This window comes from Lissotriton helveticus, chromosome 1_1 (genome assembly GCF_964261635.1).
Source record: "Lissotriton helveticus chromosome 1_1, aLisHel1.1, whole genome shotgun sequence".
NCBI lineage: Eukaryota > Metazoa > Chordata > Amphibia > Caudata > Salamandridae > Lissotriton > Lissotriton helveticus.
Window position 1 is genome coordinate 1,494,572,690 of NC_136057.1, and position 72,089 is coordinate 1,494,644,778.

Sequence of the window (72,089 nt, forward strand, 5' to 3'; positions counted from 1 at the left end):
TCATTTCCCTCTTTCTGCACCTCTGTTGCATCTTTCTGCACCTCTGTTGGCTCTTTCTGTACCCCTCCTACTTCTTTTTGTACCCCTCTTCTCTCTTTCTGTACCTCTCTTGTGTTTTTCTGCACCCCTCTTGCCTCTCTCTGCATCTTTGTTCCATCTTTCTACACTTTTTTCTTTTCCTCTCTTGCCACTTTCTGCACCCCTCTTTCTTATTTCTGTACCCCTCTTTCTTCAACCCTCATGCCTCTTTTTCTATCCCTCTTCCCTCTTTCCATACCTCTCTTACCTCTTTCTGAATATCTCTTGCCTCTTTCTGCAGCTCTCTTGCCTCTTTCTTCACCTCTTTTGATTCTTCCTGCACCCCTAAATCCTCTTTCTACACCCCTCTTCTCTCTTTCTGCACCTCTCTTGCCTCTTTTGGCATCTCTCTTGCCTCTTTCTGCACCTCTCTTGCATCTGTCTGTACTGCAGTTGCTCTTTTTTGTACTTTTCTTGCTTCTTTCTGCACCTCACTTGTCTCTTTCTACACCACTGTTGTTCTTTCTGCACCCCTCCAGCATCAGCATATTTCTGCACCCCTTTTCGATCTTAATGTAGCTCTCTTGCCTTTTTCTGTAACCCTTTTCCCTCTTTCTGGACCTCTTTTGCCTGTTTTTGCACCTCTATTGCCTCTTTCTGTACTTCTCCTGCCTCTTTCTGCACATCTATTGCTTATGTTTGCACATCTCCTGCCTCCTCCTGCACCTCTATTTCTTCTTTCTGCACTTCTCTTTCTTTTTCTGTACTTCTCTTGTCTCTTTCTGTACTCAAATGGGTAGTGTAAGCTGTCAAGTTGAAAGGTCTGTGAGCTCTTGTGACTGAGGCATATGTCTACTTGTACATGCATTCTCTAATGTGCTAAGTATCTGAAGATGGTAGCTTAAAAAGTGGGTAGCTTCTCCTATATATGTTCAAATATTCTCATTTCTGCTCTCTCATTTGGTTGCACAAGAAGACATGTCTTATGTATTAAGGTGATAGGGAGCCCCTCAAATATACTATTGAATACCAATGGTCCCCGTATAAAGAGCAGAAAGAAATACATACTAGGGGTGGGTGGCAAATTCCATTCCGCCCATGCAATTTTACGAAATTTCAGCAATTCAGCATTCCGCGCGGAACACATAATTGCTGAAATTTCCATGATCCACTGCCGAATGGAACTCAACGGGAAATATGCAGGACAGGGTTCATTCTGGCACGAACGTCCTGCCCACAAAAATAAACCTCAACAGGAAGCACTTACAGATATATAATAAAGCAGGTGCCCGAGTTGCAGCTCAAATTTGGTAACGCATTAATCAGCCCAAACAATGTGTGAGCTCGGTCGAGGCTGGACAGGTGTGCTTTCTCCCCATATCTACTGTCAAACATTAGCTGTGATATGTAATGGAGGTCTTTGCATCCATGACTTTTTCAAGTGCAATCCCAGTGTAGGTCCTATGACCAGGAGGTTATTTTTCCTCATCTGCTGCTCTGATCAGTCTCTGACCTTTTATTAACAAGAGGCATATATACTTGCATAGAAGCCCTGCCCGTTTGTCCAACCCCACACACACTAGCGGTATGCAAGTCTTCCCCCCTTTTACCTACTATGACGGACAGCTCAATCAAGGGACCCCAGCACCTTTCAGCACGTTGGCAAAGTTACAGACACACATGGTCACTGGAGACAACTCTTCTAGCCCACAGCTGTAGTATAAGGAAAGCTCCATACATTAACCCAAGGAGGTAGCACTAACTGATGATTAGCCAGTAGTAAGTACTGGCGTTGAGTAGAGGTATTTCACAACACGGTGGCATCTTCCTGGATAAATAATGTATGCAGGGCAGGATTCATTCTGGCATGATGCTCCTGCCACAAAAATAAAACCTCAACAGGAAGCACTTACAGATATATAATAAAGCAGGTGCCCGAGTTGCAGCTCAAATTTGGTAACGCATTAATCAGCCCAAACAATGTGTGAGCTCGGTCGAGGCTGGACAGGTGTGCTTTCTCCCCATATCTACTGTCAAACGTTAGCTGTGATATGTAATGGAGGTCTTTGCATCCATGACTTTTTCAAGTGCAATCCCAGTGTAGGTCCTATGACCAGGAGGTTCTTTTTCCTCATCTGCTGCTCTGATCAGTCTCTGACCTTTTATTAACAAGAGGCATGTATACTTGCATAGAAGCCCTGCCCGTTTGTCCAACCCCACACACACTAGCGGTATGCAAGTCTTCCCCCCTTTTACCTACTATGACGGACAGCTCAATCAAGGGACCCCAGCACCTTTCAGCACGTTGGCAAAGTTACAGACACACATGGTCACTGGAGACAACTCTTCTAGCCCACAGCTGTAGTATAAGGAAAGCTCCATACATTAACCCAAGGAGGTAGCACTAACTGATGATTAGCCAGTAGTAAGTACTGGCGTTGAGTAGAGGTATTTCACAACACGGTGGCATCTTCCTGGATAAATAATGTATGCAGGGCAGGATTCATTCTGGCATGATGCTCCTGCCACAAAAATAAAACCTCAACAGGAAGCACTTACAGATATAAATAAAGCAGGTGCCCGAGTTGCAGCTCAGATTCAGTAACGGGTTAATCAGCCCAAATAAATTGTGAGCTCGGTTGAGGCTGGGCAGGTGTGCTTTCTCCCCATATCTACCATCAAACATTAGCTGTGATGCGTGATGGAGGTCTTTGCATCCATGACTTTCTCGAGCGCAATCCCTGTGTAGTTCCTGTGACCAGGACGTTCTTTCTCCTCATCTGCTGCTCTGATTGGTCTCTGACCTTTTATTAACAAGAGGCATGTGAACTCGCATAGAAGCCCTGCCCGTTTGGCCTCGCCCCACACACACTAGCGGTATGCAAGACTTCCCGCACTTTACCCACTATGATGGACAGCTCATTCACTGGACCCCGGCGCCTTTTGGAGCGGTGGCAAAGTTACAAGGGCAGAAGACAAGAAATAAATCTCTGCGAGCACGCAGAATTCCTCGTGCTCGTGGAGATTTTTTTCCATTTTGCGGAACTTTGTGTAGCGCAGCTACGCAAATTCCGCCCACCCTAATACATACACCTTCTTGTACACAAATTTACAGAGTATGCAGTTTGAAACAAGGATGTTCAAGTATTTGTATGTTTATTTTTATGTAACATTTCATAAGGTAAAAGCACAGACATGCATGCATACCTCCACAAACTTGGTGAGACTTACAACAGTGATATGATTAGGATTGCTGTTTTACATTTGGTGGGCGTAACATTCTGGGCAGTCGATGAATAGTGGACCTTCAGTGGAAAAGTGAGATTTAAGACATCTTTGGGGAAGAATTAGTGATTAGTCTACTTTGTATGAGTCTGTGGAAAGCTACACTCAAGGTAGGCCTCTTTCTGCCCCTCTGTTGGCTCTTTAAGCACTTCTCTTGCTTATTTCTGCACCTTTCTTAGTTATTTCTGCTCCACTCTTGCCTATTTCTGAACCTCTCTTGTTTCTTTCTGTACTTTATGTACCCCTCTTGCCTATTTCTACACATTTCATGCCTCTTTCTGCACCTCTCTTGGCTCTCTCTGCAGTTCTCTAGCCTCTTTCTGTACCTCTATTGCTTTCTTCACTTCACTTGCCACTTTATGTACCCCTCTTGCGTCTTTCTAACCACGCTTGCCTCTTGCTACACCCCTCTTCCCTCTTTTCACAGCTCTCTTGCCTCCTTCAGCACCTCTTTTGCTTCTTGTGCACTTTTTCTTGCCTCTTTCTGCACCCCACTTGCATGTTTTGCACCCCTGTTACATCTTTCTACACTTCTCCTCCTTCTTTTTGTACCTCTCTTGCTTCTTGCTGCACCCCTCTTGCTTCCTTCTGTGCTTCTCTTGCTTCTTTCTTCACATCTTTTGATTCTTTCTGCGCCCCATAGCCTCTTTCTGCATAATGTTTTCCTTTTTATGCACCTCTCTTACCTTGTGCGGCACCTCTCTAGCCTCTTTCTGCAGTTCTATTGTCTCTTTCTGCACCTTTGTTGCTTTTTTCTGCACTTCTATTGCCTCTTTTTGCATCCATCTTGCCTCTTTCTTCACCTTTGTTGGTTCTTTGTTCACAGCCTGCCTCTTTCTTCACTTCTCTTGCCTATTTCTGCACCTCACTTGTTTGTTTCTGCAAAATCGCTTGTCTTTTTATAACTTCTCCTGCTTCTTTCAGCACCTCTGTTGCTTCTTTCAGTACTTCTCTTGCCTCTTTCTGCACCACTCATGCCGTCCTCTTTTTGCATCTCTGTTTCATCTTTCTGCAATTCTCTTGCCCTTTTCTACAATTTTATTTCACCTTTCTGCACTTCTATTGTCTCTTTCTACATTTCTGTTTCTTTTTTCTTTGCTTCTCTTTCTGCACCTCTGTTGCTTCTTTCTGCACTTCTCTTGCTTGTTTCTGCACCTCTCTTGCTACTTACTATACCCCTCTTGCCTATTTCTACACCTCTCTTCCCTCTTTCTGCATCCCTCTTCCCTCTTTCTGTACCTCACTTGCCCTTTTCTGCACCACTGTTCCCTCTTTTTGCACTTCTCTTGACTATTTCCGCACCCCTCCTGCATCTTTCTGCACCTCGTTGCCTCTTTCTGCATCTCTCTTTTTGTACTTCTCCTGTTTCTTTCTGCACCCCTCTTCCCTCTTTCAGCACCTCTTTTGCCTCTTTCTGCAGTTCACTTGCCTCTTTCTGCACTTCTCCTGTCGCTTTCTATACCTCTTTTGCCTCTTTCTGTACCGCTGTTGGTTCTTTCTGTACCCTTCCTGCCTCTTTCTGCATCCCTCTTTCCTTACCTCGCTTGCCTTTTTTTGCATCCCTGTTCCCTCTTTTTGCACCTCTCTTGCTGTTTAGGTACCTTTCTAGACCCTTTTTTCACTTCTGTTGCCTCTTTTTGTACCTCTTTTGCTTCTTTCTGCACTTATTGTGCCTCGTTCTGCATTTCTGTAGCCTTCTTCTGCACTTCTCTTGATTCTTTCTGCACCTCTTTTTCTTCTTTCCGCACCCCTCTTTCCTATTTGTGCACCCCTCTTCGCTCTTTCTGCACCGCTCTTTCCTTTTTCTGCACCACTGTTCCCTCTTTTTGTACTTCTCTTGACTATTTCCGCACCCCTCTTGCATCTTTCTGCACCTCTGTTGCCTCTTTCTGCACCCCTCTTTTTGTACTTCTCCTGTCTCTTTCTGCACCCCTCTGCCCTCTTTCTGCACATCTTTTTCCTCTTTCTGTACTTCTCTTGTCTCATTCTATACCCCTCTTTCTGTACCTCTGTTGGTTCTTTCTGTACCCTTCCTGCCTCTTTCTGCATCCCTCTTTCCTTACCTCTCTTGCCTTTTTGCATCCCTGTTCCCTCTTTTTGCACCTCTCTTGCCTGTTTAGGTACCTTTTTTTACCCTTTGTTCACTTCTGTTGCCTCTTTCTGTACCTCTGTTGCTTCTTTCTGCACGTGTGTTGCTTCTGAACTTCTCTTGATTCTTCCTGCACCTCTTTTTTCTCTTTTTCTCCTTTCCGCTCCCCTCATTCTTATTTATGCACCCCTCTTACCTCGTTTTCAACTTCTCTTGCCTCTGTTTGCATTTCTGTTGCTTTTTTCTGAACTTCTCTTTTTAACTTCTGCACCCTTCTTGCCTCTTTCTTCACCTCTATTGCCTCTTTCTGCAGCCCTCTTCCATCATTTTGCAGTCCTCTTGCCTGTTTCTACAGCTCTCTTGCCTCCTTCTGCACTTCTCTTGCTGATTTCCGCACTTCTGTTCACTCTTTCTGTACCCCCTTCCCTCCTTTTGCACCCCTCTTGCCTGTTTCTACAGCTCTCTTTCCTCCTTCCGCACTTCTCTTGCCTCTTTCTGCACTTCTCTTGCCTATATCTGCACCCTCTTTCCTCTTTCTGCACCTCGCTTGCCTCTTTCAGCAACTCTCTTTCATCTTTCTTCAACTCTTTTGGTTCTTTCTGCACCCCCCTGCCTCTTTATGCACCCCATCTAACCTCTTTCTGCATCTGTATTGTGTTTTGTGCACCCCATTCTCTCTTTTTGTACCTCTCTTGCCTTTTTCTGCAACTCTTGTGCCTCTTTCTACTCTTCTCTTGCCTCTTTCCTTACCTCTGTTCCTTCTGTGTGCAGTTCTCCTTGCCTCTTTTTGCATCTCTGTTGCTTCTTTCTGCGCTTATCCTGCCTCTATCAACATTTATCTTGATTTTCTCTGTACTTCTCTTGCCTCTTTCTGCACCCCTCTTGCTTCTTTCTGCACCTCTATTTCTTCAACCCTCAAGGCTCTTTTTTTACCCCTCTACCCTCTTTCTGCACCTCTCTTACCTCTTTCTGCACCTCTCTTGCCTCTTTCTGCATTTTTGTTTCTTTTTTCTGCACTACTCGTGCCTATTTCTGCACCCTCTTGCCTCTTTCTGCACCTTTGTTGCCTCTTTATGTACCCCTCATCCCTCATTTTGCACCTCTCTTCCCTGTTTCTACACCTCTCTTCCCTCCTTCCGCACTTCTCTTGCCTCTTTCTGCACATCTGTTACTTCATTCTGCATTTCTCTAGCCTATGTCTGCATTTCTTTTACTTCTTTCTGAACTTCACTTGCTTCTATCTGCACCCCTCTTCCCACTTTCTGCACCTCGCTTCCCTCTTTCTGCACCTCTCTTGCATATTTCTGCACCTCTGTTAGTTCTTTTAGCACCCCTCCTTCCTCTTTCTGAACCCCGTGTCCCTCTTTCTGCACCTCTCTTGTGCTTTTCTGCACCCCTATTCTCTTTTTGTGCACCTTTCTTGCCTGTTTGTGCTCTTTTGGTGCCTCTTTCCGTACTTCTCTTGCCTCTTTCTTGCCTCTTTCTGCACCTCTATTGCTTCTTTCTGTACATCTCTTGCCTCTTTTTACATTTCTGTTGCTTTTTTCTGTACTTCTCTTGCCTCTATTTACATTTAACTCACTTTTTTCTGTACTTCTCTTGTCTCTTTATGTACTCCTCTTCCCTCTTTCCGCACCCCTCTTGCCTCTTTCTGCACCTCTGTTGCCTCTTCCTGCACCCTTCTTTCTGTACGTCTCCTGTCTCTTTCTGCACCCCTCTTCCCTCTTTCAGCACCTCTTTTGCCTGTTTCTGGACCTCTCTTGCCTGTTTCTGCACCCCTCTTCCCTCTTTCTGCACCTCTGTTGTCTCTTTCTGTATCTCTCGTCCCTCATTTTGCACCCCTCTTCCCTGTTTCTACACCTCTCTTACCTCCTTCCGCACTTCTCTTCCCTCTTTCCGCACATCTGTTACTTCTTTCTGCATTTCTCTAGCCCCTGTTTTCCCACAAGTGCTCCAGCAGCTGTTAGATGATTTTCAGGAATTTTGCTCGGGTAGGGGGCTGGAGCTAAATAGTTCCAAAACGAAATGCATGCTGTTCACATCAAGTTCAATTACTACATGTAAGAAACAACTTTATGTGGGTGGTGAACCACTAGAATTAGTGACTGATTTTGATGATCTGGGCATTAAACTTACCCAGAATATATGTTGGGCCCCACAACTGAATAAAATGCAGTTAACTCTGATTCACCAAACAGCAAGTATACTGACAATCTATAAGAGAACTAGCTCTAGAAAGCTTGCTCCAGCATTGGAAATTTACAATACTAAAGCCCTAGGTGCAACTTTATATGGTGCTGGGGTTGTTCTATTGGTAATAACCTCTCAGTTACTGAGCAGAAATGTATAGGATCCCTAGTTAATCTTCCGTTGTCTACTCCGTTGAGCCCTCTCTATTTAGATCTTGGTCAGAGAGGATTTTGTATAAAATTAGATTGTGGTCATTTATGTTTTGGCATCGATTATGGACCACTACAGTACTCACCCCTTATAGGGTTGGCCTTCATGAGCTGATGATAACATCTTGTGTGGATAAGATACCCTGGATGCTTGCAGTTAAGAATTGGCTAGTTAAGTTAGTATTGGTTGCTTATTTGCAAAAAACAGAAATTATCTGTCAGATTAATAAGTATAGTCTTACAAAAGTGTATTGCGTTTTATTGAAGAACATTTGATAATGAATTTTAATGGATCACTTTCAAATGATGTTATGAATTTTGAACAGACCCTGTTATTTGAGCCCACACTGGATGAAATTGAACCACCATTAGCGAGGAAATTATACCTACAGTTTAGGTATGGCTACTTACCTCTAAATCACTTTAAAAGTAACTGGTGTATAATAGGAGAGAGCATTGAAGATTACAGTCCCTGTTGCCTAGGGGTTACCGAATCACCAGAACATGTTTTATTTTTTTGTCCTTTGTACTCCCGATCACTTTGGAAATGGATTGCCCCCTTTTGCAGAAATCTGGGAGTCAGGAGATATAAGGAGGCATACACAATATTGAAGACGAACACAACACGTATGATTGTATTCTGTCTATCCAAGTTTTAACTGGCTGTATGGGTCAGGCGCAAAAAGTACTCCCCTGTCAGTTTCTAGGATCTCGGACTTAGGGTTTACCAATTACTTTGACGCCGTAAAGTTTCTATCGGGGGTCCTGGTTCATCGTACAAGCACATAGCACTTTAATATGTATTTTGGTCAACTTATATTGCTGTACTGTAAATAGGCTGTGAAGGTCTCTTCATTATTCTATGTTCTGCTTTTAAAAAGAGTCTAGTTTTAAACATGTTCCATTCTCTCCCCAAAACACCTCGATGAGGTTTTGCAATTGTAAATAACTAGTCATCCTATTTACTGTTATTATCATATGAACTCCCTTTTTTGCACATACATTGATGCACTTTGACTGATTCATTTTATTGTGATTATATATTGATTGTAAATGGTTATTCATAATGAGATGTTTTACACGTACTGTGTGTCTGTAAGTGTGTAATTATATGGAGTACTTTTATGATCCACAGTGATCAAAAATAAGTCCTTTTGATTGGTTCCCTCTTTATACATTTCTGTTGCTTATTTCTTCACTTCTCTTGACCCTTTCTGAACCCCTCTTGCCTTTTTTCTGCCCCTCATTTGCTTGTTCCCACACTTCTCTTGCATCTTTATGCAACTCTCTTGCTTCTTACTGTACTCCTCTTTCTGCATCCCTCTTCCCTCTTTCTGCACTTCTCTTGCTCATTTCTGTACCTCTCCTGACTCTTTCTCCAGTTCTCTTGCCTGTTTCTGCACCCCTGCTGCTTTTTTCTGCACCGTGCTTGACTTTTTGTGCATCCTTGTTGCTTCTTTCTGTACTTTTCATGCCTCTTTCTTCACTTCTCTTGCCTCTTTCTGCACCCCTCTTGTAACTTTCTGAAACTCTGTTTCTTCTTTCTTTACACTTTGTCCCTCTTTCTTTACCTCTCTTACCTCTTTCTGCACGTCTCTTACTTCTTTCTGCATTTCTGTTGCTTTTTGCTATACTTTTATTGCCTATTTCTGCATGCCTCTTGTCTCTTTCTGAACATTTGTTGCATTTTTCTTTATCCTTCTTGCCTCTTTTTGCACCTCTCTTGCCTGTTTCTACACCTCTCTTGCCTCTTTCTGCATTTCTCTTGCTTCTCTGCACATCTGTTACTTCTTTTAACACTTATCTACCCTCTTTCTGCATTTCTGTTGCTTCTTTCTGCACTTCTCTTGCCTCTGTCTACATTTATCTTGCTTTTTCTGTACCTCTCTTGCTGCACCCCTTTTGCCTCTTTATACACCTCCATTGCTTTTTCCCCCGCACTTCTCTTGCTTCTTTATGCAACTCTCTTGCTTCTTTCTGTACTCCTCTCTCTGCACATCGCTTCCCTCCTTCTGCACTTCTCTTGCTTCTTTCTGCACCTCTCCTGCCTCTTTCTGCAGCTCTCCTGCCTCTGTTTGCACCCCTGTTACCTCTTTCTGTACTTCTCTTACTTCTTTCTGCATTTCTGTTGCTTTTTTTCTGTACTTTTCCTGCCTATTTCTGCATGCCTCTTGCCTCTTTCTGAACATCTGTTGCCTCTTTCTTTACCCCTCTTGCCTCTTTTTCCACCTCTCTTGCCTGTTTCTTCACCTCTCTTGCCTCTTTCTGTACTTCTCTCGCTTCTTTCTGCACATCTGTTACTTCTTTCTGCACTTCCCTACCCTCTTTCTGCTTTTCTGTTGCTTCTTTCTGCACTTCTCTTGCCTCTTTCTGCACCACTCTTCCCTCATTCTGCACTTTGATTCTCTTTTTCGGAACCTCTCTTGCCTCTTTCTGTACTTCTGTTGGTTCTTTCTGTACCTCTCCTGCCTCTTTCTGCACCCCTCTTCCCTCTTCCTGTACCTCAATTGACTTTTTCTGTATCCCTGTTCCCTCTTTTTGTACCTCTGTTGCCTGTTTATGTACCTCTTGTGTTTCTTTCTGCACTACTCTTGCCTCTTTCTGCACCTCTGTTGCTTCTTTCTGCACTTCTCTCACCTCTTTCTGCATTTCTGTTGTTTCTTTATGAACTTTTCTTGCCTCTATCTACATTTATCTTGCTTATTTCTGCACCCCTCTTGCAATTTTCTGTACCCCTGTTCCCTCTTTTCGCACCTCTCTTGCCTGTGTCTGCAACTCTCTTGACTATTTCTTCACTTCTGTTGCCACTTTCTGCACCTCTGTTGCTTTTTTCTGCACTTTTCTTGCCTTTTTCTGTTTATCCTTGCCTCTATCCACAATTTTTTTGCTTCTTTCTGTACTTCTCGTGCCTCTTTCTACAGTTCTCTTGCCTCTTTTTGCACCTCTGTTGCTTCTTTCTGCACTTCTCTTGCTTCTTTCTTCGTGTCTTTTGATTCCTTCTGCACCCTCTTGCCTCTTTATGCATCTGTTTCCCTCTTTCTGCACCTCTTTTACCTCTTGCAGCACCTTTCTTGCCTCTTACTGCACTTCTATTGCCTCTTTCTGCACCCCTCTTGCCTCTCTCTGCACTACTTCTATTGATTTGAACACCCCTGCCTCTTTCTGCACCCTCTTGCCTCTTTCTGAACCTCTGTTGCTTCTTTCTGCACTTCTCTTGCTTCTTTCTGCACCTCTATTGCTTTTTTCTGCAGCAACCCTCTTGGCTCTTTCTACACCCCTCTTCCCTCTTTCTACACCTCTCGCCTCTTTCTGCTCCTCTCTTGCCTATCTGTGTACCTATGTTGGTTCTTTCTGTACTCCTCCTGCCTCTTTCTGCACCTCTCTTCCCTCTTTCAGTACCTCTATTTTTCTGCACCCTTTTCCCTCTTTCTATATTTCTGTTGCTTATTTCTTCAATTCTCTTCCCTCTTTCTGAACCTCTCTTGCCTTTTTCTTCACCTCTGTTTCTTGTTCCATACTTCTCTTGCTTCTTTAAGCAACTCTCTTGCTTCTCTCTGTAGTCCTCTTTCTGCACCCCTCTTCCCTCTTTCTGCACTTTTCTTGCTTCCTTCTGCGACTTTCCTGCCTCTTTCTGCAATCCTCTTGCCTCTTTCTGCACCCCTGCTGCTTCTTTCTGCACAGTTCTTGCCTCTTTTTGCAGCCCTATTGCTTCTTTCTGTACCTTTCTTTCCTCTTTCTTCCCTTCGCTTGCCTTTTTCCCCACCCCTTTTGACACTTTCTGAAGCTCTGTTTCTACTTCCCTCTTTCTGTATCCCTCTTACCTCTTTCTGCACCTCAATTGCCTTTTTCTGCACCCTAGTTCCTTCTTTTTGTACCACTGTTGCCTGTGTATGCACCTCTTGTGCTTCTTTCTGCACTTCTCTTGCCTCTTTCTGCACCTCTGTTGCTTCTTTACTTCTCACATTTGTGTGCAGCATGTGGGATTACAGCTTGCATTGTTTTACCAAATAATCTTGAGATTATCATTTGAAGAATCACATCAAGGTACCAGTAGGTACATATAAATCAAGACTTATAATATATAAGTTTTACTGAACTTAGAAGTTGTGGGTGGTAAGGGCTTAGCACACCCTCACTACAACTCCTAGAAAGGTTCTAGTAGGAGACCAAGTAGTGTAGGTAGGTGCACACATGTCATGGCTTTAAGGGCAGGAGCTAGTGCATCTTTGCCAGATGTCAGCAATGTGCAGGCATCTAAATATGACACATTCTCTTTCCAAGAGTTAAGAGGTTTGGGTGCCATAAGGAAATTAACCGCATGCGTGCGGGCGGAATTCCGCCCGTACGCTGGGATTTACTCATTCCCATGTTTCATGACGAGCTGGGCTCGTCATGAGCGTGCGAGGAGGCTACCTCATGACGAGCCCAGCTCGTCATGAGCGTCGAAGGGGTTAAAGCAAGGACAGAGTCCCATCACCCAACACTTGATAGAGATCTTAGTGTCAGATGACTTAGCAAAAGCATCAGATCCAGATACTCGAGGCAGTGGGAACGGGGGCCATCCATAAACAGAAGAAGAGTCTAATGGGGGCCCCCCCAGAACTCTGATGATGATGAGGGTGCAGACCAGGTTGATGTTAATGACCCCAACCTGGGAGACACAGGGCTACCTGCAGATGAAGTGGGCCAAGATGGGCCTCCCTCCATCCACCCAAGTAGGCCTACTGGTGTACCTGGAAGGGTAAGATCACCATCAGCGGAATCCGACCATTCTGGTTCATCAATAGGGTCCTCTGCCTCTTCTCATAGGAGAATGAGAACTTCCCCTGAGAGAAGGGAACATGAAGTTAGAATGAAAGAAGTCAAGCTCAGGATAAGAAGGCAAGAGATTGCCTTAGAAAAAGAGACCCTAGCTCTTGCAAGAGAGAGAAAATTGGGTGGACTAGAGTCCCCTGGTGGCAGCAAGATCCCTAGTGGTAGGGATAGGTCTTATGTCCATAAAAACCTAAGCAAGATTGTTCCTCCCTATCAGACTGGGGATGACATCCACAAATGGATAACTGCTATGGAGAGGGCCTGCAAAGTACAACAGTTACCCCAGAGTCAGTGGGCAGCAATCTTGTGGCTCTTCTTTGCAGACAACGGTAGAGACAAGCTCCTCACTGCCAGAGAAGAGGATGCTGACAATTACAATGTCCTGAAGAGTGCTCTAATAGATGGGTTTGGCCTAACCACTGAACAGTATATGTTGCAGTTCAGAGACACCCAGAAAGCACAGACTCAGGACTGGACTGACTTTGTAGATTGTGCTACTAAGGCTCTGGAGGGCTGGTTACTGGGCAGTAAAGTAAGTGACTATACAGGATTGTATAACCTTATAATGGGAGAACAGATTCTTAGTAACTGTCGGAACCAGTTGTTGCATCAGCACCTGACTGACCTCTCCCCAAGAATTGGGAAAGAAGGCAGACAAATCGGTCAGAACCAGGGTGAAGCAGAAGGTACAAAACCAAGGTAGTGACCAGAAGAAGCAAGACCAAAGGGTGGGGAGAAAGCTAAAGACCAGAAGTCTTCACAAGGTCCCCAAAAAGCTTCTAATGATGGGGGTCCCCAATCTTCCAAAAAGAAAGAAGTTCCAAAGAAACCATGGTGCAAGATTTGTAAAGTTAATACTCACCGGACCAGTGATTGCATCAAGAAGGAGACAGCTCCAGCCACCATTGCCCCTAAGACAACTGTTTCCCCTAGTTCAGCTCCAAGTGGTGGTTCTCAAAAGAAGGGTGTAGTAGGGTTAACACTGGGAACTGAGATGGAATCTGGCCTAGTCAGTGTACCAACTCAAGCTGTTTTGATCTGTGATGGAGACATGGATATGTCCTCCTCTATGAGTCCCAGTAATCTGGGCAAGTACAGACAAATTCCTTTAGTCAATGAGAAAAAGGCTCAGGCCTACAGGGACACAGGTGTCAGTGTCACAATGGTGATACCTGACTTTGTGGACCCTGGACAGATCATACTATGTGAAACTTACCTAGTGACCAATGCTAGCAATGTCGCTACCACACACAGTATGGCAGTTGTTAATTTCTCCTGGGGAAGGGTAACTGGCCTTAAGAAGGTTTTTGTTAGTTCAGACCTCTCTGTAGAATGTTTGCTTGGCAATGACCTAGAGACTTCAGCCTGGTCTGAAGTGGAATTTAGGACTCATGCAGAAATGTTAGGAATCTCAGCACATGTACTTGCAGTGACTAGGTCACAGGTCAAAAAGTCTAACACTGAACAGGCACTGGTTTCTGGAATAATGGACCAGTTGCCTACCAGGAAAAGGAGCAGAGGGTCAAGGCAGTGCCTTCCCCCTGCCTCAGGATGAGGATCAGCCTTATGAGGAAGCTGATTGTGAGCCTGAAGAAGGAACTGTTCTAGAAGAACGTGAACCTTATCAGGTTGAGTTTCTTGGGGCAGGGGGACCTTCCATGGCAGATCTGAGGCAGGCGCAGTTGGACTGCCCTTCTCCTGAACCTCTCAGACAGCAAGCTGCTGCTGAGGCTGCTGGAAATGCTAGTGGCAGCCCTAAAGTATAATGGGATGAAGGGCTCCTGTATTCAGAGAGCAGAGACCCCAAGCCTGGTGCTTCCAGGAGGTTGGTCATACCTTTGGCATTCAGGGGTTTCCTTTTGACACTAGCCCATGATATTTCCCTAGCAGAACATCTTGGCAAGAACAAAACTTGGGACAGGCTTGTCCCTCGCTTTCACTGGCCTCACTTGTCAGAAGACACCAAGGAGTTTTTTCACTCCTGTGTAACCTGCCAAGCCAGTGGCAAAGCAGGTGGTACTACAAAGGCCCCCCTTATACCACTACCTGTCGTGTAGGTTCCCTTTGAAAGAGTGGGGATTGATAATGTTGGACCAATGCATCCTCAGACAGTATCTGGGCACAGGTTTATCCTGGTGGTAGTGGATCATGCCACCAGGTACCCAAAAGCTATACAACTTAGGACCACTACAGCACCTGTTGTGGCAAGAGCCCTCTTGTGATTTTTCTCAAGAGTGGATTTCCCTAAGGAGGTTGTTTCAGACAGAGGTGCAAACGTTATGTCTAGTTACCTAACTGCAATGTGGAAGGAATGTGGACTGAACTACAGGTTCACCATACCCTATCACACACAGTGCAATGGTCTAGTTGAAAGGTTCAACAAGACCTTAAAGGGTATGATTAAGGGTCTCCCAGAAAATCTCAGGAGGAGATGGGAAATCCTGCTACCCTGCCTTTTGTTTGCATACAGGTAGGTTCCACAGAAGGGGGTTGGCTACAGCTCTTTTGAACTTCTGTTTGGGTACCCTGTAAGAGGACCACTTTGTCTGGTGAAGGAAGGATGGGAGTTAGCTCTCAAACTTCCCAAACAGGATATTGTGGACTATGTACTTGGTCTCCGCTCCAGGATGGCTGAGTACATGAGGAATGCATGCCAGGAATTGCAAAAGGCCTGGCATGACCAAAAGGCTGTACTGACTGTTTACCAGCCAGGACAGAAAGTGTGGGTGTTGGAGTCTGTGGCCCCAGCAGCTCTCCAAGACGACTGGAGTGGACCCCACACTATTGTTGAACAGAAGGGAGAGGTTACCTATTTGGTAGATCTTGGAACTCCCAGGAGCCCCCATAGGGTGCTTCATGTCAACAGACTGAAACCATATGTTGACAGGGCAGACATGGGCTTGTTCATGGCTACTGTTGAAGGACAGGAAGAAGAGAGTGCCCCTCTCCCAGACCTGCTCTCTCAGAACCCTGATGATGGGTCAGTTGATGGTGTAGCCTTGGCAGACAGCCTCACTGACCAGCAGCAAAGTGACTGCCGACAAGTTCTGCAACAATACATATATATGTTTTCACTGACTCCAAGTCAGACAACCTGGTGCACTCATGAAGTGGACACTGGGGACAGTCTGCCTGTTAAAAATAAGATTTACAGACAACCTGATCATGTCAGGGGCTGTTTCAGGACTGAAGTCCAGAAGATGTTGGAATTGGGAGTGATTGAAACTTCAGATAGCCCTTGAGCTAGTCCAGTAGTCCTAATACCCAAACCTCACAACCAGGGTGGTAAGAGATAGATGAGATTGTGTCTAGACTACAGAGGTCTCAATGCTGTCACTAGGACAGATGTCCATCTGTAGGAGGGTGGATACCTGACTATGGTTACCCCAGATTTTTTGCCTTGTGTTTAGCTGGTTTTCGACTTAGTTGGCCCGGGACCCTGCCAATCAGGGCCCCAGGCTATCTGCTCTCTCTTTAAAATGGACTCTATGTACCCTAGGTGCATAAATAATTGGATATTGGGTCACCTTATGATCCCCTGTATGGTGTACTATAGGTACCCAGGGCATAGGTGCATCCAAGGCCTACCAGGGGCTGCAGCATATCTTTTGCCACCCCTGGCTGGCCATCCAAACAGACACAACTGGCTGATCACTCAGCTGGGGCAAGGTCGTGTAATCACCCCTTGCTTAGATATAGTATACCTATATCTACACCTATATCTGGACACATATATACCTATAAGTCACTCCTATGGCAGGCCTTAACAATCCTGGAGGCAGAGTGCTTGGTTTTATGTGAGATGGTGCTCTAGCATGAGCTGAGCCTGTCTGCACCTTTCGGAACCATTTCCTTATAGCTGTTCTGGGATACTGCCATACCATATACTCTTAAGTGCATTATAATCCTCGCGGTTATTGCTAACTTTGGTTTGGCTTTATCAAAACATGTTGTGTAAGGTGTCATACACTTTGGAATACTACCCCCTCACCAGTTCTGGCGACAGGGGTAGCATTCCACCCTTCTAGAGGGCTAAGACATGTGGGTAACATTAAACGCGGTTAAAACTAACCAGAGCCCCAGCATCACAAAATGGATGCTGCTGCCACCGACACAAGTCTGGCCTCCTGCTGCTGACCGAAACCTGGCAGGGGAGGCTTGGACAAAGGGTTTCCTGTCACAGGGAGGTGCTACACCACCCCAGACAGGAGATAGTGGATTGAGGCAGGCAGGGCGAGTGAAACTAGACACTGCCTGGGGCACACAAGGTGTCCCATTCATAGACCCGGTTCAAACCGGTCCTGGGGCACTCCAGCCCCAGCTCTGGCGCGAAACTGGACAAAGGGAAAGGGGTGTAACCACCCCCTTCCTGGGTCCCACCCATATGAGGGACCTAGCAGGTAATCCAGCCCCTTGATTTGGAATAAAGGTAGGAGCTGTGTCCCAAGACATTAGATTTATCCTGACTGAAACTTTGCTACAGAACTCTGGACCCTTCGACATCCCACTCGACGTGGAAGACTGAAGAATCTCCCTTGTGGTCAAGGAGTGACCACCCTGTGCAAACAGGAACCATCCAGCGCCCAATGGTTTGCTTTGTTGCAGCTCCCGCTGGAGCTCGAGCGACAGAGATCGACAAGAACTGGATTCCCAGACATCCAACAGCCCGATCCACAGCCACAGCAAAGCTGAGACCCGTGGAGGCAACGTGAGACGTGGGACCGGCCATCTTGAAAAGACTGCAACGTGCTGACCGTGCAGCCCCCGAGGTACCCTCGAAGCTGGGGAAGCTTGTGCACCAAAGACCACCCCTCCACACTCACTGAGTGCTGCGTGGGGCCCTTTTGCATTTTCCTGCTTGACGTGTCTGTCCAGTCACTTGCCCGTTGGCTAGTGGCCTCTACAGCAATGAATCTTTGAACTACTCTGCTAGTCTGGTTGCTCCAGACTGGCCCTCGCTCCCCTGAAAAGGAGCCACCGCTCTGACCTTGCTGGTCCGAGTGAGAAGCGATCTTCACATCATGCGTGGGTTGCCTTTGCCAAGGCCTGTTGACTCCGACACTGCCAACAGTGAGAGCCATTGTGGGTGAGTCCGTGTTTCACTCCAGGTCATCGTCGATGCCCCAGAGTCCACGTGGCAGCGGAGACAAGCTTCACGACAACCACCTGATTGAGCCCGACATCGCCTGGTTCCTTCCTGGTTCCATCCTGGTCACTGGCTAGTGACCCAGACTCTGTCCCCTCTGCTTTCAGGTACTCTACATCTTCGATCCACCCTTGGATCCAACCAGACTCTTCTCTCCTGGCCGCCTGCAGCATCTTCAGTTCCAGGCTCCATAGAACTCCACGACAAAACCAGACACACTTTGGCACCTATGCACCCGCTTCCTGTGGGTGAGGTAACAATCTAACACCGGTGCTCCTGTAGTGGTTTACCCCTCTAGTGTCCTAGTTTAAAGTGGCATAATTCTATTCCAGTCGGAAGACCTCCAAAACAGTAACTTTATAACTTTTACGCACCATTGACTTTGCATTGGTGCATGCGTGTGCTTTTAGCGCTGCACCCGAATCCCGCGGGCTACTCCCGTCCTAACTGCTGTTAGTCCAGTGTAGTCCCAGCGATTCCCAAGGCCCTTGGCTTACCATTGTTCGAGAAGTGGTTCTTATACCACTTATTTAGTATATAGTTTGAGTGGCCACCGGCCCTATCCATAATTGTGCAACTTGTGTATGTTTAACTGTGCTTTTGTTTAAACGCTTGTGCCTCTGGACTCATAAAAAGTACAGAGGATTATTCTAGTAATAAATACATATATTTTTATAATATATAACTTGTGTGGTGTCCTTTCATTTGATATTACAGGACTGCATATGGTAGAACAGCTGGCTTCACATGCCCTCTTGAGTTAAGCCTAAGACTGCTTAGTCCATGCTACCATTAGGATAGCTTGTCTATAAGGTTGACTTTACAACCACCACCATAAGGGATTGTTTGGACTGATACAAGGTGCTCACTAGAATAGTGAACATCATACATCAGGCCAACTTCTCACATTGGTGTGCAGCGGTTGGGATTTGAGCTTGCTGTTGTTTTACCACTGCAATCTTTATATCATTTGAAAGATCACATTAAGTACCATAGGTACATATAAACAAAGCTTACATACTTAAGTTCTACTGAACTTAGTAGTTGTAGACCAAAGGGCTTAGCACACCCTGACTACAACTAACTAGCAAGGTTCCAGTAGGAAAACACATAGTGTAGGTAAGTGCACAACTTACACCTCACTAGAAGTCATGTCTGGCACAGGTGACCAAAGCAGTGCTCTGCCTGTGGCAGGTGACCTTACCAAGGCACCTTCCAGCTATGACAACTGCAGCTTAAGGGACTTGAGTGCCGTGTGCACTACAAGGGGGCTGAAAAAGGGTCACAACCCTACCATTCTCATCCTGATAGGAATCCTAGAGAAGGATGAGCTAGATAAGTCTAAGGCAGGGCCCTCAGGCAATCCAGGAGATGGAATAACCCCCCTAGATGATGAGACCATCACCCCCATAGTAGTAGATGATGAGGTGGGGGAGGATGAGGATTCAGATGATCTAGGGGAAGACCAGGTCCAAGTTAGGAGGCTTAGCCATGCTAACTTGAGCCTACATGGGGATGGAGAGGTGAACCATCTCCCCAGACCCAATAGCAGAATATTCCCTGGCAATAGAAGAGAGGGATCCCTTTCCAGGGAATCTAACCTTTCTAATGCCTCAAGGGGTGCTCAAAGGGGAATGACTTCCCCTCAGAGAAAAGAGCATACGACCAGAATGAGAGCTGTCAAACTCCAGATAGAGAGGGAAGAGATAGCCCTGGCCCAAGCTAAACTTGCTTTAGCAAGGGAACAAAAATTGAGTGGACCAGATTCCACTGGTGGCAGCATTGTTCCTAAAGAGAAAGACAGGTCCTATGACAATAGAAACCTGACAAAGATTGTGCCCCCCTATAAGGAAGGGGATGACATCCACAAATGACCTTCTCTTATCAGTCAAAGGAGCCAAGAGCTGAATTTCGCACTGTTTACCCCTAATCCGTGCAACGCACAACAAGGAACAACAGCCCAATCTGCGTTTGCAATCTTTTTCTGATGCACGTGCACTTCATTGGTCTTCTAGGCGCTATGTCTGAGTTGGTGTTTACAGCTGCAGGGATTCCACGGACGACCCTCCCCAAGCTCCTACAGTTAGTGACGCGCCAGAAGAGAGCAGCAGAGAGCAGAACGCCAAACGCGAGCAGCAAGCCGCCACACCACGCCATGCCACGCTACGAGTTCAGGGTCCAGCGGGAGAACAGGAGAGCTCTGTGGGAAAGCTAACCCCGCTTGACCCCCAGCGGCTCCGGTTGCAGTTCCGGAGTGTGAGTAGGCAGGGTCCGGTGTATAGTCCGGTATATGGTCTTGTGCCCAGGCCTGCACCCGATCTTGAACCCAATCCTGTTCCCGGAGCTCAGGTAGAGCTCAGGGAGTGCCGCTGCTGAGCGGCCGCGCTTAGAGTGGCGGCGAGGCAGAGCGCTGGTGAGGTGTAACATTCCTGAGAGAATCTTGAGCAAGAAAGAGCAAGAAAGATTACCTGACTCAGGGGTTAGCCGAGAACTCGGCCGTAGCGTCAGCAGCAGTAGAACGACGAGGAGCCACTGGAACCACAGCGACCTACGGGAGCAGTGCGCTGCCGCGATTCTGCCACGTGCAGTAAGTTACCTGCAACGTAATATCTTGGTTTCCTTGAGCTGCAATTTTGAGACTGGGGGAGGCGGCGAGATTGGCTGGGAGCACAGCTGGAGAGAGGAGCCCAGAGACTTGCTATCTGGTGCTGAGTGGAACAGAGCATGAGTACGCAGCACTATATCTCCCATTTCCCACCCACCCACACAAACTCGCGCATAAGTCCATTACATCACCCGGTTCACCCGATTTGACTATCCAGATTATTGCCTGCAGGCCCCTATCCACCATTCCCCGACGGCTGCTGTTCGCAGTGCCCGATCCATTGCCATTTGCCTTGCCTCGTCTCAGTCCGGCAGTATTGGCAACTGCGTGTTGTGTGTTGGTCACTTACGTAGCGAGCAGACAAGCAGGGGGGGGGCTGTGTCGGTCCTTGTAGGTTCCTGTAGGAGCTCGAAACGTGGGTGTGCAGAATAGCATCACTTGTTGGAGATATGAGGCGCGGTGTGCAGAGAGGTGTGGAGGTGGAAGAAAGATACCGCTCTAGCCTAAACCAGTTCAAACATCCTTAAGTGTCAGTGGCAATGAGATCTGGCCATCAACGTGGGGCTCTACCCAAACAGAAAAAAAGACTAAAGCGGGAGGAGAATAAGGACGTCACCACTCAACCCAAGCATAGTCAAGAACATGTAAATGAAGTCTGTCCCGGAGCCAGCACTCCGCTAAGGGATATAACTGAGTATAAAACTGAGTTGGCCTTAAGAAAGGAGTATCCAAATGACCAGGCCCAACTGGTGGTAGCCCCTTCTATCACAGGTCAAGACAACAAGGTCGTGCCACATGTCACTCATGTTATTCAGCCATCCATTAAGACTCTTTTTGTCAACTATCAACAAAAGCAGACACACAAACACCAAAGAAAAAATAACAATAACTGTGGGTATGATGATGTCTGTGAAATGTAATCTTCACCTTCAGTTCCATGGGGTAAAAATGGTGTTAACCCATGTGTATTATCAGAGGCCTCCTTAGAAATAGACGAATTGAAGGAGGTCATAGTGAGCCACAACAAGATCATTCCTGGTATGGGTGAAAAGGGGAATAGTGTTGAAAAGGCTGACAAGGTAGAAAATGTTGAAAACATTAAAAAAGCTGGGATATCATCTGACTTTAAACTTTCCTCCCAGTCTCCGGGTCAGATTGGGGCAAAAGCACTATCTCATAAAGCACAAATTCACTTGCATAAATCTGTAGTATGTTGTACGGAGTCCATTGGGGTCGGCAGCAGTCAGGTCCCATTCGGTACTCAGATAGCTGGAAGGCAAAAGGAGCAAGGCTCAGTTATCGATATTTCCTCCGGTCTAAAACAGAATTCAATTGATGAGGTTTTTGTATTGGACCATATTGCCAAAGATAGGGCGTTACTAACTATCGATCTAGTATCTAGTCCAAATGGTCATTCTAAGAATGATGGCAATGTAAGACCTCTCAAACTGGACCAATCAATTATAACCTTGGAGAATAGTTTTTACTTGAATAAATCACTACTGGTTCCAGGTGTAGTTAATGGTGAAAATGACCGCTGGGCAACTGAACGAAAAAAATCCATTAACCTAGATTTAAACGTTTGGTTGAACCCACTGGATTTCTCTTTGCTAACAAAATTTGATGGGAATTTTCAGAGAAACTGGTCGTGAATGTGACCTATGGGTCAATCTTCTGCACACTATGGACTCGATTACTAATGCCCTAAATTTTCATTCAGACAAATTAGATATGCAGGTTGATATTTTAAGTACATTGGCAACACATGTAGTTGGAATAGATGAAAAGCTGCACCATTTATCTGATTTGATTACTAAGGTACAAAAGGACAATGAAGGTCAATTAATAACATGTACCTGTGCTCAACTGATTGATAAAATATCAGATCTACCGGCAATCGTTAGCTCTATGGTACAGGAGGTAAAATCGTTATCTGTCAGAAGGGCTGAAGGTATCGAAGAGGGTACTAATTGTTTAGGCAGACAAACTCCTTCCAATGACCCCATGGATGGGGGGGACTAATACAGATAAAACAGGCTTCACATATGAAGACAGAAACAATTCAGCTAACGATGGTAAAATAAACAAGTCTCATCTGTTGCATGAAGAAATGACAAGTAAAAGCGTGGAGACAAATAAATCGTTAATTGGTATCTCCAAAAATCCTCAAGATAAACTGCCACCAGAAATTAGTCAAATTCAGGGCGCATAGTAGGATCTTATCTAAAAGGGCAAGAAAAAGATTGAGGAAGACCCATAATAAAATCCCTTTGGGAACAAAACTTATTAGAGATGAGGTAACCACAAATTCTATAAATATCAAAGATTCCTCAAGAGTGGAAGATACTGTAAACCCCATCAAAGAATCTGGAAAAAGAAGCCTTAATTCCAATTTTTAGGCGTGTAAAAACCCCTGAACATAAGCTAAGGGGTGCACAAAATGTTAATGACTTAACGCAGGGTGAGGCTCTTTTTAACATGTGTCCCGAGGCTGCCCAAACAAGGGATTCCATGTCTGATCATCTATGTGGTGAATTCGTGGAACAACTTGGAGTGCAAACCGCCTCAAATGGGAAAAATTGCAAACTTGATAAATCCACATGTCTCAAAAACAAAACCCTACGCTGCTTCCTCCTGCACCCTAGCACAAAAATCTATCGAGTTGCCTGCCTCACGTCATCAGGTAGAGCCTGCATTGGACCGTGTTGTTGTGAGGAAGGCACCGGCTGTTTCTATAGTTAAGGATGAAACAGAAATCTCAGTAGGACACATTGATAAGAGGAAAGTAGTCTTTTGCCCTCAGTATATCACAAGAGGATCTCATGATGTTCTGAATCGTGGCAATATTTTGAAGTTATTTACTGCCATCCCAGATCTGAAAGACATAACATCAGAAGATCTGGAACTTGTGGAGTTTAAGATCGACCGTAATATTGAAACAACTGTGACTACTTGGCGAAGTGAGGATATTGTCAGTAAAATATTTGCCAATGCCGATACATTTGAAAAATGGGGCATTATAGTTAGGACCATTTGTAGAACTCAATACCCAACTCTGTTGATTCCCGTTAAATCACCCTGTAGTATGATACAAACAAAGGGTATACAAAAAAACAGCTCAGGGTTCACCTGTTAGAGTACTGAAAGGTGCCTCAGGTCCATCAACTGAGGTGAACATGTTGCGGGGCATTAATATCAAGAGCTGTCAGTCAGGATCACGAGTTTGTGTAGAACTACGCTCCACATCCAACCCAATTGAGGATTGGAGTTGGCTTCCTTCAATACTATCAAAGGCTAACTCTGCAAAGATGGACTGAAGCCGATCTTCCTCCGAAAAAACATCTAAATCTCTAAAATTTTGTTCTTGGAATACAAACGGTCTTAAAACACTTCTTGAGGATCCAAGTGTAATGAGTTTTCTGAACTCCTTTGATATTTTAATATTGCAATAGACCTGGCAAATGTGCAGTGAACCTATCATTGGTTATTACGAATATCTGAATGTGGCAACTCATGAGGCCTCTATAGGTCGTCCTAGTAGAGGCCTCTCCATATATGTTTTCTTAAATCTTGATGTAAAACACTTTGAGATAGACCTCCAAGTAAAATGGGTTTTGCCTGTTAAATTCATTGCCAAACAATCAATTATTTTTCTAAATGTCTATTTGAGCTCGAAGAAAAAGATAAGGTCCTCACAACTCGATCTATTATGGTAAATGGTGAAACTGTTATATCACGACCATTTGGACTCGATGATCATTATAACTGGGGATTTCAATAGGCACCTTTTTTTATATAAAAAAGGGATGGTACCATCATCCATCCTATTAGAATGGTCTAAGTGTGAGTTCATAAAATATAACTTAAATATTCTCAAAGATGTTGAAAATACTCCTACATTTAGTAAAAGTGTTAGTCCTTCGATAATTGATTACAGCATAATTTCGGAAAAACTTGTGAAGGCAGTCCAAAGTTATCAAGTTGTACCAAGGATCGAGAGTGACCACAACCCTAAAGTTATTACCCTTGCTTTTGCGTTTGACTATCTGCCCGAGTCAAGAATAATTAAAACAGCGGCTTCCGCTTTCAATTTAAAAAGGCTCATATGGAATGATAAAATTAAAAAGGATTTTTTAGAAATTCTAGCTGGTCTAATTGTTGATTTGCAAAATGCGATATCCGAGGGTAAAAGCCCGGTAGAACTTTGGCCCTGTTTATGTACAGCGCTTTTGTCAAATTTTTCTAATTTAAACTCTACTGGTGGTAAGATGTTAACTCAGAGAAACCCAGGATGGTTTTGTCCTCGCGTAAAATATCTTAAAAGCAAACTCAATAAAACCATAAGATCGCTATACAGGAAAGCAAATGGGTCCACTAGAGCTGTGGTAGCTCAACAAATCAGACAATTAAAAAAGGTTTACAGGAATTAAATTTGGAAGTCCAAACAAGCTTATTATGAAACAATTTGGACCAAATTAAACCATGCCTGCAAATCTAAAGACCCTAGGCTCTTCTGGAGTTTAATCAATAATTTAGAAAATGGAAACAATAGAAGCAATAGCACAAATATTGACGAATCAACTTGGGTGTCTTTTCTAAATAATTCTAAAATGGTTCAATTAGGCCCTCGGCTTGTTTATGGCAAAGACATTCTTATGCGCAATAATTGTCCTGAGATAACTGAAATATCGGGGCAAGATCCAACAAATACCTCGGTTATTGAACCATGGACGATTGACAAAGTTAAAAAAGTGGTACATAGGATTCGATCAAATGGTGCGCCTGGGCGCAATGGAATGCCAAACGCCATATTTAAAGCTACCTTGAAGGATTGTCCAGAGGTTCTTACCTTCCTGTTTAATGATGTACTTAGAACCGGTAAAATTCCTGATTCTTGGCAGGGTAGTATCGTTCAACCAATTTACAAAAACGGCCCCCAAGATAACCCAGCAAATTATATATTAATAGCCCTAACTGATGTTGATGCTAAAATATTCGCAACCTGCCTGTTAGAGGAATTGGAATTATGGGCCTGAAAAGAAAAACTGATACCAAATTTACAAATCGGCTTTAGAAAGGGAGAATCAACCTACTCAAATTTGGTTCTATTAACACTATTAGGCGAGAGAGCTAAAATTAGGAAACAAAATCTGTATATATGTTTTATTGATTTAAAAGCCGCCTTCCATTCTGTGCCCCGAGACTTATTATGGTCAAAATTAGACGATTGGGGAATATCCGCCACACTCTTAAAAATGATTAAATTGCTATATTCGGATACTTGGATCCAGATCAAAATAGGCGACGGTAGACATACAACCAGTCGCCTGGAAACAGACACCGGCTTGAAACAAGGTTGTGTTTTGGCCCCTTGCCTTTTTAATCTTTTTATGTCTAATCTCCCTGCCCATTTTAAAGACATTAATGCTCATTCCCCTTCTGTGATGGGCCAAGAGATTACATATTTACAATATGCTGATGACACTATTTTACTAAGTCAGACAGTTATTGGCCTTAAAAGATTAATAGACTCTTTTAATGTTTATGTTAAAAGGAATGGTCGAATAATAAATATAAAAAAAACAAAAATAATGACCATGGGAAAAGGTAAACTAGGTGTTAAAGAATGGAATATCAACGGTCTGGTTGTGGACTGTGTAAAAACGTATAAATACTTGGGTATTACATTTGATCACAATTTATCTTTCAAGAAACATTTTAATAGCCTAGAAGCTAAAGGCTCATCTCTTACATTTGCCTTTAGAAAACTGAGGGATAAGTTATTATGCCCAAACCATGACCATTTGATGAAGGCCATGAAAGCGAAGTTAATTCCATCTCTGGACTATGGTTCTGTTATTTTTCGAGGCAAAGATGCGAAACTTTTAGATGATATTGAAATAAGATCATATAAATCGGTTTTTAGAATCCCAAAACATATTAGTCGAGCGAATGTTAGACTGGAATTTGGATTGAAGAAACAGTGTCTAGTTAGACCATCTACATTTATAAAGTCTTTACTGTTATTATCCACATCGGAGGAAGGCTCGTTGGCTAACCTTTGTTGGCTTGAGATCCAAAGAGGGGCCTATTCGGGAAGCTGGCGATCTTATTTAAACGAATGTTTGCATGCCTTTGAATGTCCAAAATTAGAGGACGAAACAAGGTGTAAAATGTTTTTTTTAAAAACAATCAATCAATCAACAGCCCTTTTGTCCTGTATAACGGTCAAAGACGATTTAAGGGAAAAAAACATCTTTGGACAATAGCAAACTCTTTTACTAACTTGTATCCCCAGCCTTACCTGCAATTTTATTTAAAACCTTATATCAAAAATAAATTTTTGCTGTTACGGTTTGGGAGATACCCAACCAAATATGGAATCCCAAAATGGGAAAACAACTGGTCTTCTAATGTCTGTAGATTATGTGGTAAGAACGAAGAAACTCCACAGCATATTGTAACTTTGTGCCCAAAACTGCTTGTGGAACGAAAGATGTTTTTAAAACCGTTTTTAAGGAAATGGGAGTAAGAACCTGCAGAACTGCAATCATTGTATGTTTAAGAGGTATTACAGCTAGATCAATTCATCAGTTTGTCAAGTATATCCTTATAGCTGAAACAAAACTATGTAAGGAAGACACTGTAACTGATTAAATCAATGTAATGAATGCTATCTAAAATATCAATGATTCCACAATAGTAAACCTTTTTAGGGATCGCGGGGGAATTTTATAGAAACTTTTAATTTAATTGTTACAAATGTATCACCCCATTTCATAGACAATATTTGCTGTTAGCACATGATTTTTCAATCTATGGTGTTACATGATTATCATCATTAGTATTTGGTTTTTTTAAATTCAAGTCGAGGTACAACCTTAGGCGCTCGTATATTGCACTTGAATAAGTCTCTAATGCTGTTGCCACAAAGTACATCAAATCAGTTCGGGGATAGTATACTATGCTTATTTTAAGTTTAAAATGGTTTTATTAGAATGCTTTGCTTACCAACCAAAGTATTTGATTTGGAATTAGAACACACATTGCACTTTATTTAACTTTTGCTATAAATTGATCATGTTCAACTCGTCTTACCACAGTTGAACTAAGTATGTATATGAGCGTTGGCTAGTCTCTTTCTCGTATTGGTTCTGTGTTTTTATTGTTTTTCTTAAATTAGGTTGTAAATTGAATTTGCTCTTTGCTGTTTGTAATGGCTTTAATTAATCAACAAGTAAACTTTTACTTACTTGACATCCACAAATGGATGACTGCTCTGGAGAGAGTCTGCATGGTACAGCAGGTTCCTCAAGATCAGTGGGCAGACATCTTATGGTACTCCTTTTCTGAGAAAGGGAGAGATAAGCTCCTCACTGTTAGACCTGAGGATGCTTAAAACTACACAGTCCTGAAGAGTGCTCTTATTGATGGGTTTGGCCTAACCACTGAGCAATAGAGGTTGTTGTTCAGAGATACCCAAAAAGCTCAGACTCAGGACTGGACTGATTTTGTAGATTGTGCTACTAAGGCTCTGGAAGGTTGGTTACTTGGCAGCAAAGTACATGACTATACAGGATTGTATAATTTGATTATGAGGGAGCAGACACTTAGTAATAGTCAAAAACAGCTTTTACACCAGCACCTGGTGGACTCAGATCTGGCCTCTCCACAAGAATTGGGTAAGAGGGCAGACAAATGGGTCAGAACCAGGATTAGGCCTAAGAATCAGGATAGTGACCAAAAGAAGGATAATTCCAAGGCTCAAGAGAAAGGTGGGGATAAATCAAAGGACAAGTCTCCCACAGGGCCCCAAAACTCCAAGGATGGGGGTGGGTCCCAAAACACTTCCTCTAACCCAAAGAAACCTTATTGCCATGCCTGTAAGCAGACTGGCCACTGGGAAACTGATAGCTGTTGCCCAAAGAATAGCAATAAAGAAAATATTCCTCCAAGTAAAACTCCAACACCTCCTGTTACTATTAGTAGTAATCCCCCAGGTGGTGGGAGCACCCCCAAGAATTTGGCTGGGTTTACTTTTGGAACTCATGTGGACTCTGGCCTAACCAGGTCCCCAACTACAGCTACTCTTGTCTGTGAAAATGGCATGGGGTTTGCCAACTTCACTGCTTGTCCAAACACTTTGAGCAAGTACAGACAGGAGCCCCACATCAATGGTCAGAAAGTTGAGGCCTATAGAGACACAGGGGCTAGTATCACTATGGTGACTGAGAATCTAGTCCCCTCCAGGCAACTTTTACCTGGTGCCACATACCAGGTGACCAATATTGATGGAGTGCAAACCAATCATCCCATGGCAGTAGTAAATCTCAGCTGGGGAGGTGTCACTGGCCCAAAGAGAGTGGCAGTGGCAACAAACATGCCTGTAGATTGTCTACTGGGGAATGATTTGGAAATCTCAGCCTGGGCTGAGGTGGAACAAGAAACCCATTCTAAAATGGTAAATCTCCATGGAAAGGTTAGTGGGGCTGTGATGGCCGCAGCCCCAATCCAAGATGTCCTTCCTGAACAGGTTAGGAGGGCTGTGCCAGTCTCAGCCCAATCTCAAACAGATTCCTTCCCTGAAAAAGTTAGCAGGGCTGTGATGGTAACAGCCCATACCCAAACTGAGTCCCTTCCTGAAAAGGTTGGTCGGACTATGATGGCCACAGCCCGAACTCAAACAGATTCATGTGTTGTGAAGCCTGAAACTATGGATCACTCCACACAAACAGAAAGCATTGAGGAGGAAGAGAAGTCTCACTCCCACCAGACTTTAGGAAAAGATCAGCCTCCTTAGGGAACTGATCTTACCCCTTGGTAAAGAACTGCCCCAAAGGTAGTCAGGCCTAGCCTGGCAGAGCCCCTGATGTCAGTGGACCCTTCCAAGGTGGGACCCAGTCTGGAGCAGGTAACCTGCCCCTCTCTACACTGCCTCAGCCAGCCCAGGGCTGCAGAGGTCAAGGAGGTCAGTGGACCCCACAGGGCCACCTGTCCAATAAAACTCCCCCATCAGCAGATTAGGGACACCAAAGCTAGCAGCCCTAGCCAGGTGAAAAGTTCAAAAACTCCCGAGGGATCCCCCTTACAACTAGTTAGGGACCTCCCCCAGAAGGACACTGTTGGGCACAGCCAAACCTGGGACCCCAAGGCCCCAAACCTGACCTGTCCCTCCAGTAAGCCAACAAAAGGGACCCAGCCTCCAGCCGTAAGCAGCCAGAGGTTGACCCTGAGAGCACAGTGCAACTCAGTCATGGAAAGAAAGGCATCCATGGGGGATAGTGATTGGAGGAAGTTGAGCTCTACATTAGTGGAGCCTTACTTCAGTACTCCATCTCAACACCAGCCTTTTACTTTGCCAAAACACACTACAGGTAGTAATTCCCTATGGTGGAGACCCTCTGATACCCCTAGGGTGAGGGATTGCTTAGTAGACCATGAGATAGGGGGTAACCATGCCAGTGCAGGTTCCTCCTTATATGGCCACTCAGGCAATATAGGCTTACCTGGTCAAGGATAGCCTTATCTCCTTTCGTTTGGGGGGGGGGGGGGTTATGTAGGAGAGTGGATACCTGACTATGGTGACCCCAGATTTTTGCCTTGTGTTTAGCTGGTTTTTGACTTAGTTGGCCTGGGACCCTGCCAATCAGGGCCCCAGGCTATCTGCTCTCTCCTTAAAATAGACTCTATGTACCATAGAGTCTTTAACTAATTGGATATTGGGTCACCTTATGAGCCCCTGTACAGTGTACTATAGGTACCCAGGGCATAGGTGCATCCAAGGCCTACCAGGGGCTGCAGCACCCCTGGCTGGCCATCCAAACAGACACAATTGGCTGATCACTCAGCTGGGGCAAGGTCGTGTAATCACCCCTTGCTTAGATATAGTATACCTATATCTACACCTATATCTGGACACATATATACCTATAAGTCACTCCTATGGCAGGCCTTAACAATCCTGGAGGCAGAGTGCTTGGTTTTATGTGAGATGGTGCTCTAGCATGAGCTGAGCCTCTCTGCAGCTTTCGGAACCATTTCCTTATAGCTGTTCTGGGATACTGCCATACCATATACTCTTAAGTGCATTATAATCCTCGCGGTTATTGCTAACTTTGGTTTGGCTTTATCAAAACATGTCGTGTAAGGTGTCATACGCTTTGGAATACTACCCCCTTGCCAGTTCTGGCGACAGGGGTAGCATTCCACCCTTCTAGAGGGCTAAGACATGTGGGTAACATTAAACGCGGTTAAAACTAACCAGAGCCCCAGCATAACAAAATGGATGCTGCTGCCACTGACACAAGTCTGACCTCCTGCTGCTGACCGAAACCTGACAGGGGAGGCTTGGACAAAGTGTTTCCTGTCACAGGGAGGTGCTACACCACCCCAGACAGGAGATAGTGGATTGAGGCAGGCAGGGCGAGTGAAACTAAAAACTGCCTGGGGCACACAAGGTGTCCCATGCATAGCCCAGTTCAAACGGGTCCAGGGGCACTCTAGCCCCAGCTCTGGCACGAAACTGGACAAAGGTAAAGGGGTGTAACCACCCCCTTCCTGGGTCCCACCCATAGGAGGGACCTAGCAGGTAATCCAGCCCCTTGATTTGAAATAAAGGTAGGAGCTGTGTCGCAAGACATTAGATTTATCCTGACTGAAAGTTTGATACAGAACTCTGGACCCTTCGACATCCCACTCGACGTGGAAGACTGAAGAATCTCCCTTGTGGTCAAGGAGTGACCACCCTGTGCAAACAGGCACCATCCAGCGCTCAACAGTTCGCTTTGTTGCAGCTCCCGCCGGAGCTCGAGCAACAGAGATCGACAAGAACCAGATTCCCAGACATCCAACAGCCTGATCCACAGCCACAGCAAAGCTGAGACCCGTGGAGGCGACATGAGATGTGGGACCAGCCATCTTGAAAAGACTGCGAAGTGCTGACCGTGCAACCCCCGAGGTACCCTCGAAGCTGTGCACTGGGGTTTGAGAAGCCCCAGCCCCGAGCAGCTTGTGCACCGAAGACCACCCCTCCACACTCACCGAGTGCTGCCTGGGGCCCTTTTGCATTTTCCTGCTTGATGCGTCTGTCCGGTCACTTGCCCGTTGGCTAGTGGCCTCTACGATCACGAATCTTTAAAACTACTCTGCTAGTCTGGTTGCTCTAGATTGGCCCTCACTCCCCTGAAAAGGAGCCACCGCTCTGGCCTTGCTGGTCCGAGTGAGAAGCGATCTTCACATCCTGCATGGGTTGCCTTTGCCAAGGCCTGTTGACTCCGATCCGGAAGCCAACAGCGAGAGCCTTTGTGGGTGAGTCAGTGTTGCACTCCAGGTCATCGCCGATGCTCCAGAGTCCACGTGGCAGCAGAGACAAGCTTCACGACAACCACCTATTTGCGCCCGACATCGCCTGGTTGCTTCCTGGTTCCATCTTGGTCACTGGCTAGTGACCCAGACTCTGTTCCCTCTGCTTTCAGGTACTCTACATCTTCGATCCACACTTGGTTTCAACCGGACTCTTCTCTCCTGGCCGCCTGCAGCGTCTTCATCTCCAGGCTCCATAGAACTCCACGACTAAACCCGACACACTTTGGCACCTATGCACCCGCTTCCTGTGGGTGAGGTAACGATCTAACACCGGTGCTCCTGTAGTGGTTTACACCTCTAGTGTCCTAGTTTAAAGTGGCATAATTCTATTCCAGTCGGAATACTTCAAAAACAGTAACTTTATAACATTTACGCACCATTGACTTTGCATTGGTGCATGCGTGTGCTTTTAGCGCTGCACCCGAATCCCGTGGGCTACTCCCGTCCTAACTGCTGTTTGTCCAGTGTATTCCCAGCGATTCCCAAGCCCTAGGCCTTACCATTTTTCGAGAAGTGGTTCTTATACCACTTATTTAGTATATGGTTTGAGTGGCCACCGGCCCTATCCATAATTGTGCAACTTGTGTATGTTTAACTGTGCTTTTGTTTAAACGCTTGTGCCTCTGGACTCATAAAGAGTACAGAGGATTATTCTAGTAATAAATACATATATTTTTATAATATATAACTTGTGTGGTGTCCTTTCATTTGATATTACTGGACTGTATATGGTAAAACAGCTGGCTTCACATGCCCTCGTGAGTTAAGCCTAAGACTACTTAGTCCATGCTACCATTAGGATAGCTTGTCTATAAGGATGACTTTACAACCACCACCATAAGGGATTGTTTGGACTGATACAAGGTGCTCACTAGAATAGTGAACATCATACATCAGGCCAACTTTTCACACCATCCAATTCCAAGAGCAAATGAGCTCATAGATACTTTGGCCTCAGCCAAGTTTCTGAGTACATTTGATCTAACAGCTGGCTACTGGCAGATCAGACTAGCTGATGATGCAAAGCCAAAAACAACATTTTTAACCACTAGTGGGCATTATCAGTTTGTGGTAATGTCCTTTGGTCTTAAAAATGCACCTTCCACATTTCAAAGGTTGGTGAATAAAGTCCTCGCAGGCGTGGAAGACTATTGTGCAGCTTATCTTGATGATATTGCTGTCTTTAGCTCCACCTGGGAAGATCACCTGATCACCTAAAAAAATTTTGGGAGGCCCTGCAGAAGGCAGGCCTAACTATGAAGGCTACTAAGTGCCAGATAGGGCAGAGTCAGGTTGTGTACCTGGGCCACTTTGTAGGTGGAGGCCAGGTTCAACCATTGCAGAGCAAAATCCAGACCATAATGGACTGGGTTGCTCAACTATCCAGACTAAGGGCAGAGCTTTCTTGGGCCTGACTGGGTACTATAGGAGATTTGTCAAGGGGTATGGTTCCATTGTGAGTGACACCCCTGAATGTCTTAACTTCTAAAAGAATGCCTAAGAAAGTTCAGTGGACAGTCAGCTGTCAAAAGGCATTTGATGACCTGAAGCAGGCCATGTGCACTGCACCAATTCTGCCAAGTCCTAACTACTCCAAATAAATCATTGTTCAAACAGATGCTTCTGAGTTGGGGGTAGGGGCTGTGCTACCACAATTTAATGAAGAAGGTCAGAACCAGTCAGTAGCTTTTATTAGCAGAAGGCTGACCCTAGAGAGAAACGTTGGTCAGCTATTGAGAGGGAGGCCTTTGCTGTGGTTTGGGCTCTGAAGAAGTTGAGACCATACTTGTTTTGTACTCACTTCAGTTCAGACAGACCATAAGCCCCTCTTATGGCTAAAACAGATGAAGGGTGAAAATCCCAAACTGCTCAGGTGGTCCATTTTCCTACAGGGGATGGACTATACAGTGGAACATAGACCTGAGAGTAACCATGCCAATGCAGATGGACTCTCAAGATATTTCCACTTAGAACATGAAGAGTCAACTGGTCAAGGTTAGTTTAATGTTGCTGCGTTTGGGGGGAGTTGTGTAGGAGAGTAGGGTCTGCTTCCTATGGTTACCCCCACTTTTTGCTGTGCTTTACTGGTTTTTCGACTTTAGTATGGCTGTGGCCCTGCTAATCAGGTCCGCAGCCTAGCTTTACTCTCTCTAAATTGATACCATGTACCTTAGGTACATACCAGATTGGTTACTGGGTAACCCTTGTGATCCCCTGTATATGGTACCTTAGGTAACCAGGGCAAAGGTGCACCCTAGGCCTACAAGGGGCTGCAGCATGTATTGTGCCACCCCTGGTTAGCCTTCCAAACTGACACCACAGGTCTGTACTTGCAGCCTGGTTAAGGTGGTGTAACCACCACTTACTTATATATATGTTATGCCTATATCTATATATACATATAGACACATATTTACCTATAAGTCACTCCTATGGCAGGCCTTGACAATCCTGGAGGCAGAGTGCTTGGTTTTGTGTGAGAGGGTGCCCTAGCATGAGCTGCACCCCTCTGCAGCTTTCGGAACCATCTCTTTATAGCTGTTCTATGATATAGCCATACCATATACTCTTAAGTGCATTATAATCCTCTCGATTAATGCTAACTTTGGTTTGGCTTCATCAAAACATATCGTGTAAGGTGACAAACACTTTGGAATACTACCCCCCGCCAGTCCTGGTGGCGGGGGTAGAATTCTATCCATCTAGAGGGAGAAGAGATGTACTTATTGGTAAACCCGGTTAAAGTTAAACAGAGCCCCAGCATCACAAAATGGATGCTGCTGCCACAGACATGTGGAAAAACAGCTATTCCAGGTTACCTTCCTACACACTGTTTTGGCGTTAGCCGGCTCTAAACCACTTCGACGATTATCAAATAAAGAGGCAGGCGCTGGAAACTGGAATACGGGAAACAGAGTTTAATTCGCTCCGGAGCAGAACATGTCAGATCAGACTAAAGGGTTATCTTCTCGAGGTGCTCTAACAGCGTCTCTGAGGCCTGGCCTCTTATACACGGGTTTATTGCTTTATTACATATCACACATTCTTGGCAATGCTTTGATGTACGGGAAGATATCCTCGGAATCCCCGCTTCAGGCCCGTTCCCACACATATTTACAGTGGAAGTCCCCACCTCGATCTCAGCATGATGGCTATCGCGCAGCTGGACATTCCGCTGGGAACAGGAATATGTGTGATCGATCGGATCTTGTGGTCTGAAGGCATTGATTAATCTCAGCCTCTTTGAGGAGAGGCGAGTTACTACTGTAGGGGGCAATAAACTGCATCCGCAGGGCTAGGTGTTGGCCTGGGATCAGCTCGGAAAATCGGGCACAGGGGAAGGGGGTTATCAGAAGCTCGTCTGTGTGAAAGGGATGAAAGGGTATGTGGGTTCCGCACGTGATGTGGCTCTGGGGCTGGGTTGCGCTGAAGCCGTTTTATGGCTTCGACAGATGCTTGGGGGTTGCCGGTGCGTGCGGGGGATGATCGAAAAGCCGGGGAGACATGCAGGCAAACAGCATAGTCGCAAGAGTGGCCATAGGTTTTAAAATGGCTGCCGCTTACGTGTTCGGAAAAGGTCTGAAATGGGGCAAGATGGCGCTGGTAATGTTCACTCTACGATCTAATATTTAACAGTGTACCCTTTGAACATACCCCGGCATCTTGTTAATTTATGTCAATGTTCATTATGTGGTGGATCTCAGTTTCGTACAAAACTTTCATGTGCTCAAATTGATTGTCCAAAGTCTTAGGGCATAATGAGTTTGCAAACAGAGAGCACAAGGGCGGTATGCATTGTATCCCCAGGCAACACCCACACAAAACAAGAATTGGCACCAATGCAATTATTAACAATTTCCACCCCCAGTCTTTCAAAGTGGTCCAAAACCAGCCTCCGAGTGTCCAGCCGTCTTGTTCCTGATGGACTTCCGAAGACAGTCTGTGGAGGTGTTCAATGGCCTTGTAAACGGAAGGTGAGTAGTCTGGGACGAAGGTGCAACAGCTGGCACCGATGATGCGGCATGGTCCTCCGCGGTCCGCTAGTACCACGTCGAGCACAAGGCGGTTCTGTAAGGCCACGAGGCGGACCGCCTGTAGCTGAGCTGTGTTGTTAACAAGGATGCAGGCTGTGACGTTCAATGCTGTTTCGACTGCTTGGGTCAAATGACGGATGGCTCGACTGTTTGACATCGGACCCCAGAAAGGAATGAGTCCCTTTGCAGCATCAAGGAACTGCGAAGAGGTGGAATCTGCTCGTTCTATGTCCAAAGAGCGCTTCTGCCTGTGGTATGCTGCTGGTGCCACATAGGTAGGAGGAAGGACGAAGGAGATGTAGCATGCGCCTCCCCAGCCTTTAGGGAGCCAGGTGTAGTCTTTGGTGCCGCAGACAAAGTACATGTTCGGGGATGCCACAAATGAAGGAGGATCAGTAGTGTTCAGAGTTCTTCTGATAGGGCAGAAGCTGTGGCCCACAATTTTGGTCCCCAGGCCATCGATGCAGACAAGGCCAGAGACATTCACCACAGATAGGGCCACAGTCAGAATTGCAGCAGTCCGCTTGCGTAGATATGAAAAGGTGGGTCTGGCCGGATTGTTGAAAACCTGCATCTCGAGCCGTTCTTTTTCCGGAATGTTCAGCTGGAGTATTGCATTTGAGGTTTGTGGACAAAAGGGAGTGGAGGCCTTTCCGGTTTTTCCCAGCCAGAACCCATCGTAGAAGTGTGAAATGGTTTCGCCAGAAGTTGCATTGTCCTTGTAGCTCTCCTTCAGGAGCATCAGCCAGGCAAGGCAGGACCCATGAACAGAGAAAGGCGAAGGGATGAAGGGGATAGAATGTTCAGTTGCATGTGGCAGCAGCCCACAGATCCAGCAGTTGGTGGCATTGGCAGCGAGGTTGTGCTGGTGTAGCAATTGCACAAAGGAATTGTTCCAGAACTCCTTACGTCTTTCTCGGAGTTGGGGTGGAAGTGAAATGAGATGGTGTTCTCTTTTGGTGGTAGGCTGTATAGTAGGTATCAAAGTCTCATGGGCTGGTACGTTTTCTTCCATGACCCAGAGGGTGGCCATGAGAAGGAGGCAGAAGAGAAAAGAGATGAAGAGGGCAATTGTCTTTGTTCGTTTCAGTTTTTCAGTCTTTGGATTCCTGTAGTTGATCTTCGGACGTCCGGTTGCTTCCATCACCTTCATGTTGAGGGCTTCCATCACCTTCAGGAGGGCCCGGTAGCGGGCAGAACCACACACTTTGTCGGTGTCTCTCCCGGCAGCCTTTTGTAGTGTTAGCTGCCGTTCTGAGACTGTTGATTCAGTTAGTGGCCTGCTTTGCCGGAACCCACCCCTTTTGTCGCAAGTTGTACCCTTTCCTGGTTGGCACAGTGGGATCGGGATACTCAGTCAGTTCAAGTGTCTCTGGGTCAGGGTAACAACTCAGGGCTGGTCGGTCTTTCTTCAGGAGTTCTTCTTGAGTGTCCACGTTTTCGTCCGTTGTTAGGGTTGGTGAGATCCGCCGACAATGATGCACGTGCAGCCAATTCTCCTTGCCTTCCACCCGGAGTGCTGTTCGAGTGGTGATCAGGACTTGCCAGGGGCCCGTCCACCTGGGTTCCAGATTCTTTGTCCTCTGGAAGTTCCGGATGAGTACAAAGTCGCCGGGTTTGATGTCGTGTCCGGGGCCCCTGGATGTGTCCGGGAGGGCTTGCTGCACCTGTTGGTGGATAACAGTTAGTGTTTTCGTCACTTTATGCAAGTAATCAGACATTAGGATGTCCGGGACGTCATGGATGGACGTCAGCTTCGGTGCGGCCCACATGTTCATAGGCCGGCCGAAGACAACTTCATAGGGGGTTAAGTGGTGCTTGGTGGGAGTGGAGCGCATAGATAGTAATGCCAGTGGGAGAGCGTCTGGCCATTTCAGTCCTGTGGTGGCAACTATTTTTGCTAGCTTGAGTTTCAGTGTGGCGTTATGTCGTTCCACTAGGCCTGCTGATTGGGGGTGGAAGACCGCGTGGAACTTTTGTTTTACACCCAACCCTTTCAGTATGAGTTGGATAACTTCGGCTACGAAGTGGGGGCCGTTGTCGCTCCACAAAATTCGACAAAGGCCGTAGCGGGGGAAGAACTCTTTCAACAACACCTTAGCAGTGGTGATGGCGGTGTTGTCTCGAGTGGGGTAGGCTTCCACCCATTTGCTGAACGCACACACAATAATCAGTACGTATTTTAGACCATGGCACCTCTCTAGCTGAATGTAGTCCATTTGGAGGACTTCGAAGGGGTGGTCGGGGACCCCAAACCCTCCCCGGGGTACTACAGTCCCTTTCCCCGGGTTGTGTTGCAGGCATATCATGCATTGTTGAACCAGGCGTTTTGCTGTGTCAGCTATTTTGTCGTTCTGCCAAACTTTAGAGACAAGTTCAATCATGGGGGCGGATCCTATGTGTGCAGGGGAATGTGCCATGGTCAGTATGGGGATCAGATAGGAATTGGGTAACAACCATTTGTCAGTGTCTTTCGTTCGCCAGCAGCCTTCATCGTCTTTTAGCCCCACCCGTGCCCATTCAGTCAGTTCCTGTGGTGTGCTAGTCGCTTGAATGTCTCTTATGGTCTCTCTAGCGTCTTTCCATTTCTCTCCTTGAGACCGGGTTACGTACATGCGGGTAGTCTTCCTATTCTCAGCTGTCGTTCATGCAGTGATGTCGGCTAGTGCATTCCCTTGCCCTATTATGTCCGTGACTTTCTTGTGCGCCTGGCACTTGATTACCGCTAGCTGTTTGGGGAGGAGGACTGCTTCGGTCAGTGTAGAGACTAGGTCTCCATGTAAGATCGGTGAGCCATGTGAGGTCAGGAATCCCCTCTCCTTCCAGAGGAGCCCAAAGTGATGAACAACCCCGAAGGCATACTGGCTGTCTGTGTATATGTTAGCGGTCGTCCCTGCTGCTAGGATGCATGCTCGTGTAAGGGCAATCAGTTCTGCTGCTTGAGCGGATCGTTGTGTGATGCGAGCTGTCTCGACAACAGTTCGGGCTGTGGTCACAGCGTATGCAGCGGAAGTGGTACCGTCAGGGAGTTTAATGCATGAGCCGTCCACCCACAGTTCACCGTCAGATTCTGGGAAAGCAGTATCTCGGAGATCTACCCTGCTCCTGGTCTGTTCGTCAGTGAGGGTCACACAGTCATGGAGGGGAGCGGCATTGGGGTCATTCTCAGGCAAGGGAAATAGGGTTGCTGGATTCAGAGTGGTGCATCTTTTCAGAGTTATTTGAGGTGCCAGTTAAGTCAGTTCGTACCCAGTCAGTCGTGCCCTAGTCAGATGTTGGGTTTTGGTCTGGTTCAGGAGGGTATCAACAGAATGAGGTACCCACACGGTGAGGGAATTAGAGAGTACAATTCCTTCACTCTGTCGGATGGAGACCGCAGCGGCAGCTATGGCTCGGAGGCAGGCAGGCAGACCTCTGGCTACAGGGTCAAGAGTGGCAGAGAAGTAAGCGCAAGGGTGTTGCTTGGAGCCGATGGATTGTGTCAGGACAGACAAAGCGCATCCCTCCCTTTCGTGAGTATAAAGGGAAAAAGGCTTGGAATAGTCTGGGGTTCCTAAGACAGGAGCTGAGCAGAGGGCATCTCGCAGTTCTTTGAACGATGCTTGGCATTCGGGGGTCCAAGGGAGTGGGAAGGGGACATCTTTGGCTAGGAGGGAAAGTAATGGCTTAACAATGAGGCTGAAGTTTGGTAACCACTGTCGACAGAAGGAGGTGAGGCCTACCAGGGAGCAGACTTGCTTCTGGTTTTTAGGGACGGGAGTTTCCAATATGGTCTGAATTCTGTCGGGCGTAAGTTTCCTCCCTTCTTTGGACAAAAGGTGGCCTAGGTATGTCACTTGGGGTTGACAAAACTGCAATTTCTTTTTGGAAACCTTGTGACCATTCTCTGCAAGGAAGTGTAGGAGCTGGATGGTGGCCGTGACTGCAAGGGGTGTGGTGTCGGCTGCTAAGAGGATGTCATCTACGTATTGGATTAACACCACTCCATCTGGCAACTGTACTGCGTCTAGCTGTCTCTTGAGGGCTTGGCTATAGATCCTGGGACTTTCGGTGTAGCCTTGGGGTGCTCGACAAAATCTATACGAGCGGGATTTTAGGGTAAATCCGAAAAGGTAGCGGCTGTCAGGGTGGATGGGGATGGAGAAGAAGGCGTTCTTGAGGTCAATGACAGTGAAAGTGGTGGCAGTCGACGGGATCAGGGTCAGGATGGTGGTGATGTCGGAGACCACAGGGTATTGCGGCACGGCTACCTTGTTAACCTCTCGGAGGTCGTTGATGAAGCGGTACGCTTTTTCATCTCCCTCTCCTTGTTTCTTGATGATCGGCAGGATAAGGCTGTTACAAATGTTGCTGACCACCTCCTCTACCACTCCTGCATCTACTAAGGATTGAATAATCTTTACCAGTGCCTTCTCGCCTTCGGGAGATATGCTATATTGTGGGAGTGTTGGGAGCGTTGCGTCCTGTCGTACAGTTATGTGTACGGGGTCAATCATCATTCGTCCTACGTCTGAGTCGGTCTTTGCCCATAAGTATAGGGGTAGAGTGTCAAGCAATGATATGTCGGCGTCAGTCACAGAGAGCATGTGTCGTGTGGGACAAAGTCTGGGCTGGTCGGGATTGTCGAACAAGATGACTCGGACTCCGTCCGGTGAACATCTAATGGTGGTTCGGAAATGGTTCAATAAGTCAAGACCCATAATGGCGTCGGGGTGTTGGAGGACAGCAGGAATGTCGTGTCAGTAGCGTGGTTTTCTAAAGCAAAAGGGATTGGTGTGGACAAGAGATTAGTGGAGAGTGTTCCATCAAAACCTATCGATGTTACATGTGAGCCAGACAAGGGTGCCCTTGGAATCAGTTGTTTGGATAAAGCACTACGTGTTGCTCCTGTGTCTACCAAGAATGGAGACTTCGTGCCTAGGACCTTAGCGGTGACATAAGGGCCTTGCTGATCAACATAGAGCTCGACTGGATCCCTCCCTTGCCTTTGGCAGTCCTATGCAAAGTCGTACATGTTGTCGTGGTCAGACTGTTGACACTGGTTCTGTCGGGGTCGGTCAAATGTGTTCGTCTTACTGGGCTTTTCATTGTTATTGTCGTTCGGGTGTCCTCGCCCGCGTCCTTTATCTCTTGGATCGTTCGTGGAGTCTCTTGTCTCTTTACTCCTAATTATTTCCAAAAGAATTGGGCACTGGAATTTCCAATGTCCGATCCCTTTACAAAACGCACATTGGTTCTCGGTCAAATCCCTATGTCCAGCATAGGATGTGGATGCGTTATCTCTAGGAGGTGGGTTTCTAGGGGCAGTCGGTTGGTAGTTTCCTTTGTAGGGTTCCCTTCCTATCGCCACTCCCTGCAACTGTGCAATCATAACTCTTTCTTTTAGGTCTTTCTTCTTCTTTTCGGAAGCCCTGTCATTTTCATTCTTTTGATGCTCATAGTACTGGGCCATCTGAAGGATAGCCGCGGGTTTGGAGGCCGCCCAACTACTCTCGCTAGTCTGCAATTTCTGCGAGACTTCCTGTAACAGACCTTTAACATAATTTTGGACAAACAGGTTATGTCCGGTTGCAGTGGTCATGTCCTGACCACTATAGTCAGAAAACACCGTCTCGAATCGGGAAAAGTATTCGGAGACATCTTCTTGGGGTTTATGATGGCAAGCAGTTACAATTGACCAGTCTACCTTTTTCTCAGGGATCAGTGTCTTTAGTTTTTGAACAATTTTGTCGGGAGTTCTAAAATGGCCTTTAAGGGTTTCTGTCTGGGATCTCGTTGCCTATCTATGTCATCGAATTGCTTCCAGGTATGTGTGAACAGCTGAAGTTGGTCGACTTTCCGGATTTGCTTCCACACATCAGCTGGTAGACATAACCCGAAAAACAAGTCGATATCCGCTAAAGTCATGATTGTGGAACCTAGGGCCGTACCTAGTTCTGTATAAAAGGCTGTGGGATTCTTTCGTAAGTCCGGTAAGGTTTTTCGGAATGTCAGGATGTCCTGTCGATCCCAGGGTTGGTATACCCAGTTATAAACTACCCTCCCCTTTGCGTTCTGATGGTTAATGTCGTCATGAGTTCCCTGACCTCGTGGGGGGACCCAGTAGGGAGCGGCCTCCTTTATCGGCATCATGGTGTCAACTCTTCCTATCGGGGGTTCGGTCAATGCAGGAGTCGTGTTTTTAGCTACCGGTCTTTGTTCAGTGAGATGGCGGAAGACTTCCAGCGTATGCAAGAAGAGCTCTGTCACATCACACTCACTCTCATCTCCTACATCTACCTTTCGATACAAGTTCGCGAGGCGTTCCGGTCCCTTATCCTGATATCTCTCCTCATAGGCTGTGAGGGTATGGTAGCAAAATCGCACAATAAAGTGTCGTTCATGGCTGCTAGTATACGTGCTACATATATCTGAAATATATTCCTCCGTCTCTTTTCGGTCTATTAGCGTTTTCACAATTTTGTCAATGCCCGCTCGTTCATGGCTGTTCAAGCGGCTTGCTCTCGCAATTTCCTTCCCTACAGCTTCAGACTGGTTTGGAGCTTCAGTTGATGTGGGGTTTAATACGAGAGGCTCGGTCGGTGCGGAGGCCGTGGGTACCGAGGCCCTGGTACTACCTTCATTAGGGGTCGGAGGTTGTTGGTGCTGAGCTATAGGATGGGAGGGGGCATATGGAGGGGGCATATAGATGACTGGGCGACCTAGGAGTAAATCATCGTTTGCCTTTTGCTTCAGTGGTAGCTCAGGGTAAAGTGCAGAGGGTGTTCTAACGGGGCATTGTCCCGATGTTTCGGAATCCCGTTCTTTCTTTATCCTCTCTCTTTCCTTAATCTCTTCTTCTAGTCTTTGACCAGCCAGGTGGGCTGCTTTTTGCATTTCTTTTTCTACCTTCGCTTCGTCTCTCTTTTTACGCTGCATTGCTTCTTTCCGCCACATGCCAAGACTATCGAGCATGGTTGGCGTGGTTTTCTGTTTAAGAAGGGCTGTTTCTAGTGTTTCTATTTTATTTATATCAAAAGATCCCATCAGTGGCCACTGACTTTCTCGATCTTTCTTGGTATTTTTATGCCATAGCTTACTGTAGGCTACGGCGACTAATCCATACTTTGTAAACATGTCCTTATTAGGGGTTCCCTCCAGTGGATCTGGATGATCTACCTCTAATAAACGGTCCGGGCTGAACCAACTACCAATCAGTGGGGAGAAGATAGGCATGACGTATAGCGGTCAAAAATACTACAAACAATGGTGGACAAAGGTCCGCACTACCTATCCTTCGCTATTTGCAAAGACTAGACAGAATATTCCTATTCTTCGTTATTTGCAAACAGGGAATATCTCAAGAGAACCAAATAGAACCAAACAGTCAGTGGGGAGAAGATAGGCGCGGCGTATTTATCAGCCCTTACTTATATGGACAAAAAGTCCGCGCTACCTATCCTTCACTATTCACAAAGGGAGAGAGAATATTCCTATTCTTCACCGTTTGTAGACAGAGAATGTCTCAAGAAGAACCAATGTTGCTTAACAACCGAGGTTAAGTGATTCAATCAATAAATATTAACTAGTATTTTCAAACAATCAAACAAACAAAGAGAGTCGTGCTGCACGACCTTACCCGGACCGTATGGACAGTTTTCTCGTCTTCCACTTCCAGCGACCCATCGTCCTCTATTCTCCGTTAGTGCCCCGGCGTTCCTGAGGGTTCCCAGTCAGCGAAGTTCGGATGATCGGCCACCAGACGAGGGTCTATCAGGCGGGAGCTCTTCCCGATCGTTGCAGTCGTTCACTCTGTCGTCAGGACCTCTCCCACTGGATCCACGTGTCGCTGATGGGCCCCACGTTTGGGTCGCCAATTGTGGAAAAACAGCTATTCCAGGTTACCTTCCTACACGCTGTTTTGGCGTTAGCCGCCTCTAAACCACTTCGACGATTATCAAATAAAGAGGCAGGCGCTGGAAACTGGAATACGGGAAACAGAGTTTAATTCACTCCGGAGCAGAACACGTCAGATCAGACTAAAGGGTATCTTCTCGAGGTGCTCTAACAGTGTCTCTGAGGCCTGGCCTCTTATACACGGGTTTATTGCTTTATTACACATCACACATTCTTGGCAATGCTTTGATGTTCGGGAAGATATCCTCGGAATCCCCGCTTCAGGCCCGTTCCCACACATATTTACAGTGGAAGTCCCCACCTCGATCTCAGCATGATGGCTATCGCGCAGCTGGACATTCCGCTGGGAACAGGAATATGTGTGATCGATCGGATCTTGTGGTGTGAAGGCATTGATTAATCTCAGCCTCTTTGAGGAGAGGCGAGTTACTACTGTAGGGGGCAATAAACTGCATCCGCAGGGCTAGGTGTTGGCCTGGGATCAGCTCGGACAATCGGGCACAGGGGAAGGGGGTTATCAGAAGCTCGTCTGTGTGAAAGGGATGAAAGGGTATGTGGGTTACGCACGGGATGTGGCTCTGGTGCTGGGTTGCGCTGAAGCCATTTTATGGCTTCGACAGATGCTTGGGGGTTGCCGGCGCGCGCGGGGAATGATCGAAAATCCGGGGAGACATGCAGGCAAACAGCATAGTCGCGAGAGTGGCCATAGGTTTTAAAATGGCTGCCGCTTACGTGTTCGCAAAAGGTCTGAAATGGGACAAGATGGCGCTGGTAATGTTCACTCTACGATCTAATATTTAACAGACACGAGTCTGCCCTCCTGCTGCTGGATGAAACTCCGGCAGCAGAGGCCTGGACAATAGGTTTCCTGTCCAGGGAGGTGCCAGCACCTCCCCAGACAGGCTTTAGTGTATTGGGGCAGGGTGTGTTGTATTCAGTGAATGCTTTTCAAACACTGCCTGGGGCACACTATGTGCTCCATGCATTTCCCAGTTCAAACCGGTTCCTGGGGCACTCAGCCCCAGCTCTGGCGCAAAACAGGACAAAGGGGAAGGGGTGTAATCACCCCCTCCCCAGGTCCTGCCATAGGGGGACCCTAGAGTTAGTCCAACCCAGAAACTTACTATAAGAATAGGAACCCAGTCACTAGGACTTTAGATTACCCTTGACACAACTCTGCAACATATATCTTGGACCTACGACATTCCATATCGACTGGAAGTTGGAAGAAATCTCCCTTGTGATTAAGGAGTGACCACCCTGTTCAAACAGGCACCAACTGCATCTTTGCCAGTCTGCATTTTTGATGCTGCCACTGGATCCTGAAGAATATGCGACACAGGACATGGACTTCCAGACATCTCTGAAGCTGACCCAAGCTCCCAGCAAAGCTGAGACTCGTAGCTGACACGAGAGATGTGGGACTGGAACTCCTGAACATCCTGCATTTTGCAAACTGCACCTACTTCCCGAGGTATCCCGAAGTTGTGCATTGGGGTGTTTGAAGCACCTGCCCCGTGCACCTTTTTCACTGAAGCTCAGAGGCCCACACTCCACGAGCGTCCCGTGGACCAGCTTTGTGCATTTCAGCTCAATGCGTCTTTGTGGTTCCTAGTCCGTTGGCTAGTTAGCTCCCACAAAGACCAATCCTTGATTCATTTTGCTTGCCTGATTGCACAAGTCTTGCTCCAACTTCTCTCCAAAGGAGAAGTTCCTCAGACCTTGCTGGTCTGTACCAAAGCCAATCTTGACATTCTGCATGGATTGCGTTTGCCAAGGATTGTTGGGTCCAATCTGGATTCGGACACTGCAGTCAACTAGATCCTTTGTGTGGCAGCTGCAATCCAGCTCCTGTTTGTCATCAATGCCTCCTGGACCACGTGGCTGAAGAGACAAGCTTTACCTCTTTCACCTGAAATCTCCCGACATTGGCTGGCAGCTTCCCATCGTCATCCTGGTCACTGGCTAGTGACCCAGACTCTGTCCCTTCTGCTTTCAGGTTCTTCAGATCTCTGATCCACCCATGGATCCACCCGGACACTTTTCCTCTGGTTGCCTGCAGCACTACTTCGCAGCTCTCCATTGGAATCGACGACGAAACCCGACACGAAAAGAGACCTATGCACACCGCATCCCTGGGTGAGGTAACAAGAGTACTCCGGTGCTCCCGTGGGTATTGGCTCTCCAAGTGTCCTACTCTAAAAGGGTTCCATCGCAGTTCACCTCCTTGTACCCTTAATCTTTAAAACTGTAACTTGTTCATTCTCCATAGAACATCAATGGTAACCCGCGGCTGTGTTTAAACACTGCACGCGTCTCCCGTGGGCCTCGTACATCTTAACCTTTGGTGGTTCTAGGCAGCCCCAGCGATTCCACAGGCCCTAGGCCTGCTTTCTATTCCTCACGTGGTTTTTATACCACTATTTTAGTATATGGTTTGTCAGACCCCTAGGGCATAACGTATACTGTGAAACTTATTGTATGCTAATTAAGTTCCTTGTATTGTACTTTTACCTCTGACCTCATAAAGAGTCCAGAGAGGTTGTGTTTAGAATAAATACATATATATTTGATATATACCTTGTGTGGTATGCTTTCATTTGATCATTCAAGAGGTTATAATTTGTAAAACAACTTGCTTAACTCGCCTCTAAGTCTTAGCCTGAAGGCTGCTCTCCACAGCTATCACTAGTATAGCTTTCTATAAGGTTGACTTTACAACCTACCACTAGAATAGTGGACATCATATACCAGGCCAACTTCTCACACTTCCCTCCTGCTGAAGTCTCAGGGACAACAGACTTCATCAACTAGCTCCCCTGCCTTCCATTGAAGTGCCTGCTGTTGAGCTGGGCTTTCCGAGAGACTGCGTGTCTGTTGGACCCGGCCTCATGGCGTGGTCCCCTTTTTCCCTCATGGCGGGCCCCGGACAGCAGCGACCCCTGACCTCCCCGACGAGGCTACCTCTCCAACCCTCCACGAGAGCCACCTCTCCGGGCGACCCCCGGCTCTCCCCCTCAGGAACCCGGTGACCCCAACTCGCCCCCCTCTGCTGGTCCGACCCCTATCCCGGGCCTCCCTCTCAGGCCCCAACTCCATCTTGGACCCTCCACGTCCGGACCACATGGCCTCGGCCCGACCTCGGCCGCGGCCCCAGCAAAACCCCAACATCGAGGCACCAAGATCCGACCAGGTGGTAAAGCGGCCACTTGACGGATCAAGGAAGAGGGGAGTTTCGATGGCCCTCCAGCCGTCCCTGGATGCCTGGTTTCGATCGCCCTCCGGCTTCCCTGGGCGCTGGCTCCTCCCCCCTGCTGGGTGTCTGGACACTCTCATCCCGGCCCCTCTGACCCCCAGGCGCGAGGGTCCGGACATCAAAGGACTCTAGACCTATATCTGGGGCAGCTCTGGAATGGGTCAGCAGTTGCATCCTGGAGTCGAGAGCCCTGCTGACGCTGTCGCGGCTGACCCTAAGAAGAACTCACTACTTTAAACCCTGCACCTTCGGAGCCTGCTGGCGCTGCCGCAGCCCAACCTCGCTGAAACCATCTACGGAGCCTGCTGGCGCTGCCGCGGCCCAACCTCGCTGAAACCATCTTCGGAGCCTGCTGGCGCTGCCGCGGCCCAACCTCGCTGAAACCATCTTCGGAGCCTGCTGCCGTTGCCGCGGCACGACCTGGCGGAACCCCCCAGCTCGAGGATTGAGGGCTGTGCGTAGGGTATCCCCGTACCAAGTTGGTACTAAGACTGTCCCGCTACCCCCTTTCCCTCTGTTACAGAGACTTTAAGGATCCCCCGATCCGTATGTACATAGTGCCAAAGGCACCCATCGTTATTGCTGATAAAGATTCTAAGAAGTTATCCTCTTGTGTGGTGTCCCTTTGTAGTGGTGTGATTGCTCTGCTGTACGATTCTAAAAGAGGAGCCTCCCTCAGGTGGCCTCTCGACGGCGCTCGGCCAACTTCCATACGGAGAGGTGGAACTCGGGGTGGTCAGTCAGACATCTTCTGCCTCCCCAGGAACCGCCTTTCTAACATTGGTGGCAGGCGGTGCGATCCGAGCCGACGCAAATCCTAACAGAGAGTGACTCACCCACTACTGACAGAAACACACCACAACCATGACCACCAAAGAAACCAGACCAACCGCGGAGTTCCAGAAAGAACGGTTGGAGGATTATAACCACAAAGAATTGAAACAATTCTGCAAGGACCTGGGCATCGCTACCACTGGACTGAACACCAAGGAAGATTTCAAGCTGGCCCTACAAACCTGGGTGGAGGCAGGAGCGACGCCACCCCAGAGCGAAGACAACACAGTTCCGAACATGCAACCAGAGACCGACACAACCCCGGCGGAGGGAAGACCTACAAACGTAGACACGGGCCTCTCCCACGAAGACGCCCGAGAGCGAGAAAGGAGCCGGCTCCACGAATTGGAGCTCGCCCGACTCCGTCTGGACGGAGAACTACAGCTGGCCGAGAAAAAGATAGCCCTTGAGCAACTATGGCTGCAAGGAGACCTGGAGGAGAAACGAAGGCAGAGAGACTTAGAGGAGAAGAAGCTCACGTTCGAGCACGAGCGTGGCTTAAAAGAACTGGAGATCAAGGCCAAAAATGGTGAGGCCAGCGCCTCCGGGAACCGAAGCCCACCTCCTCCTGCGGACACGAAGGTCCACATCCCCAAAGATGTTGTCAAAGAATACTATAAAAACGACGACATCCAACTGTGGTTTAAGGCCTATGAGGTAGCCATGACCTCTCATCGAGTACCCCAAAAAGACTGGGGTGCCGGCTTATGGGGGAAGTTCGTCAAGGAAGGGAGAGACGCCCTGCTGGAGCTCCCAGACACAGAGATGACCTCTTACGAACACATGAAAGCCGCCCTCCTTACTCGCTATGGACTCACCACCGAGATGTACCGGCAGCGATTCCGAGACTGTAAGAAGCTCCCCGGTACTACCTGGGTGGAGTACGGGAACTTCTATAGCAGAGCCCTAGAGGGGTGGATCAAAGGCAGCCAAGTCACCACATACGAGCAGCTGTTCAACCTCATTGTATGGGAGCACCTCTCCAACAACTGTTTCATCGAACTCCGGCAGCATCTCCTCGACAGCAAACTGACCGAGCCACGTAAACTCGCAGTCGAGGCCGATAGATGGGTGAGCACCCGAGTCCCCTGGAGCCCGATGGGAGACTACGGCCGAGGTTCCCCGGGGAACCACCGGCCACGAGGCGGCGGAGGAGGCCAGAACAGGAGCCGAGACTCCCCCACGGGGCCGCCCCGCGCCCTCCACTTCGCCACCCCTGGCCAGAAGAGGGCCCCCCCCGGCACGACCGGGGCCCCGCCCGAACGTTACCTGCCAGAGATGCCAGCGGCCCGGTCACTATGCCAATGACCCCCTCTGCCCGATGAACCAACGACCCGGCACTACCGGTCCTCCAAACCGCCAGATTGCGGCCGCCTCCCTAGGAGAAGAGAGGGGGGACGAAGAGAACTATGATGAAGACCAGACCGAGTGGGAGCCCGCCGCCATGTCCCTGGTGTGTCTAGGCGAGAGAGACATGGTCCCCCGGGCCCCGATTCCGGGCAACACTCAGAAGTATCGCCAATGGGTCACCATTAATGGGCACCGGACCGAAGCCCTCCGCGACACCGGAGCCAGCGTGACGGCCGTCCGCTGCCACTTGGTGACCCCCGACCAAATCCTGCCCCACGTGCTGTGCCCAGTACAATCAGCGGACAATTCCGAGAGCCTGTGCCAGATGGCCCGCATCCCCTTCGAGTGGGGAGGGGTGTCAGGCATGCTGAAGGTGATCATCCGGGACGATGCCCCCATGGACTGCCTCCTTGGGAACGACCTAGAAAGTTCCCCCTGGGCCGGCGTCGAACGGAGAGAACATCTGGGGATGCTAGGCCTTCCCGAGTGGGCCTGTGCGACCACCCGATCCATGGCCGCCCGGGCCCCCACCCAGACGGAAGCCGCCCCGGCTGAAGACCCCGAGTGGCCTGCACCTCCGCCGCCCGCCGTATCCGAAGACCCCGACCCAGAGCCCGAACCCCTGGGGCTCAACCGTGAAGAAATTGCTGAGCTCTGCAACCTCCCGGAACTAGCCCAATGGCGCCAAGAAGGTGGCCCCACACGAGAACAGTTCCGGCAAGAACAGAAAACCTGTCCCTCCCTCTAGGGAATCCGACAGCAAGCCGCCACTCAAGCCGCCGGAGACCCCTCGGGTTCCCACTGGGTCTATTGGGACCACGATCTCCTCTACAGTGAGCAAAAGGTTGCCGAACAGGGGGCCGGCCGGGTGCTGGTGGTCCCCCTCCGATTCAGAGACTTCCTCCTGAACCTGGCACACGATGTGCCCCTCGCCGGGCACCTGGGGTAGGACAAAGCATACAGCCGCCTGGTGACCCATTTCTACTGGCCAAAAATGAAGAATGATGTGAACAATCACTGCCGGACTTGCCCTACCTGCCAAGCCAGCGGGAAGAGTGGAGGGAAGCACAAGGCCCCCCTCCAACCCTTCCCAGCCGTCAGCACCCCATTCGAGCGGGTGGGAATAGACATTGTGGGGCCTCTAGAGCCCCGCACCTCCCAAGGACACCGGTTTATTCTGGTCCTGGTGGACCATTCCACCCGCTATCCTGAAGCCATCCCCCTCCGGACTGTGACTGCCCCCGTGGTGGGCCGGGCGCTGATGGGGATCTTTTCCCGGGTGGGCTTCCCTCGAGAAGTCGTCAGTGACCGGGGTACGAACTTCATTTCCCGATACATGAAGTCCCTGTGGCAACAGTGCGGGGTCACGTATAAGTTTACGACCCCCTACCACCCCCAAGGGAATGGATTGGTGGAATGCTTCAATAGAACCCTCAAGGGCATGATCATGGGCCTGGAAGAGCCCTTGTGACGCCAATGGGACGTGCTGCCGCCCTGCCTCCTCTTCGCCTATCAGGAGGTCCCTCAGAAGTCCCTGGGATTCAGCCCCTTCGAACTATTGTACGGACACCCCGTCCGGGGTCCCCTCAGCCTAGTCAAAGAAGGCTGGGAGGTTGCAGTCAAAGGGGCTCCCCCGGACGTCTACCGATACCTCCTGACCCTCCGAAATCAGACTCGGAAGTTCCGGGAACTTGCAGAAGCCAACCTCGAGGCCAGCCAGGAGAAGATGAAACGCTGGTATGACCAAAACGCCTCTTCCATCGAGTTCGAGCCAGGCCAACAGGTCTGGGTCATGTCCCCGGTCGAACCCTGTGCCCTCCAGGACAAGTGGACGGGGCCCTTCAAAGAGGTAGAACGCAAGAGCCCGGTCACTTACCTGGTGGACCTGGAGTCCCCCAGAAACCCCCTCCGGGTCCTCCACTCCAACCGGCTCAAGCCTCACTTTGCCCGAACGGAGCTTAGCCTGCTGATGGCTACCGATGGCGGGGCCGAAGAGGACTCTGAGCCCGTACCGGACCTCCTGGGCACCTCAGAGAAAGACGACTCCATCGAGGGGGGTCACCCTCTCCTCCGCCCTGACCCCCGAACAACGCCAGGACTGCCGAAAATTGTTGGGTCAATTTGCAGACTTGTTCTCCCTCACCCCCGGCGTCACCCAGTGGTGTGTCCACGATGTCGACACCGGGGACAGCCCGCCTGTGCGACACTGGGCCTACCGAGTTCCCAACCGATTTCGGACCTGCATCCAATCGGAGGTCTCCAGGATGTTGGCCCTGGGGGTAGTAGAACCCTCCGACAGTCCCTGGGCCAGCCCTGTTGTCATGGTCCCGAAAGCCGTCGCCCCTGGCGCCCCTCCAGAACTGCGATTTTGTGTCGACTACCGGGGGTTGAACGCCGTCACCCGGACCGACGCACACCCCATTCCCAGGGCCGATGAACTGATCGACCGCCTGGGGGCGGCCCGCTACCTGAGCACATTCGACCTAACCTCTGGCTACTGGCAGATCGGACTCACCCCGGGCGCCCAAGAGCGCTCCGCTTTCTCAACCCCCGATGGCCACTACCACTTCAGGGTGATGCCCTTCGGGATGAAGAACGCCCCCGCAACGTTCCAGAGACTGGTGAATAAGGTACTGGCGGGGCTAGAAGAGTTCAGCGCCGCATATCTGGACGATATTGCGGTGTACAGCCTCCACTGGGCCGAGCACCTCAAGCACCTCGGGGAGGTCCTAGTGGCCCTCCGACGGGCCGGACTGACCATCAAAGCGAGCAAATGCCAGATAGACCAAGGTTCCGTAACCTATCTGGGACACCAAGTGGGAAGCGGCCATGTGGCTCCCCTCCAACCCAAGATCGACGCCATCATGGCCTGGGAGCCCCCGGTCACCCAGACAGCAGTCCGAGCCTTCCTGGGGCTCACTGGGTGTTACCGGCGCTTCGTGAAAGAGTATGGGAGCATTGTGGGCCCCCTCACCCTCTCACTTCCAAAAAACAGCCACAGAAGGTGCACTGGACACCCGAGTGTCAGGCCGCCTTTGAGACTCTGAAGACAGCGATGTGTACCGCCCCCGTGCTCCAGGCCCCCGACTACAGCTGGAAATTCATAGTCCAAACAGATGCCTTGGAGCATGGTGTCGGGGCAGTCCTTTCCCAAGTCAACCCCGAGGGAATTGATCAACCGGTGGCCTACATCAGCCGACGTCTGCTGGCCCGAGAACAACGCTGGAGCACCATTGAACAAGAGGCCTTCGCCGTGGTATGGGTCCTCAAGAAGCTCCGACCCTATCTCTTCGGCACCCACTTCCGGGTGCAAACTGACCACCGGCCCTTGCGGTGGTTGATGCAGATGGGAGGGGAGAACCCAAAATTGCTGCGATGGTCCATCTCCCTCCAAGGGATGGACTTCACTGTGGAACATCGCCCCGGCAACGACCACGCCAACGCCGACGGCCTGTCCCGCTTCTTCCGCCTCGACGAGGAGAACCCCCAAGAAGATGGGTGACTCTCCCCGCCTTCAGCTGGGGGGGACGTGTGTTGGACTCGGCCTCGTGGCGTGGTCCCTTTTCTCCCTCATGGCGGGCCCCGGACAGCAGCGACCCCTGACCTCCCCGACGAGGCTACCTCTCCAACCCTCCACGAGAGCCACCCCTCCGGGCGACCCCCGGCTCTCCCCCTCAGGAACCCGGCGACCCCTACTCGCCCCCCTCTGCTGGTCCGACCTCTATCCCGGGCCACCCTCTCAGGCCCCAACTCCATCTTGGACCCTCCACGTCCGGACCACATGGCCTCGGCCCGACCTCGGCCGCGGCCCCAGCGAAACCCCGACATCGAGGCACCAAGATCCGACCAGGTGGTAAAGCGGCCACTTGACGGATCAAGGAAGAGGGGAGTTTCGATGGCCCTCCAGCCGTCCCCGGACGCCTGGTTTCGATCGCCCTCCGGCTTCCCTGGGCGCTGGCTTCACCCCCCTGCTGGGTGTATGGACACTCTCATCCCGGCCCCTCTGACCCCCAGGCGCGAGGGTCCGGACATCAAAGGACTCCAGACCTATATCTGGGGCAGCTCTGGAATGGGTCAGCAGTTGTATCCTGGAGTCGAGAGCCCTGCTGACACTGTCGCGGCTGACCCTTAGAAGAACTCACTACTTTAAACCCTGCACCTTCGGAGCCTGCTGGCGCTGCCGCGGCCCAACCTTGCTGAAACCATCTACGGAGCCTGCTGGCGCTGCCGCGGCCCAACCTCGCTGAAACCATCTTCGGAGCCTGCTGGCGCTGCTGCGGCCCAACCTCGCTGAAACCATCTTCGGAGCCTGCAGGCGCTGCCGCGGCCCAACCTCGCTGAAACCATCTTCGGAGCCTGCTGGCGTTGCCGCGGCACGACCTGGCGGAACCCCCCAGCTCGAGGATTGAGGGCTGTGCGTAGGGTATCCCCGTACCAAGCTGGTACTAAGACTGTCCCGCTACCCCCTTTCCCTCTGTTACCGAGACTTTAAGGATCCCCCGATCCGTATGTACATAGTGCCGAAGGCACCCATCGTTATTGCTGATAAAGATTCTAAGAAGTTATCCTCTTGTGTGGTGTCCCTTTGTAGTGGTGTGATTGCTCTGCTGTACGATTCTAAAAGAGGAGCCTCCCTCAGGTGGCCTCTCGACGGCGCTCGGCCAACTTCCATACGGAGAGGTGGAACTCGGGGTGGTCAGTCAGACATCTTCTGCCTCCCCAGGAACCGCCTTTCTAACAGTGTTGCTGGGAGCTGGAAGGATGTATGACGTTACAACGCACACTTTTACAACGCATACCTTTACAACGCATTCCATTACAACGCATGCCATTACAACCTAATTTTAAAAACTACAGACGCCGTCGCATCACCGGAGAAGCATGCCGCCACTGCCACTGTCGAAATGAGAGTGAGGTCCGCTGCACTCCGTGGTAGTCAATCTATTAATATCAAAGTAATCAGTGGTTCAAATGTCTTAGGGTGCTCAGGGTGAACCACTTCTGTCCAGGAGGGGCAGGATGGCAATGCAAAGTGAAGAACCTTACAGACGTACGGTGAGGGTCCTGAGCACTCCTGTATGCTAAATCTATGCTAGAAAATAAACGAAGGTATTTGGAAGTTCAAAGTTTTTATTCACTTTGTTATTTGAACGTATTAGTTCATACTTCTGAATCCAAAAATTTAGACAATGGTTGATGTACAATCAATCGTAGAAGATTCCATAATCAAAGCATCATGATTATATGTGTGAAAACATTTGTAAATATCCCCGATGCATTTCGAGCTGGAAAGCTCTTCTTCAGGGGGTCCACATAATCTAAAGAAAAGTGTAAAATGTCGGAAGTTACTAATAGCAGGGCCCAAGAGTTATAGTCAAAGTTAAAATGTGCAGGTAAAGCGGCGAAAAATCATGCAGGTGATTAATATTGGAAATATAAGGGAAAAAGAAGTCATGGGAGTATGTCAATAGCCGGTGGCAAGTGATGGTCATTATTCCCGTAGATAACTTGTGCAAGAGGTGCAAATTATCAGAGGTATAAAGAACCGAATGAAACGAGTTCCAAAGAAAGCAATTGACGAAAAAAGTTAGCAGAGGTGAGATCATGGTGTCCATGCACAAATCGGCTATGTGGGTAAATGCACTCTTAAAGCATATAAAATGTACCTGTACGATAGAAACAATAGACTTACCATGGGTAAAATATGGCGAAAACGAGTGGTGGCGGCGTTCAAGGTTCTAGTGAGACGGGACGCCGGCAGTGGAATACGGAAGTGCGGAAGGGTTGCGCATGCGTAATATGGTGGCAAAGTGAAAAATAGAAAGGGGACTGGTGTAATATGTCGGGAACAGTGCTGGAAAGAACAGGGCAGCCCGAGAAACAGTGTATGTATAAAGTTGGTTAGGAAAAAAGTAAACATGATGAGAATTGTGAGCGAACAATATCCGGCTGAAAAGGGGAATTAACATGTAGAAACAGTGAGGATAAATGTCACAAAAAAACAATATAAGTCAATGTGGGAGCGAAAAAGACCGTGAAAAAAGCATACGAGGAGGAACAATATACTTAGTGTAGAGAAAAGGAGAGAGAGAAAAAAAAGCGAAGAAGGGAATTAGAAAATTGGAGTGATTAAGTGGTGGTAAAATAGTTAAATGATGGTAAAAAAGAGTGCGAGGGTATGGTGCATGGTAAACATGAAGAGTCTGAATAGAAAAAGTCCAAGAAAGTGTAGTGCATCGTAACAAAATGTGTCACAAAGGAGAAGACTGCCGCTGTCGCCATCGCATCACCCAAAGCACCTCACATCACTGGAGCAGAGTGTGGCAGTCGCAGCAGATGCCGTCGCATCACCGGAGAAGCATGTCATAGGGCCTGTCACAGCTCAGAAGAATTGTTGAGTCACTGCACGGCCGTTGGTCGTGCACACATATTTGTCGCATCAAGAAGAAGACGCCATTTTGTTTCATTGCATCTGATCTTCATTGCATCACGGCGCTGCTGGTCGCATCGCCACGGAAGCTCAGTAAGAAACCAATCCATCACCTCCCCACGCGGAGAAGAACCAAAGCATTCCCTATGCAGCAGTAGGAACCTGACGCATCACCATTCTTATGTGTAAGGAACCATTGCATCACCTTCCCTGCAACACTTTCGTTGTATAGCGTTAGGCATCCAAAGGCATATTGAACTTAAAGTGTTGCATTTTTCTAAAGAGAACTAAGCTAAATCTACTATTTTTGAATTACAGTATTGTGGATTTTTGTTGTTTGTGGTCTTGTATGAAGTCTATATAAAAATACTTGTTTTTATACTACAACCTGTGTGTTGTCCATCTGTAGTGTTGTCACTGGGTGTTGGACCCGTCAGCCTTAGGGTGGTCTTCCCCTACCTTTTTGCCCTCTAGCCTCTCATTTTTACCTTACCTTTTGTTGGACTTAGGACTCTGGGCGCCTCACCACTGCTAAACAGTGCTGAGGTGCAGGTGCTCTCCCCTAAAACCTTGTGAGGCTGACATATCTGCCACAAGCCACTGCTAACGCAGTAAGGCTTAATCCTCCATAGGCTAACATTGAGAACCTCCCCTTATGGGATAACTTCTGACAGGGACCTAATAAGTCTGTCATGTTTGGTCTTGTTGGACTCGGGGTGGGGAACCCTTTCCAATGATATATGGGGCTTGGGCACTACTACGCTAGTGCGCCTTTTAATGCCTACACTTAGATTAGGCTCTGCAGACTCCCCCCTCCCCTCTGCATACTGATAGCCTGCCTGGGTTGGGAGAAGGGAGTGGTGATTCACACCTTCTTCCCTGGGATGAGCTGTGATGGGCTGCCCACTGTAGCCTTAACGGCCTGTCTCTCGTCACTGTGACAGCTAGGTCAGGGAAGGCAGGGAACATACCCGAACTCCCTGGACTCTTCGAGAAGCACCTGCCCCCAGACCCTTCCAGAGACTTCTACCACTTTCTAGCCCTGACTGAAAGATATATAAGGGAGGGTCCTGGCCTCACTTCTTTGTTACACTGCTGGGCCTGGAAGAATTCCTGCTGGAGTGAGGACTGCTGCGCAAGAGGATTGCCACTGGGAAGGAGGCTGACTGCTCCAAGAAACTGCTGCCCCACAACCTGCTGAGCTGCCCTACTGTCTGCTGATTCTGCCCTGCATGGGAGGCTTCAACATCACCACCAGAGTGTCTCCACAACATCCCAAAGGAATTACTTTTCTTTGAACCACATTTTAAAGAGTCTTCAACCTTTTAAAGATTGCCTTTTTGGGACTGCACCCTTTTTTTTTTTTTTTGAAAACTTTTTATTAATTTTAAAACAAGAAAACAAAAGAACAATACAAAACAAGGCAGTACATTAAAACGTGTCATCACGTGGCCCGTGGGGGGGGGTATATAGAGGAATCAAGCAGTAATGCAATCAATAATTGGGTGGGGGGAAGAGGGGGGGGGGAAAGGAGACCAAAATATATACAAAACAACTATATTCCTGCGGAGGAAACGTCAGGTTGGGAGGAAGACAAATCAGCATCAAATTCCGACATTGGGGGAGTACATATATCTCCACGGTATGCGTTCCATTGGGTTCCCACTTTCCCCCTCTTGCCTGGTTTGCCACGGGAAACATACACAGTTTTTTCTCGAAACATGCACCAATCCATGTTTTGTGTCCACCCCAGAAGTGTCGGAGGCTTCTGAGCGCCCCACAATTGGGCAATATCACGCTTGGCAACCATGTTGCCCAAGGTCGCCCAGCGGAGCTGCGCTTGATTGTAGTCATTCGGCTCCCAGACATTCAACAAGCATCTTCGCGCTTCAGGCATTAATCGCACTCCCGTGACCTCACTCATTACTTCATGCACGCGGTTCCAATAACGTATCACAGCAGGGCATTCCCAGATAATATGAAGGAACATAGCCACCATACCGCATCCGCGCCTGCACAATCCATCCATCGAAAATCCCATTCGAACCAGACGTGGGCCAGTCACATACACCCTATGCAAAATTTTTAGTTGGACGAACCGAAGACGTGCCGGGATAGCCACTTCCTTCGGGGAAGAAATCGCGGACTGCCAGTCCTCATCATCGAGTTCTAGACCATCTCTGGTCCACAACCCTCGAAGACTATCTAGTAGATCAGTCCTGGTATTGATCAACTTTTTATAAATTAGCGAGATCGTGCTATCAGGAACGTGACCATCCAGAATCCGATCCTCGAGCACGGATGCCTCCGGCACGTCCGAGCCTAGTGGAAAAACAGACAAGACCGCATGCCGGACTTGCGCATATCTGAAGAATTCCTTATCATTCAGCCCATACTCAACTTTCAATTCCTCAAACGTCTTGACCCTGCCCTTGATCCATACGTCATCTACCCTACTGATCCCGATCATGTCCCACCAATCAAATTCCTTTGAATGCCAAAGGGAGCCCAGTTTATCCGAAGCATATAGTGGGGTAGCCCGGGTCGGCCTGTCGGCCCATCCCGTGGCCGCCGTAGCTCTACGCCACACCTGCACTGCTGTTTTGGTGGGGCCCGTAAGAGCTTCGCCAGCTGATTTCGCATATAGAGCCCTATTGTAGTCCCCACCGGGTAGCAACCATCTGTCCATCGCAAAAGCCGGGTTTAGTGGGGGAGTGTAGGTGCCATGGTTGATGGCCCCCAATTGAGAGGCCCAGTAATAGCGACGAATGTCCGGGAGAGCGATGCCGCCATCGTACCAAGGGAGTGTAAGCTTCGAGAGGGTGATGCGAGGACGGCCCCCCCATAACAATTGCCGCTGTAGACTCTCAATCTCACGAAAATATTACGCTGGCACAACATCAAGCGTGTTTTGAAGCGCATAAAGGAATCGGGGGAGCGACATCATCTTAAACAACGCAGCTCGTCCCAAGGGAGAAAGGGGTAGTCTGCTCCAAGTCCCGACATCCGCCCGAAGGCGTCTGAGAGGGGGCAGCAGATTGCGCTCATACCGAAGTGTGGGGTCCAAGGTGACAAAGATTCCCAGATATTTGAAACCATCTAGTACCACCGGAATAGGACAATCACGGGGCAGGAGAGGAGTATCACCGGAGAGAACATAAACGCAAGATTTAGACCAATTTATAACTAAGCCGGAATTCTTACGGAAAGAAGTCAAAACGTCGAAAAGGATGATTAACGACTTTCGGGGCGATGTGAGGTACAAAAGGATATCATCTGCATACAGAGATACACGGTCTTCAAATTCCGGAGACCATCGAATGCCCTTCATGGATGGTTCCCATCGCAGCCAAGCCGCCAGTGGCTCTAAAGCAAGGGCAAACAAGAGTGGGGACAGAGGACAGCCCTGGCGCGTACCTCTACCGAGAGCAAAGGAGGCCGAGACACGTCCATTCACCACTACCTGGGCTAAGGGATCAGCATAAAGCAATCGAACCCAACGGATAAAGGTGGGCCCAAACCCGAATTTGGAAAGGACCGCCCAAAGATAGGGCCATTCAATCGTGTCAAACGCCATGGTGGCGTCCAAAGACGCTAAGATGGCCGACTCTCTCAATGTCCCCGCTCGCGCGAGGACTCCATGCAAGCGCCGAAGATTAAGTGCCGTATTGCGATGTGGTATAAATCCGGACTGGTCTGGATGAACCAGATCGCTTATAACAGTCACCAGACGATTAGCAACAACTTTGGCCAGGATCTTGGGTTCAGCATTTATTAGGGAAATAGGCCTGTATGATTCGCAGCGGTCACGTGGCTTACCCTCTTTATGAATAACCACTATGGAAGCCAATCTCTGGTCAGGAGGAAGAAACCCTTCCGCCAGTGATTCCAAAAACATAGATCGCATATATGGTGCCAGCACATCTGGACGGAGCTTGTAGAGTTCTATAGGGAGTCCATTAGGGCCCGAGGCCTTCCCGGAGCGGATCGAACGGATAGCGGTCGCAACTTCATCCGCCGTGGGCGGAGCTTCCAGCAGGTCCCTCTCTGAATCAGACAAGCATGGTAGCGAGATATCGCGTAAAAGCATGTGGGAGTCCTGCTCCGGTCTATCGGACACAGGGGAGTACACTACCCGAAAATAATCGGCGAACCTCTCAACAATCCCAGCAGGGTCCGTGATACTTTCACCATTCGCGTCAACTATAACAGGAACCACTCGACTCGCGCATTCTCTCCTATCCAACCAAGCAAGCAACTTCCCAGCCTTATCTCCCACATCATACAGACGTCCCTGTTGTTCACGACTCATCTCCTTCACTGCATCAGTCACCAGAGCTCTGTACTCATGTTGTTTTAGGTCCAACAGATGAAGCCTCTCAGGGGAGACCCCAGCATCAAACTCTCCCTCAAGAACGGTAATTTCAGTCTCAAGACGAACAACCTCCTCTCGTCGACATCTCTTAACATTGCCAATCGACGAGAGGGCCTGCCCCCGAATTACAGTTTTGTACGCCTCCCACAAGGAGACAGAAGAGGATACTGACCCCACATTTTCGGCAAAGTATTGATCAATTGTCTTAAGTAGTTCCGCTCTAATCTTAGGATCACGGAGGTACCATGGGTTGATCGGGGCCACTCGACCCTCCGATCCCCCATGTGCGTTCACAACCAACCACAGTGGGGAATGATCCGAAATACCCCTGGCAAGATGTTTCACCTCCCCTATACGGGAAGCCTGGGAGGAGGGCATCAAAACATAATCCAATCTCGAGAGGCTGCCGTGGGCCCCAGAGTGAAAGGTATACTGTTGTTGCCCAGGATGATGTAAGCGCCAACAATCGGTCAGCCCCAGCGCCTCCATGAAGTCCCCAAGCCAGGATTGGAACTTAGCGAGAACTCGGGGAGGGTAACGATCACTCATCCCAGATACTACTGAATTAAAGTCTCCCCCGACTACAAGCAAACCCTCGGGGACTCCCAGAATCACTCTTCCCAGATCTGCATAGGTCGTAGTTTGAAGACCTGGGGGTATGTAAACAGAAAATAATGTAACCACCCTACCCTCCCAACGCCCCACAATGGCGGCGTACCGCCCTCTATCATCAAGTATAATGTCGTCAACAGCGAGGGGGAGGGAGGTCCGGATTAGAATGCCCATCCCTCTGGAGCCAGAAGTGAAACCTGAGTGTGCAATGAGACGATAGCCACGCCTATTCATGGCGTGGCACGTATTACCCAGCAAGTGCGTCTCCTGAAGCAAAACCACATCAGGGGACAAGCGTCTCAGTAACTGCAAGACCACTCCCCGCTTAATTCTGTCTCCCAGACCATTTACGTTCCAACACAGTATCCGTAGTCCCCTACCCCCCATCCCAGATTCCACCCCAATTCCCCCCCCCACACCAGCCGCGACACCACAACACAGAAGATCATCAGCATTATGCCTTGAAAAAAACAAAGAAACACATCCCTGAACTTCTCAACCCCCCAGAACAACATCATACCCCCCACCCCGCACCCCTGCGTTAGACTCAAAAGCCACCCCAACTCGCAGCGTGCCTGTCGCCCTAACATACAACTAATCTACGAAAAGAACCCCAGAGGAGGAAGGCTCACCCGCCCCTCACCCACACCCCAGTAAGACAATGGAGTAGCAATCATTATCAGTATAGCATCGAACCACTGCCGAAAGTCAAAACGTTGGTCCGGGAGCCGATGTCGCTCCCTATTCCTGCTCCGTCGGGCCGCCCTCCGCTCCACCGGAAGGTTCCGATTGTTCAAATCGCCCTCGTCCCGTAGGCAGCGAGTCCAACCAGTCATTAGCCGCTTCAGGATGGTCAAAGAAAAATGTTCTATCGTTGTGGACGACACGCAATCGAGCCGGGAAAAGCATGGCATATTTCATGTCCCTGTCTCTCAGTCTCTTCTTCACTCCTTGAAATCCCAGCCGCTGCTTCTGGACTTGTTGGGTGAAGTCCGGGTAAAAGCTGACCGCAGCGTTCTCATATTCCGTGGGGCCTGATGTGCGGGAAGTCTGCAGTATCACATCTCTGTCACGAAAGTTGAAAATCCGCGCAATGATGGGGCGCGGAGAGGCACCCAGCTTGGGCGGGCCACCCGGGACACGGTGGGCCCGTTCTACTGCAAAAAACTTGCTCAGGCCCTTGGGCGCTAAATGATTTAGGACAAGGTCCTCCACCAGTAGGTCCACAGCTGACGATTCCGTCTTCTCCGGGACACCGACCAGTCGGACGTTGTTCCGTCGTGCTCGGCCCTCAAAATCGTCCAAGCGACGGGAGAGATAGTCACGGGCGGATCTCAGATTACCGACCTCCGTCTGCAGGTCAGAGACGTCGGTGATAAGACTAGTAGTCTTCAGGTCGAGAGACTTGACCTTTTCGTTGGTTTTTGCAAGATCCGCCCTGATCAGATTGACATCTATGGCAACAGTGTCCAGCTTGTGGGTTAGGGCCTCATACTGTTGTCCCCTCGCGGCCTTCATCCCAGCAATGGCGCACATGACGTCTTTCAACGACGGGTCATCACCCAGCAGGGATTCGTCCTCAATGCCGGCCGGGGGTTTAGCCATTCCGCTCGGAGAGGTCTTAGTGAGGGTATATCGGTCCATGACGTTGGATTGGACAGAACCTCCTCGAGCTGCCGGTCTGGTCTTGCGCCTCTCTGCTTCAGGCTTGGTGGCCATCTTAGGTCGTGTGCCCCGGAGGGTATTCTGAGACCTAGTGAAAATGGCTACACTCGATGTGCCCGCAGAAGCTCAGAGAATAAAGTGAGGACCAGTCACTAGGCAAAAAGCAAGAAAGCCCGGATCTCCGAGCGATGTTGCGAATAGTTGAGTGGAGCAAGCAACCAGGGCGACCAAGGCAAGGTCAATGATGTAGGCTCGTCATAATCGAAACTGAAAGTAGAAGACCGGGCAAGGGAGGTTAGCGCAGGCCGTTGTTATTCAATTACCACCCGGCTGGCAGAGTAGGCAAGCCCGGGGCAGTGCCATGGAGCAGGCCGCAAATATTCAAAAATCCATATATTCGGTTCCCGGAGACCAAATCGAAATTCACAAACGGATAAGTGATCAGAAGGTTCTCAACCACAAAAGCCCGTCGTCCAAATCAGGATTAGTTGCAGGATAGTCGATGGAGGTGGCGAAGGTCCGGGAGCTCTGAGCTCACGCGACCATCTTGGGTGCGCGCTAAGCTCCTCCTGACTGCACCCTTTTTAACTAAAGGAAACTACCTGTCCTTGGACCACAGTGTTTTAAAGACTGCCCTTTGGAACAGCAACAACACTCTCAAGATTTGCCCTGCAACGCTGTGCCTGCCCTCAGCACTGCTTGCCCGGTGATCCTCCCGAGGGCTCTGTGATTGCCTCTGCTTCTGGCGCAAGCCGAATGAAACTGGCCCTGAGGTCACCGCCACTGTGACCGGAGCGTGCTGTGTAGCGCTGAGAAGCGAAGCGCTGTGTGGCAGGAGGCTCCGTCGTTGCCCCGGACTTGGAGGCACTGTTAAGCGCTGTGCTAAAGGAGCGCTGTGTGGCCGTGACCCCCACCCGTGCAGTGCCTGCTGAGCCTGAGGCCCCACGGGGAGAGGAGCCTCGCATCCGCGCCCGCAACCCCCACCCCAGGTAACGCCTCCATGCAACCAGGCTGCTGCGAAGGGGTGGGGTGCGGGTTGGCCGGGTACCTGGAGTGTGAGCTTTGTGCTTGGCTGGGAACCGTCCTTCACTGACCGGCCTATGGGGGCATAATTACTTGGTAATTGACACCAGGACATTTTTTAGCATTACCAGCAGCGCCTGGGCAGCCGCACTTCCTACGCTGGGAGCATCATTTCTATGAGAGGCACACTTATTACGCTACAAGGGAACTTTGGCCTAAGAACCTTCCCCCAGTGAATTTTGACCATAAGAACCTACCTCAAGTGAACTTTTGCCATCCAAGGACACTGTGAGAAAGACATTACCAGCAGGAGCCCTTGGCACACCTGAGCCTTTGGTGATTTGATCAGGCCTGGGAACTGGATTCATTCTTATTGGTTATTGATCTTGCTTGGAAACTGGAATCCTTTTTATTATTGATCAGGCCTGGGAACTGGATTCATTCTTATTGATTATTGATCTTGCTTGGAAACTGGAATCCTTTTTATTATTGACCTTGCCTGGAGCTGGATTTACCTGCTTTTGGTTCTTGTATAATTTTTAGATAAAGAAATTCTTATTCTTATAAGAAACTGGTGTGGTGTTCCTCTTGTGAGTGTTTTTACTATGTCATCGCCATTGTGTGTTGCACAAATACTTTACACATTGCCTCTGAAGTTACGCCTTTGCTGCTCTGCGCCGAGCTACCAGGTCGGAAGCGGTGGTCCCTACTTGGACTAGGGTGCATACCCATGCCAACTAGAGACCCCGGTTCTAACATTGGTGATCAAGCGGTGGGATAGGACTTGTGCTTGTGTAACACCACGCAGCGACGCAGTGTACACCACAACCCTACACCTGACTCCACAGAATTCTTGTCTACCCTCTCCAATTGGCATTTTTATTTTTTGTTTAAAATCTCCCTGACCGGCTGCTCTTTTTATAAGTCCTTTGGCCTAAGCCCCATTTGATTTTCTCTACAAACGTCTGAGGTCCAACCTGGCAAGATGGAATTTGAGCTGGCCAACCTGGAAACTTACACGGCGGCGCAGCTCAAGGAATTCTGCGAGGAAAAAAGGGTGCCCTTCAAGCGAGGCGATAAGAAGACAGAGCTTCGGAAAGCCTTGAGGGCATGGGTAACGGCCCACCCAGAAGGAGAAGGAGAAGGGGACGGGCAGGGAGCGGAGCAAGGCGCCACAGGAGAACTTGACCTACTGCCCTTGGTGGAAAATGGCAACTTGTTACCAGGTACAAGGGTACCTTCCAGGGCAGGCAGTAGTGTGTCAGTAAGGACCCTGTCCTCAGAGGAATTGGAGGACAGGTTAGAGGAGAGACAGTTTAAATTGGAGCTCGCCAAATTGGAAAGGGAGCGCGAGAAAGAAAGGTGGGCCATGGAGGAGAAGAAACTTACCCATGAGCTCAACCTGAAGGAACTGGAAATTCGAGCCCCACAAGCAGGGACGAACAGCATCAAGAGTAGTGGCAGCATACCTACGGAAGCTTCACGTGAGTCCAGGGTCTTTATGCCTAAAGATGTGATGGCCAGTTTTAAGGTGGGGGATAATATTGATAAGTGGTTAGCTGCCTATGAGGTGTCACTAAGGTCCCAGAGAGTCACTGGGGGGGTGGTCTGTACAAGTACATACCTCCGGAAGTTAGGGACACACTCCTTAGCCTAGAAAAGGAAGACCAGACCAACTATTCTGTTATGAAAGAAGCATTGCTTAAGAGGTTCGGTCTTACCCCTGAGAGGTATAGGCAGAGGTTTAGGAATAGCCACAAACTTCCCACATAGAACTGGGTAGATTTCCTGGACTACGCTAGTAAAGCTTTAGAGGGTTGGGAGCGGGGCAGCAATGTGCATGACTATGAAGGATTGTATAACTTGTTTTTAAGAGAGCACCTTCTAGAGAAATGCTTTCCAGAGCTGCGCCAACACCTGGTTGACCGCAAGTTGACCAATCCTAGGAAGCTTGTGGAGGAGGCGGACACCTGGGTCAGTACCAGGGTGTCCCCCAAGGGTTCTGGGGGGGGACGCCCAAAGGGGTGGTCAGGATTCCCACAAGAAGAAAGAGGGGGGAGATAAAAAGAAAGAGTTCTCCAAAGGCCCCCAAAATAATTCACAAGGGAAAGGGTCTGGGTCCCAGGCCCAATCTGGCCACCAGAAGCCCACTTATCCTGACAAAGGTCAGCAGCCCAGAATTGTCCGGTGCTATGAGTGTGGTGAACTTGGACACTACAAGGGGGATCCCAAGTGTCACAAGAGAGCACCACAGGCCACTGGAGGTAAAAACCCCGGGGTGGCTAGTGTAGCGCTTGGGGAGGAGCTGTCCCTAGATGATGGGAGTGAGGGGGCAGGGCTTGACCTAGTGTCTCTGGGAGACAGTGAGATGGTTCCTAAGGTCCATGTCCCCTCAAATACTACCAAGTATAGGCAGTGGGTCACCCTCAATGGTCGGGGGGTGGAGGCCCTGAGGGACACAGGTGCCAGCATGACTATGGTAAGGAGTCAGCTGGTGTCCCCAGAGCAAATAATTCCTGATGCGTTCCACCCAGTTGTGATGGCTGACAACAGGGGGGTCACTATCCCATAGCATAGGTTCCATTTGAGTGGGGAGGGGTTTCAGGCCTTTTAAGAGTTGCTGTGAGCCCTGCCATGCCAGTGGACTGTCTGTTCGGGAATGACCTAGAGCATACTGCCTGGAAGGAGGTAGAGCTCAAAGTGCTTGTGGAGATGCTGGGGTTGCCGGAGTGGATTGGCGCTACCACACGGTCTATGGCTGCCCGGAAAGGGAGTCAACCAGGGCTGGAGCCTGGAAAAATGGCCCAGCCAGCTGCTAAGAAGGGAGGAGCCCGAGGGCGTGGGAAGCCCGCCCCGGGGCAGTCACCCCGTGAGATGGATGGGGCACCTGAGGAGGTTGCACCGGAGTCCACGGAGGTGGACGTTGCTCCCTTGGGGGACTTACCTACCCCTGCAGAGTGGCAGGTGGAAGGAGGGCCCACCAGGGAGGAGTTTTGTCGGGCACAGATAGAATGCCCCACCCTTGAGCGCATGAGGCGACAGGCCGAAGCCCAAACAGCAGGCAATGCCTCCGCAAAGTATCATATTTACTGGGAGGTTGGGCTCCTTTACAGTGAGCCCAAGGCTCCTGTGCATGGGTCATCAATGGCCTTAGTGGTCCCCCAGTGCTACAGGGCCTTTCTTTTGGAACTGGCTCATGATATCCCTTTGGCAGGACACTTGGGCCAAGACAAGACCTTTGCTAGGCTTGTCCCACATTTTTATTGGCCACAGATGAGGGTCTCCTAAGATACATTCTGCAGGACCTGTCTGACCTGCCAAGCTAGCGGGAAAACAGGGGCTAAGCTGAAGGCTCCCCTGGAACCACTGCCTGTCGTTAGCACCCCTTTGAGAGGGTGGGCATCGACATCGTTGGGCACATGGATCCACCGACTTCTTCTGGTCACAGGTTCATCCTGGTTCTGGTGGACCACGCCACCCGGTACCCAGAGGCTATTCCTCTGAGAACCATCACTGCACCTGCAGTGGCCCGGGCCCTGATGGGGATTTTTACCAGAGTGGGTTTCCCGAAAGAGGTGGTGTCCGACAGGGTCACCAATTTTTTGTCTGCTTACATGCAATCCACGTGGAAGGAGTGTGGGGTTACTTATAAGTTCTCCACCCCTTACCACCCACAGACTAATGGTCTAGTGGAGAGATTTAACAAGACCCTAAAGGGCATGATCAGGAGTCTGCCTGAGGGCCTGAGGAAAAAGTGGGACGTCCTCTTGCCCTGTTTGCTGTTTTCCTACAGGGAGGTACCGCAGAAGGGGGTGGGTTTCAGCCCCTTCGAGCTCTTGTACGGTCACCCTGTTAGGGGATCTCTCAGTCTAGTGAAGGATGGGTGGGAGAAGACTCCAAGGAGGCTTCCCAAAGATGCAGTGAGCTACATGCTGGCCTTTCGCAGCCAAATGGCTAAGTTGTGGAAGCAAGCTTCTGACAACTTAGAGGCCAGCCAGGCAGTGATGAAGGAATGGTACGACCAGAACTCTCACCCTGTGGGGATAGAGCCTGGACTGAGATATCAGAGAAGAAGGGTAAGGCCACTTACCTGGTGGACCTTAAGACCCCCAGGCAGCCCCACAGGGGGCTACACGCCAACTGCCTCAAACCCCACCATGAGAGGTCGGAGCTCACCTTACTGATGGTGACTGATGGGGCCGAGGAAGAGGAAAGTGAACCTCTCCTGGACCTCTTTGCTTCCAAAGAGAAGGATGGATCAATGGAGGGAGTGGTCCTCTCCCCATCCTTGACTCCTGAGCAACAGAGGGACTGCCGCCAGGTCTTGGGGCAGTTCTCCTCAGTGTTCTCTCTTATCCCTGGGATTACCCACCTGTGTACCCATGATGTGGATACAGGAGACAGCCCCCTGTCAAGTCCAAGTCTTACAGGCTGTCAGATAAGGTGAAGGCCAGCATCCAGAGTGAAGTCACTAAGATGCTGGAGTTGGGGGTGACAGAGCCCTCCAACAGCCCTTGGTCCAGTCCGGTGGTTCTGGTACCAAAAGCTGCCCACCGGGCAGCACACCAGAACTTAGGTTCTGTGTGGATTACAGGGGACTGAACTCTGTGTCCAAGACTGATGCTCATCCTATCCCTAGGGCGGATGAGCTCATTGACCGAAGGATATCTCGCAGGAGATGAATTCCCTCCATTTTGAAGGGGCAGTAAACTAGCCACTCATTGGAGTCATGGAGGTTGATCATAGGCCGCTGGCCTCCATCCGTCTTGTCAACCAGGAAGAGGTTGCTGATGAACCCCTGGGTTTGTGGAGTCAAAAGGGAGTTTGCGCCTATGGAGAGGAGAGAAAAGATCTCTTCATCCACAAGGGCAGCCTCTTACCCTGAAAATTTAACTGGCTGAGGCCTGACACCATGAGAGGGGTCGCCGAAAATCTGTATGTGAAACCCCTTTTCCGTTTGGAGAACCCAGGCATCCCCTGTGATGGAAGTCCAGGACTGGAAAAAATGTGCCAGTTGTCTCCCCTACCCTTAACCGGGAGGACTTGAGAACACTCACCGGGTCTGAAGGAAGCTGCAGCTCCCCGGAATCCTCTCACTCTGCCACGTCGGCCTCTTGTAGGATAGAAGTTCCAGAAGTGGGACTGATCTTGAAATTGGCCTTGCCATGAGCCTTGCCCTCTGGGAGGATATTCATTGGAAGGGCGGCTGTTCGAGCGGCCCCTAACTCGACCGGCCACAAGGAAAACAAGAGAGGGGAACAGTTTTCTAAAAGATGCCTGGGCTTAATCAAGAGAGATAAATGTGTGGACAAATGTTCCTGATTCTTTCACAAACAGCTCACCAGAGAGCCCTCCCTGAGCATTGGCATCAACTTCCGAGTTCGCCAGATCCTCCTGCTTGGGGTCCACCTTAATTAGGAGGGAGCAGCACAATTTGCGTTACCCAGAGGAAAATGCTTGCCTTTTGTTCCCACCCCGAAGGGCTTCAGGAGAGAGCAGGGAACCAAAGAGTTTGGACTCTTCGGCTGTGTCCAGAATTTTTGGAAAGGGCCCCAGGGTTTCAGAAGCTTGTCCTGACACGCCCGCCAGGACCTATCAATCCCCTTTTTGGGATATTTCATGAACTTCTGGAGGAAGGTGGCCATGCATGCGTCAATATATAGTGTAAGGGCCACTTTCTCCTCCAGCAAGGGGTGCGGGCACTCTGCCCAGAGGCAGTTATGGGACTTCTTCTCCAGAGATCTCCGAATGCGCCTGTCCTGTAACTTGCCACTGTTTCAGCTGGGGCCCATTCGGAGGACTGAGGGTGAACAATTTTGTCAGGGTCATGCCTATCTGAGTGAGTACCCTGTCCACCCTGGATAGCCTGGGAGTGCCGGGAGGAAAGCTAAGTCTAGAAGGGCCGAGTTCATTGTCTGCGTCCCTGTCTGGGTGAACCGGTGTAGGGGTATCTGTAATTGGACCCCCCATCATCCACAGTGGGCAGGGAAGAGGGGTTACTGTCCAAGAAGGCTTGTTTTAGCCTGTCAAAGGCATTTAGTTCCACCCCGGTGTTGCGGTGACGCTTCGCAGGGACTGAATCCTGGTCTGTAGGTGGGAGCCCCTAGGGCATCAGGAGGTGGAATAGGGGCTGGGAGGGTTTCCAACACTTTACCACAGGTCTTCGTTAACTGGCAGGAAAGGCGTTCCTCTAAGTGGTCCATGGCCACTGACACTGCTCTATAAATAGATGCGTCCACTGCATCGTAGAAATCATCATCCTATGGAAGGGCTGGCAGTGGGTCCTCCTCAAAGTCCATTAACAAGGTAAGTAGTGTGGGTGCAACACAGGAAATTAATGTGAGGTAGAAGCCAGGAAGTAGCTCAGAACCAGGGAAGGTTCAATATTGGGCTGGGTGACAGCCACAACATTTTTTGCAGGCCCAGCCTCGCTTTTTGGTAGGTCTAGGCCAGGGACAGGTTGCCCTGGTGCTTAATAACTAGAGGCCAGCCTGGGAGTGTGTCCCCATAGGCTTCTGAGGCCTAAATATGGATACTAACCCTGAGGGCATAAAAGTAAAGCATGCTACAGACCCAGTACTGAAGGGCATCAAGAGAAACTGATACAATCAGCCATAATTGACTCTGAAGTGGATCGATCTGTAGTACGGACCCCTGCTGGGACGTCTCTCCTCAGGTAGCAAAGGCTCCAGACCAACAGCACGCAGTCTCTCCTCCTCTGTGAGGAAGTTTAAAACTTGTGCGCCATGATCATGCCGCATCACAGCGCCCTCTAGCGGTGGGAGGCCAAAACAAAACACAACAGCAACATTGGAAAAAAAAACAGAAAGCGTGGTGACGGTGTAGTGAAAGGGAAAGTATACACACAAGCAGCGCTAGCCATTAACTGTAAGAGCAATAGCCATGCATCATTAACACAATGCTATGAAGAGAAACCCATACAAGACACTTATCTTGGTTGCGTAGCAGCGAAGAAAGAGGAAGAAGGGTCATTGAAGAGGGACTATGGTAAAGACTGTGCTTCCTGATTGGATACTGTGGGACTGTTTCCCCATTGGATATTTGTTCTACTTCTTTCCCAAGGGTGCATGGAAATTATAGTTAGTGTTGACTTTTGAAAAACAGCTGCCATTAAAAATAAAGCGAAGAAAGAAGGCATAATCCTCGCCTCATGTCCTGACATAGAATCTGGGGAGGGTAAATTTGTGAGAAAGATTCCGGGGCAACCACTGGCAACACCACTTATCCTGATGTCCCATGACCTAAATATAAAACGGATAGGGCAAAGTGCAGAATTAAACCCACTGCTCTATTAGATTAGGATATGGGCAACGCCAGAGTTGGTGGAAAACAGAGAGGACATTAAAGAACTTCTAGTCCTAGACAGATGCCTAACCTTTCCTTGGGTTAGATATGCCAAAAGATGATTTATGGAACTCAGCCTTCTCTCCTATTGGATGGAGTCACAGCAGCTGGTCCAAAGCTCCAGGAATATCCTGAAGCAACGTCAAGTTGGCAACCGCGAGCGAGCAAAATAACATCCCGGAGAGACTCTTTCCTGGATGTATGTCAGTACAACGCGATCTTTTAGATCGCGGTACTTGACAACGCTGCCATTACAACGCAAGTCGTTACAACGACTTGCGTTGGAGGGCGCGGATTGTGGAATATTATAATTTTATATTCCAACACCAGTCCACGTAACAGTAGGGAAGGTCTTGGAAAATAAAATTACAATATTCCTTAACCAATAGCACCATCCAGCGCAAGTCGTAGTAACGACTTGTGTTGTAGTGGCAGCGTTCTTAAGGTAGTGCGGTGTAAACACCGCGTTGTAAACGATGTTCCCTCTTTTTCCTCGTTGCGATCAGCAACATCAAGTTGCCGATCGTGAGCGTGGAATATAAACCTCAAGATTCTCAACGTAGGGAGGTCAGGTTTCTGATTGCGAGTGGTCGCGTATGCTCGCGAGTGGTCGCATATGCTCGCAACCGCTCGCGATGAGAAACTACTAATACGCGTTGAGAAACCTGCCGCTCGAGTACAAATCTACTTGAGTGGCAGAAAACGACCGCTTGCACTGTGCAAGATGTGGTTTGCACTGATTGCACAGTGTGGACAAGCATTCAGCACTGTGCAATCAGTGCGAACAGCATTTTGCACATTGACCTACGCAGTTCGCATAGCTATCCGTAGCTTGCGTAGTGCAAAGTGCACTTCGCGTAGCTACGCGTAGCGCTACTACGTGAACTACGCTCAGGGTTATATATTAACAACACCATTTATCAATGTTAAACCTAACCCATTCTATGAAGAGATCCTTGACACTATCCAGCCACACCTGGCAAGAATTTTGGACCTGAAATTTCAATACAAATCTTTTCTAAATAAGGAGCTATACTGCAAGCTTGGAAACTCGGAGAATTAACCTGCATTTCATGCACTTTAGGCCACACTGAAAGCACCATGCATAGCCTCTTCTTTTTTTCCAGCAGATGCCAGGGCAAGGAAGAAATGTATTTGCCCACTGTGCAACAGGTTAGGGTTCAGGAAACATTAAGACGCTCTAAGAGTGGTGAAACACAATACAACACCATACATAATATTTGCCATATCTAAATACTTGCTAGCAGTAGAATTCACACGGAGTAAGATGGGGCTGAAATTGTGATGCTGCGGTGAATAATACACTTCTTCCCCGATGTACTTTATTGTGAGTAATGGCAGCTTTAATGTAAATACTGTATATTACCTATCGTATGATTTTTAACTGACTTTGCATATATATGTATTTTATTGGTTTTAACTAGAACAAACAGTTATTAAGCACATCGCACGGTATGGCCTTTCTTCAACACAAGACAAAAGATAGACACAAGGACAAGCACGCACT